Source organism: Malania oleifera, chromosome 4, assembly GCF_029873635.1.
Source record: "Malania oleifera isolate guangnan ecotype guangnan chromosome 4, ASM2987363v1, whole genome shotgun sequence".
Taxonomy (NCBI): Eukaryota; Viridiplantae; Streptophyta; class Magnoliopsida; order Santalales; family Ximeniaceae; genus Malania; species Malania oleifera.
This window is the reverse complement of record NC_080420.1, coordinates 90749262-90821350: the sequence shown is the minus strand read 5'-3', so window position 1 is coordinate 90821350 and position 72089 is coordinate 90749262. Positions and strand designations below refer to the sequence as shown.

Here is a 72089-nt window from a genome sequence, read left to right as displayed (position 1 = left end):
ATCAAGTGGCTGAAGTGATCCCCCTGGCCTTTAGTGCTTTGCTTTTACCTGCTAACATATCAAACACTGTTCTATAAATTTGGCAATTTCCCTCTTCATGTTACTCCACAAAAAGGATTCTCGTAGATCTCCATAGATCTTTGCGCTTCCCGGATGAACGGTATAGAGAGAGCAACGAGTCTCCTCCAGAATCGTCCTCTTTATCTCTGCATTGTCCAGTACACGCAACCTGGTGTGAAATTTGAGAACCCCATCCTCAGAAACATTGAAGTTAGTATGTGGCTCACCTCGTACCTTCTCCACAATTTTCATCAACTCTGCATTTCTCATCTGAGCAGCTTTAATCTTTTCCTGTAAGGTTGGCTGCACAATCAAACTGGAAATGTATGATTGTGGATCCCCATTCACCAACTCTATACCCAGCCTCTCAAGGTCCATCCTAATCTAATGTTATCCAATCACTACTGAAACTGACGCACCAATTGACTTCCGACTCAAGGCATTAGCTACCATATTTGTCTTTCCTGGGTGATAACTAATGGTACAGTCGTAGTCTCTTACCAACTCCAGCCATCTGCATTGCCTCATGTTCAACTCCTTCTGGGTGAAAAAATACCTAAGACTCTTATGGTCAATAAAGATCTCGCACCTTTTGCCATAAAGGTAGTACCGCCAGATCTTTAGTGCAAAAACCACTTCTGCCAACTCCAAGTCATGCGTAGGGTATTTCTTTTCATACTCCTTGAGTTGGAAAGAAGCATACGCAATAACTTTTCCTTACTGCATCAAGACACGCCCAAGTCCTTTCTGAGATGCGTCATTGTAAATCACAAAACCACAATCCCTTAATAAAATAGTCAACACTGGGGCTATGACTAGTCACTGCTTTAATTCCTAAAAACTCTTCTCGCACTCCTTAGTCCACTCAAACTTACTATTCTTCCTCTTAAGTTGTGTCAAAGCACTCGATAGCCTAGAGAAACCCTCGATGAATCAGAGATAGTACCTTGCTAGACCCAAAAAAATTCTAATCTCATGTACGTTCTTTGGTCTCACCCAATCAACTACCACCTCTACTTTGCTCGGGTCCACTGACACTACATGTTCCAAAAATGCAACCTACTCCAGCCAAAATTCACATTTCTTGACTTTAGCAAAAAACCTTCTTCTCCCAGAGTACCTAAAGAACCGATCTCAAATGAGCTTCATGCTCTGTTGGACTCCTTGAATAGACTAGGATGTCATCGATGAACACCGCCACGAATCGATCTAAGCACTCATGGAAAACCCTGTTCATCAGGTCCATGAATGTCGCAGGTGCATTTATCAAACCAAACAACATAACCAAAAATTCGTAATGGCCATATTAGGTCCAAAAATCACTCTTCAGTACATCCCCCGATTTCACCATCAACTGATGATACCCAGATTGTAGATCAGTCTTAAAGAAAACCTGTGTTCCCTTTAGCTAGTCAAACAGATCGTCTATGCAGGGTAACGGGTATTTATTCTTCACTGTCACCTTATTAATCTCCCAGTAGTCGATGCACATCCTCATCGACCCATCCTTCTTCTTTACGAACAACACCGACGCTCCCTAGGGTGATACGCTCGGTCTGATGAAACTTATCCAAAATTTCCTATAGCTGCTCTTTTAACTCCTTTAGTTCAGTCGGAGCCATTATGTACAGAGCTTTGAAAATGGGTGCTGTCTCTGGAGCTAACTCAATAGAAAATTCTATCTCGTAGTCAGGAGGCAATCCCGGTAAGTCATTTGGAAAGACGTCCGAGAACTCCCTTATCACTGCGATATCCTCCAGCTTCAGTTCCTCCTTTAGTGCTTTTTTCACAAATGCAAGGTATCCCTGGCCACCTTACAGAAGTAAGCTCTTTCCTAAATTGCTGAAAGAATTCCTGGTGCAGAGCACACACACGTCCCGATGAATTTAAACTCTTGCTTCCCTAGAGGTCTGAACACTACCTCCTTTTTGTGGTAGTTAATACTCGCGTAACTGGATGCTAGCCAATCCATTCCCAAAATAATATCGAACCCATGCATGTCAAAAAAAATTAGACTAGCAGGCAGCCTTCTTCTCTGAATCTCCATTGGGTGATCCCTAATCACCTTGTTACACACTACTACTGGCCTTGTCGGTGTGACCACTACCAACTCGGCATATAACGACTGTGTTTCTACCCTGCACAATTTAATAAATCCTCAAGACACAAAAGAGTGCGTCGCACCTAAATCAAAGAGTACCACGACTTTATTTGAAAGCACGTAAATGGTACCTATAACCACATCTCCTGCATGCTCGGCGTGACCTAGAGTCATAGAATACACTCGTGCCTGAGCGGTGCCCCTATGGTGACCACCTCGGGGTGCCTAATTACCCCCCCCCCCGATATTGATGTCGTGGAGGAGCGTGAGTCAACGTCGCACAACAGTCCTGCGCCATATGTCCAGCCCCACCACACTAGTAGCAACTACCTGGTCCACCCTTGCACTCACCCCCAATACCTCTGATGGCATCTGAGACATATAGAATGTGATGAATTCCCCTAATAGGCTCGATATCTCATCTCCTGTTGCTGACCCGTGAAATTACCAGGCCGCCTCCATGCACCCTAGCTGGTACTAGTTTGAAATCCCTAAGGCAAGGGCCTCTTTTTTTGGTTTATTGCTAGTCTCTCACCCTCCTGGATACTAGCCTCAACTGCCATGGCCTTGTCCACCAACTCAGAAAAACTTTAAGTCATCAACGCAACCGCTTGCGCTCCTATACCCTACCTCAAACCTTTCTCAAACCTCAGGACCTTCTTCGGCTTATCCGGGATCATGTATGGAGTAAATCAGGATAGCTCCATAAACTTGGCTGCGTACTGCTGTATGGTCAAGTGTCCCTGAGCCAGATTCAGAAACTCCTCTACCTTAGCCTCTCGGGTAGCAGTAGCGAAGTACCTATCGAAGAAAACCTCCCAAAAACGGCTCCAAGTAATAGCCGCAAGTCTTGGCCGCTGTTCCTCCACTAGTGTTGGCGATCTCCACCACCTTTTTACTTCCCCCACTAATTTAAAAGTGGCATACCACACCTTCTACTCCTTCGTGCACTCCATTAAACCCAAAAGTTCCTCTATTTCCTAAACCCAATCTTCAGCTGCGACTGGGTTTGCTCCTCCTGCAAAAATCAGCAGATTCGTCTCGGTAAACTACTGAAAAGTGTAGGTCTGACCAATCGGTGGTTGATCCTACTCTCTAAAGTCCCTCCGGTTCTCCTTCCTGGCCTGCCGCACTATACTTCGCAGCACTGCCAAAGCATCCATATCATCCTCACTGGAAGTATTCACGTGATTATCCCCTCCAGTTACGATGTCCTTCCCTTTAGAATCCATCCTAAAGATAGGATAGAAACTGAAAGCTGAGGTGTAGTCCCAAGAGGGGGGGGGGTGAATTGGGTTTTAAAAAATTTTCTTTTAAATCTTTTTATGAATTCTTAAACTCTTTTAATTCTTTAAATGAATTCTTAAATTTTTCTTTTTTATTTAGCAATCACACAAAAACTTAGTTCTTTATTCAATCCACAGCCACACAATTAAAAAAACTTAATTAACCAAACCAATCAACAACAATATATTCAACAAAGATATGAGATTCAGCTTTTATACAAGTTTCAGCTTTTATAGCCCTATCTATGTTTGTAAGCCCTGTAATTAATGACATTTGATTTTACTTTCTCAATATGATGTGCAATATACTCTTTTCAAAAGCTTAGACTTTAAATAAACTTTCAGTTAAGGAGTCCTTGGGTGTTAACCAATCAACGTACTCCCTTACGATTTCCACAAATTATTGATCAACCAACGTACTTCCTTTCGGTTTCCGCAAGCCCAAAAATAAATTAATCTTCAGCTTATTTAATTTCCAAACTATGTAGTATATATGATCAAGAATTTAAATCATCCACGCAGTTTATAGGTATGCTAAAAAATAAAGAGAGTAAGGGAAAGAGAGAGTGAGACCACGGTTTTTACGAGGTTCAACTTATCCCTAGCCTACATCCTCGCCTTAGGAAAACCACCTAAGGATTCCACTATACCTATTCCTTTCCGGGTGGAATGTCATTACAAGCGATACCCCACGCTCAAACACTCCTTCACTAGGCTAAAGCAATGCCTCTCTAAGTGATACCCCATGCTTGGGCACTCCTTCAATAGGCTAGAGTAATCACCTCTCCAAGTGACCCGTGCTTGGTCAACGATCCAACAACCTGGAATCATAATGATCTACAAAAACAAGATCAAGAATTTGTGTACAAAGAAATACCCTCAGATAGGGCGGACTAGTACAATTTCAAACTATATACTTCAATCAAAAATATCAACAAGAAAATAAGATTGAAGCTCAAGATATGATATCACCAAGTTTCTTCTTTTAGATGAGATTCAGTGGTTTAGAATTCAGAGAAGAATCATCAATTGCTTCAGAATTATCACAGCAATTCGATTTAGCAAGGTTAAGCAGGAGAGAGCTTTGAGAGTGTGTGAGAGTTTCAGCTTGAGAATAGATTTTCAATTGCTTGGTAATGTTTGATTTCACAAACCATGTATTTATAGGCTTAGAAAAGTAATTTCGTGCTACCCAAGGTTACTTGGAGTGTCCCCCAAGGTTTTAGATAATTTAGGGTGCAAGAAACTTAAATTTGAATTTAAAAACTTCTAAAATTTCTAGCCATTAACAGTGTTCAGATGTCTGAGGAGTTGAGCTCAGTCATCTGAGACACTTTAAAACTCTGAAAAACTTAACTGGATACAGGGTCAGACATTCGGGGTTCACACTTCCATCGTATGGGCCTCTACTGCCTCTTCAGGATTTTGACAAAAAAATCTTCAGAAAACTGAACTAATTCTTTATTCGTCTGAGCAAATTCTTCAGACGTCTGAGGTTTTATCTTCAATTGTCTGGGCAGAAAAAAACCAATTTTTTAGATTTTTTTTCAAAAACCCCTTCACTCTCTTGCTTTTGTTGATTCATAAAACTTTTTCCCAGGATTTTTAAGATAGAGTCTCTAAGTCCATAACCCCTAAATAGCTTCAAAAATATTTTCATATGACATTTTGAAATGAAGTACTTACATCACATATCCTAAAGCCTTAGTACTCTAAGCTTTGAAGTCTTCCAAGATATTTGACTTTGAGTTCCTTTTGACTTGAGCTTGAGTCAGCTTTAGATATCTTCATGCTTTCATCATATTGATGTTACTTGAGCTTTTGTTGGATCACTTTAAATCTTAACATGACTTGTTTAGACCTTTAGTGATCTTAAGCTTGCATTTATACTTTCTTTTGAACCTTGTGTTTTAAATATTCCTGCAACATCACCACTTTATCAACATATGTTAATCCATCATTCATTTGTTATCATCAAAACAAGATTTGAAAGCCTTGTTAGGCCAATAGAAATCGACCTAGAAATTCCACATTTGTCATGGTTGATGCAAGTATGGAATGAAGAAATAATATAAAATATGAATTCATAGTTAAATGAATCATTTACACAATTTTGCCACAAAATCGTCAAGGTATCGGCCTCTAATCACAACTATGGAACTAAACACCTATTCACCCAACCTAACATTCCTACCTAAGTTTCCAAGTTCCAGTCTCTCAACCCAGAAACAAAACCATCGATGGATTTACCATAGTTTTTCTAAAATCGTCATTCCAGGAAAAACACAAAAGACTGTCAAAGGATTTTCACCTCTAAGCTTCCAGACCAAGACTCGCCTAATCTAACCATTCCAATACATAACTTATCTCAACCTATACTCTGGTAATTATCAACTGTCAAAGTCTGCAGAACCTAGCAAACCTAGGCTCTAATACCAATTGTGACACCCCAACCCATAACGTGGGGTTCGGGGTGCTACTTAAGTAACGTCTGTGTACCTGATACCATAGTCAATAATAAATGCAGTGAAAATAATGAAAAATTCTCCAACATACCAGAGTGATAAATTACTTTTATACACAAGGGTCTCTAAGAAAATCCATATTACAACCCATAACATTGTACAAAAAGAAAACTCAGTTTATACCCACTACATACATAAACTAAACAGCTAGCTCGGCCCCTTTAGTCTGCTAAACACGATCCCTGGTGTTTCCGGAAAAGATAATTTGTATATTGGGGTGAGAAACTTCTCAGTAAGGAAGACTAAGTTAAAATCAGTGTGTGGCAAGTATGAATTCTAGTGTATACAGAAAATAACCAGTTCTTCATTTAACAAAAAATAACATTCAAATAGGTGTTCATTCTACACAATTGAAAATGCCCTTTTTCATTCCCACAGTATAAACCAGTTCAATGAAAAATTAACACCATTTACATGAATCCACATATATGCATATAAGACAACTCCCTGTGACTAACGCCATTTACTTCCCCCATGGCACAGGTTATGCGGCCCGAAGGCTGGACTAAGCATGGGTAATCAGCCCAAAACAGAGTCAAAATATCATCCTCTGTAAGTACGTCTACACACACCCACGACCAAGTTGCAGGTCCGATGCCCTTACTTCAACCTCACGTAGGCAGTCGATTGAGACCCCCTACACTTCTATCCAAAACAGTGTTGGTCCACATAATCTAATAATCAATCACTAGCAACAGTACCGTGCTCACATAACAATTGGTCCCCTGGGTTCCTAAAGCATATCATGCAATTTAAGTAATAAAACTGTAATTAAATTATTTTGTTTTACACCTACCATTTAATAAAAACCTAGCCCCCGACCGTCAAATAAATCTAGCTCACAACTGTCAAATAAAACCTGGCCGAAGGCCATCATATAAAACCCGACCCTCGACCGTCAAATAAACCCAACTCACAACCGTCAAATAAAACCTGGCCCCCAGCCATCATATAAAACCCAGCCCCCGGCCATCATATCAAATTCATGTATTATTCACAAGGAGCCACCATAGTTCACAAACAATTCCAGTATATTTCACAATCATTCCCAAATTCGGTTACACAATAAACCATATAAATTTATTCATTTGCCACACATTTTTAGTATTTGAATACAATCCAGGAGATAACCAAAGATACACAATATTTTTAGTTTATAAAATAAATCAAATTTCCCATCGTTCATGTTATTCAAAATACTGTATTATATATCCTAGATTTGTAAAATCCTAGTTGAATAATTGGTTTTCAAAATAATCTTTGAACTCATAAATAAATAAATATATAACAGTTTAATCAATTCATATTTAATAAAAATTCAGACTTAACTTAATCCCCTTACCTGAATCCTAAAAAGTCTGGTAAAAATTCCAACCCATACCCAAAGCGTTCAAAACTCCAAACCCTGAAATCACATTGTCCCCAATAAAATTAACTCAACCCCAAAATTATAATTTCCTTAATATTCCTAGGCTCAAAAAATTCCTAATAACTATTTAACATTTCCTAAGCCTATAAACTCCAAATAAATAATTAAATTTTTATAAACAGTAAATTAGCTTAATTCCCTAAACCTTACCTTAGCCTTGGAGTGGTGCCTAGAAAGTCCAGTTCAAAAATTTACTCCGCTAGACTTGTAGAGAAACACTCCTACGACAAATCTACTCCGGTAGGAATGTCGGTGGCAGAGAATGGAACCCATGGGTATCTTCCATTTTTCGATCAGCGCCCGTTTGGAGGAATAAATTGAGGAGAGAGAGGGAAAGCGGAGGAGAGAGAGAGGCACAGAGAGAGACGCCTGAGAGCGATCTTCAATTGAAATCCTAAGATTGAATTTCAATCTCAAGTTAAAGTAAGTTATATAATAACTTATATTATAATAATATTATATTATATACTTATATATATATAACCATCATGTTACTTTATTTAATTAATTAATTAATAATTAATTTTTTTCCCTGATTACTATACGAAGCGATGCTGTTTACAATACTCCTTACGAGATAGAGTCACCTCAGCTTAATTACGGGGCTAAGCCACAACCAGTTCTCCTTACGCGGTGGAGTCTCCTCAACTTAATTATCAGGTTGAGCCACAACTAGTACACCTTATAGGATGGTGTATTCCTCTTCACACTACACTTGGAATACAATGATAATAAATTTTTGTACAATAGAAATGCTTCTCAAAATAAGCAGATGTGTACGAGAATAAAGCTGTAAAATGCACTCTTAGATTATATGAGTTTAAGTTCAAAAGAGTATGGGTATTTTCTCAAGAATATTTTGAAATCTTTGAAAATAATGTATATGATGAAAATACTTCAAAGATTTAACCCCCAAGTAAATATTTCTTCAAAAATATATTTCAATAAAAAGTATAGGAGAACTTAGGGTTTTGCTTTCAAATGGTTTTTGCCCAAATAAGACTATATGATCTTTAATTTAAAATGGAGTATGCAATAGATACTTCAAAGATCTTAAACTCGCAAGAAATTTCCCAAATAATGATATTAAAATTTAGTTCAAGGGAAGCTAGGGTTTTTAGCTCAAAAATATTTTTGCAATAAAACACAATGAGCTTTTGAATCTTGCAATGGTTGTGCAAAGATCCACAAGAAATAAAGAGTTTCCCCAAAAATATTTATCAAGAAAATATACAGGAGAAACTTTAAACCTACTCTAAAATCTTGTTTTCAAACTAAAAGGCTTAAGAGAGAGCAAGTGCTTTTGATGATAAATAGAATGCCCAAACAAAATAAATGCTCTCTTTCAAAAATGTTTTTTAAATGAGAGAGAGAGAGAGAGAGAGAGAGAGAGAGAGAGAGAGAGTAAAATCAAGCACAAATATTTTTAGAGGATTTTCTATCTAAGCATTAGTTGATAAAATAGTTATGAAGGGATATTTATAGACTTTTCAAAAATCTGACCGTTTGGGGACACGGAGGGTATTTTAAATTTGTTTAATTAAAACTTAAACATGTTTTTGTTGGCCTAATAAGGCTTAGAATCTTATTTTGATGATAACAAATCGAAGGAACTTAACATGTTGGTTAAGATAAGTTTCAGGGCTCAAAGGCTTTCATAAAAGATCAAGCTCAAGTGTCGGTAAGAGAAATAAATTATAGTAGTCTTTTTATGAAAATTATGGACTGAGAAATATGTGAAAATGGTGTATGTTATTTTACTTGAAACTTATTATGATATAAATATCAGATGAAATTTGTGTGGCATATGATTTGTATTGAAAAATATTTGAAATCGAGTTGAATGATTTACATGGAGAACATGAGATTATGAGATGTGAAATGATATATAGGATTTGAAATGTGGAAAAATGATGAAAAATGAAATACACTGGAATATGTATCTTCTGAGAAATGATGAAACGTGAAATAGGGAAATGTGTATTGAGAAACACTGAATTACGTGAAATGAAATATGTATATGTTATTACGAGATGAAATGAATTTTGAACTAATGAAACATCATTGAAATGATGAAATGTGATGAGAATATTGATATTGAAATGTAAATATAAGAAATGTGAATTATTGCAATGAAAAATTCTGCAATACTAATACTGAAATGTGAATATGAGAAATGTGAATTATTGTAATGTAAAATTTTGCAATACTAATTCTGAAATGTGAATATGAGAAATGTGAATTATTGTAATGTAAAATTCTGCAATATTGATATTGAAATGAGAATATGTGAAATGTAAATATTGCAATGCAAAATTCTACAATATGAATACTAAATGGTGTGAATTGAAATGTGAAATTATAAAATATGAATACAGACATGAGATTGATGAAATGTCAATACCACATAATGATTGCTGGTATGTGGCAGTGATAACCTTGATGGATGGATATGAAAACACTAATAATGGGTTGTGATATTGAGCACGATACTGTTACTAGTGGTGTTAGTGCAACCACACGGACTTGTGGAGTGTGTGGTGTGACAATAGACTGAGCCATGTGGTAGAGTTGTTGTGCCCCCTGAGTCATCGGGGAATTTGGTTAGCCAGTCGTATTACAGACATGGGATATATGATGATACTTGACCTAACCGGGTAGGCCAACCGCGGTTAGGTCCAGCCTTCGGATCGCACAACCCTATTCATGGGGGGAAGCATGACGTGGAGCGATATCCTCAGGGCAGCCATGAGTACAGACATGGATGTATTGGTTATAGTGACACTCATGAGTTAGAAATGGGAAATGAAAGAAAAATGGAAATGAAATGAGATATGGAAATGAAATGAAAATGAAAATGAGAATGAAAATGAGAAATGGAATAGTGTGAGTTAATAAATTATTAAAGCAAAATAAAACACACAGCTTGAGGGCTTACTGAGTAAGGTGAGTGCTCTGATAAGTATAAGTTGTAGCTAAACTCGAGTTAATTGGGATAGGATGCAAATGATATTAGGGCAGAGGGAAGCTACTTGTATGGGCGAGTATGCTTCCCTATTCTTAGGGACTTCACCGGTAAACTTGGGTTACGAATGAATAATTTTGGAAATGGAAGTAAAAGCTTTTGAAAGCTTGTGTTTTATACCTATACGATTATGAATATAAAAATGGTATATTTTATTAGAAGATATGATTATTGAAGTGAATATATGGTATGAATCTCATACTGCCACACACTATAAATAATTTATTTTGTCTTACTAAGATGTGTCTCACCCAATCATTTAAATATTTTAGGAAACCGAGATAGACCCGGTGATGAAGCTCTGAGATAGAGGAGAGCAGATACCTTGTGTAGTCATGGTGAGTATTTTGAGTTAGGGAGGTTGGGTTCCCCTAGAGGTTTATGTATTAGACTTGTATATATGGATGGTATAGTACTCTAGTATGTGTATTCTTTGTGGTATGTATATATGTTTATAAAATGACTTCCGTTGTTAGGATTATGTATGTGAGTATGATTGTATACCCAGTACCCATATTTGGGTCGGGTTATGTAATATGGTATCAATGGTTGATGTGGCTGATATGTGGTTATATATATATATGTTGATTATATGAAAAAAAAAAGTGGTATGAAAATCAGGGCGTCACAGGAGGTCTATCTCTTAGGAAGATTAAATATGTAGACGAAAAATTTAAATATATTGCCTCTTCAGGAGGACTATCTCTTCGGATACATATACACGGAAGATTTAAATATATATATATATATAGCCTCTTCAAAAGGACTATCTTATCATCTCTTCCGGAGATTAGTATTTTTTAAACTTTAAAAGACATATTCTCTTCTGGAGAATATTATATTCTTGTAGAGAAAAACTTACAAGAAATAAATAAATTAAATAATAATTAAAGAAATAACTTAGTTGGTTAAAGTCTGGTGCTGATAACGTGTTATAAAAGATGTAGGAAATAAAGAGAAAAATAAATAGAGACGAGACAGAAATTTTACATGGTTCAGATATACCTACTCCACGGACAGATGGAATAAAAAACTTCACTATCTCTGACGGAATTACAATATGATTTCGAACCGGCCTTGTACAAGATATCTCTCTTCTCTTTATCTCTACTCTTCTTTTTATATACCCTACTTACTTCAAACATTTAAGTGAGTATACAAGCATGCAATGTGTATACAAGTATGCAAAGATGTTTCTTCCAAATGTGAGGGGTAGGGTGCCTTTTTATAGGGCAATATGGATAACAAGACATTTATTAAGGTGGAAAAATCAAAGTGGTGGAAGATGGGGTGACATAGACCTTTTTCATAACATTATCATATTTATTGTTGCTATAATCAATTATAATAATGGGTTTTTAAAATATGTATTGTAGTGTAAATTGTCTTAAATCTTTGATTGATTCTAAGATTTTTTTGGAAGAAGTTTGTTTAGTTGATAGTGCTACAACACACACAATTCTTCGAGATAGAAAATATTTCCATTACTTGAATATACCTTCAACAAATGTTAATAAAATATCTGGTTCTACAAATTTGATTGAAGGATCTGGAAGAGCTAATATGAAGTTACTCAATGGTACTTTATTACAAATTGATAAAACTTTATATTTTAGCAGATCCAGAAGAAATTTGTTAATCTTTAAAGATTTAAGACTCAATAGATATCACATTGAAACTACAAATGAGGCAATAAAAAATTCTTTTATATTACTTTTATCATTTATAGGAAGAAACAAATTTTAGAAAAACTGTCAATTTTATACAAAGATTAAAGTAGTTAAATCATGTAATGTCTTGCAGCAGAAGTGCAATGACTCAAAGTTATTTACACTTTGGCATGATCATCTTGGATATCCCGGAGATGTAATGATGTGAAGAATCATTGATAATTCACATGGTCGTCCACTAAAGAATTAGAAGATTCTTTTATCAAATAATTTCATGCGTACTGTTTGCTCTCAAGAGAAATTAATTGTCAAACTATCTGTTTCAAAAGTAAGTCTTGAATCTCCTAGTTTCTTACAAAGAATTCATGGTGATATATGCAGACTAATACATCCACCGTTTGGACCATTTAGATATTTCATGGTCTTAATTGATGCATCTACTAGATGGTCACATGTTTCTCTAATTTCTACTCGTAATATTGTATTTTCTGGACTTTTTTCTTAACTAATTAGATTATAAGCTCATTTTCCCGATTATCTAGTTAAATCAATTCGTTTGGATAATGCTGGTGAATTTACATCCCAAACTTTTGATAACTATTGCATGTCACTTGGAATAGATGTTGAGCATCCCGTTGCTCATACCCATAAACAAAATGGTTTACCTTAAAAGACTTCAACTCATTGCTAGACTTATGATTATGAGAACCAAATTGTCTTTATCTGTTTGGGGACATGCTATTCTTCATACTGCATATTTAGTTCGTATAAAGTCAACTGCTTACAATAATCTTTCACCCATGCAATTAGTTTCTGGATAATAACTTGATATTTCTTATTTAAGAACTTTTGGTTGTGCACTATATGTTCCTATTGCCCCTCTTCAAAGAAATAAATGGTTCCTAAACATAAGTTTGGTATCTATGCTGGTTTTGATTCCCCTTCTATTATTAGATGTCTTGAACATTTAAGGGGTGATTTGTTTAAAGCACAGTTTCAAGATTGTCATTTTGATGAAGTAGTATTCCCTACATTAGGGAGAGCAAAATCAGTGCCCAAAGCACAACATGAAATCACATGAAATTCCATGAGTTTATCTCATTTAGATTTTCGCACAAATCAAAGTGAACTTAAAGTTCAAAAGATTATACATTAGCAAAGGATTGCAAATCAGTTACCAGATTCTTTTGCAGATATCAAGACCATATTAAAATCTCATATACCTGCTGCAAATTTTTAAACACGTATTGATGTCCCTGAAGGACAATGGTCGTCTAATGAACAACAAGTTAAGCGTGGAAGGTTTGTTGGTGCGAAAGATAAAACTCTCAGAAGGAGAAAATTGAAATATGTAAACACCTTAGAAGAGGTTGCAGAGGTGGATAATCCATTCGACATTTACAAACCAATTACCTATAAATAATAATGAGATATCAATTCATTACACAAGAGATATGTGAGATAGAAATAAAGTTGTTATTAACAACAAATTTGCATATGCAGTAGCTACTAATACTACTAGAAGTAATGAGGATCCTGAACCTAAATCTATTAATGAATGTCGATATAGAAGTGATTGACCAAAATATAAAGAGGCTATCGCATCAAAATTAAACTCTCTATAAAAAATATAAGTTTTTGGACTTGTAATCCGGATACCAGAAGATGTCCAACCTGTTGGATACAAATGAGTATTTGTGCGCAAGCGAAATAAAAAAAAAATGAAATTACTTGATATAAAGTAAGGCTTGTGGCACAAGATTTCTCGCAAAAATCCGGAATTTATTATGAGGAGACATATTCTGAATTTATTATGAGGAGACATATTCTCTTATAGTGGATGGAATCACTTTCAGATTCTTAATTGGGCTAACAGCCACTAAGCATGCGTTTTCTGGATGTAGCGACGACATACCTATATGGATCATTGGATAATGAAATTTATATGAAAATCTCTGAAGGATTTAAATTGCCTAAAGCAAAATCCAAAAATTTATATTCAATTAAACTCTAACGTTCTTTATATGGATTAAAGTAATCTAGATGCATGTGGTACAATCGATTAAGTCAGTACCTTATGTTGATGATTTGAATTTAGTTGTGACTCTTGAAGAGCTCACTAAAGGTGCTAGTTATTTAAGGGCGAAATTTGAGATGAAAGATTTAGAAAAGACAATATTGTCTTGATGTACAGATTGAACATGTAAATGACGGAATTCTTGTTCATCAATCTAAATATACCGAAAATGTATTGAGGCAATTCTATATGGACAAAGTTCATCATTTAGGATCTCCAATGATGGTGCAATCACTTGATGTTAAGAAGGATTTATTTTGACCTCATTATGAAAAGGGAGGAATTACTTGATCCTGAAGTACCATATTTAAGTGTTATCGACTCTTTAATGTATCTGACTAATTGTACAAGACCCGACGTTGTATTTGCTGTAAATCTACTAGCGAGATATAACTCTGTTCCTATTCGGCGACACTAGAATGGAATTAAGCACATTCTATGTTATTTGAGAGGTACATCCGATTTGGGTCTATTCTACTCATTTGATTCCAAATTTCAACTAGTAGGATATGCAGATACTGGATATCTATTTGATCCTCATAATGCTAAACTAGATATGTATTTCTTTATGGAAAAATTGTTATATTTTGGAAATTAGTAAAACAGACGATTACAACAACATCCTCCAATCATTCTGAAATACTAGTTATTCATGAAGCTAGTAAAGAATGCGTGTGACTAGAATAAATGATTTCTCATAGCCAAGAAAATTGTGGTCTTCAATCAATTAAGGATATTCCAACACTTTTATATGTAGACAACGCTGCATGTATAACTCAATTAAGAGGAGGATACATAAAGTGTGACACAACAAAATATATCTCTCTAAAATTCTTTTATACACATGAACTCCAGAAGAATAATGATATAGATGTTTAGCAAATCCGATCAAGTGATAATCTAGTAAATTTGTTCACCAAAACTTTTCCTGCTACAATATTCAAGAAATTGGTTCATCTCATCGAAATGAGACATTTTAAAGATTTTAATAAGAAAAAGTTAATATATGAGTGACATCCAAGAGAGAGTGTAATGTAAAATATGTATGTCACCCCTTATCTTTCACTCCTTCATCTTCTACCACTTAGGTGTTTTCATCCTAATAAATTTTTTGTTATCCATATTACCCTAAAAAATGACACTCCCCCTCACAATTGGAACACACACCTTCCATGCTTATATAAATACATTGCATGCTTGTATACATCTAAGGTATATGGAAAGAAGGAGGAGAGGAGGAAATGAGAGATATCTTGTATGAGACTGGAAATATTTTGTACTCGTTTTCAAATTATTTTATAATTTTTCTCCAAATAGTGAAGATTTTTTATTCTACCCTTTCATGAAGTAGGCCCAGCTTTTACAACAAGGACATTTAAAATTTAAAATTTTGAAGGTCAACTTCCAATAATCTCCTAAGGAAATTAAGTTGGCTCTCAATTAGCATTTACTTTTACCATCCACAGCCAATTTTCATTCTATTTATCTGAACATTCAGGGCGGCAGGAGAGATTTCCATCCATCCATTCTTGGCTGCAGCTGTCGCAAGGGGCGAATTCAGTGTGTTTTCATGAAGATCATTCGTAAAGACCTTGTGCCCAATGGGCCTGGTAGCGTTAAGGTGTAATTCTGTTCTTTTTTGCATCGGGAATTGCCTTTCTCGGGAAACAAACAGGGACCTGATATACTTTTTCGAGTTTAATTGTGGTGTTAATGTTGTGCAGCTGGAACCAGTTGATCCAGATGATCTATGGTTCGCTTATAATTTAGTTGCTCCTGGAGACAACGTTATGGCTGTAACTGTTAGGTATTTTTCATAATCTTTGAAACGGTTTGATATTTTCGTTATATCTTTAAAATTTTGATTACTTTTGAATGCGTATATGCAAAAAACTTGTAGTGATGTGATATGTGCGCTCACACACTCATAGCTAGGCATAGAACAGGAAAAAAAAGAGAAAAGAAAGTAAAATCATCACTGTAATCTAGAATGATATTAGCTTAAGCTTCTAACACTCTGCACGATAGCCCCATCTACCAAGTACTTTTAAGGGGGATTATGTCGTGAATGCAGAATGCAGCTATTAATTTGTGAATTAGAGCTCGTCTCGAAATTTTAAAGCTGAATTTTTTTAGTCCTTAGGTGACTGACCATTGAATATATATGTAAGTAGAATTTGGGAAAAAGGCAGAAGTGTGTCGAAGAATGCTTCTGAATAAGCCTCCTATTGAATGAGTAATGAGAAGATCTCTGCTTCAGCCAGAGCTAATTCAACACTAACTAAGTTTGGTGCCACAGTGGCTTTTGAAGAGGAACTTTTAAAAAGGAACTGATTAAGGTAGTAAAAATTGACTCCCCCTCCTCTCTCTCTCTCTCCCCCCCCCCCCAAGGTGAATGTAATTTTATAATATTTGGAAAAAAAAAACTCAGGACACCATGAATAGAATAATTGGTCGGAAAAAGCTTGCTTTAAGTCTCTAAAAGCTTCATATCCTTACCTTCTAAAAGTTCTCCACTGCAACAAAAGCCAAAATTTAGTGCAGTATGTGTATATTTTTTTTAAGGTTATTTTAATTGTAGTAACCAACTTGAAATGCAGTACTTTGATTTCTAATTGCAAACTCAGCCCTTAAACACTCACATTAAGTTATATTTTTATTTAGAACATAACCGAAACATGAAATGAATATTTTAACCACTGACCCAAATTCTGGTGCACACTATACGCAAGACGCATGCTTGCTGGAACATGCATGTCCATGTTTGTTATGCTAGTTCATTGCTTAATTGAATTTTATTATTATTATTATTATTATTTTCCTGTGTAAGATTTTTCCCTGGCTAATAACTTAGGATTTATGTGTTGATATACCTGTTGCTTAGAGGAGCAAGGATGGGTTAATATAATGTAATAACTAATAACATATTCACAAGAGGTTCTAGGTAGGCCAGTCTTTGATCATTTTCTTTTGCTTGGAATCTTCTGAAGTTAAGCGGGGTCCTACTTTATTCCAATTTGAAAAGATGTGGCTTAACACGCTTCTTTTCCTTCTTTTATTGAGGAGATTTGGAGAAACTATCCTTGTGAGTTGTGGGAGGCTTTTAACTTTTAGGTTTACAAAGATGTTGAAATTTCTCATGACTATGAAGACGCCTTTTTTCCCCATAGGGTAGTGGAATATGTTGAGGGGACTTGAGGTGGATAGTATGTACGCAGTTCACAATTAGGGTGTTATTGCTGAGTTTTATAGGGATGTTTTATGAGAGTGAATGAAGGCCTATGATTAGGGGATTCAAGGTGCATGCCCATACATAATTACTCATCTAATGAATGATGTACACGATTGTTTCTAATTTCTTCTTTAGGTACTTGTATAGATTTCTTCTTCTTTTACCACTTCTTCTTTGTTTTGAACTATTTTCAGTACTTTTATAGGGTTGATACTCAGTGGCAGACCCAGAAATTTTCTCCAGTGGGGGCAAGACATATATGTTTACACATAAGGAAAGAAAAAATATAAAACATACAATAGAAAAAGTTTTTAAAATTAAGATTTTCAAAGTTTGAACTTGAGACCTCTAATGTATAATATAAAAGTGCTATAGATGTCAAACCATTGTAATGTCCCTTAACGAATATTTTGAATGATTTTTAAATTCAATAATTTAACAATAGTTTCTTCACATAATTTGTATTAATATTGCTAATATAATCCTACTATTTCATAATTTCGTCAGGGCATAATCACATTTTTAATTTAAATATTTTATTATTTATTATATAATATATTGTTTCCTAAAATTTTAGTTGGAACACTTGCCCCCACTAGTTATAACCTAGGTCCGCTACTGTTATACTGCCACAATTTTTTTTTTTCTTTCTATTTTTGCACCATTACTTAAGACCAACAGTTTCAGACCCATGTGGCATTTAAATTCTCTCCTTATGGATACATGTTATTAGGCTTATAGCTTGTTAGGTGATAATTTGTGGTTGTTTCCAATATTGCTGTTTATATTTTGCCAGCGAGAATGAATGAGGTCCTTGATTGTTTTAATTTTTTTGAAGATGCTTGCTATTTGTTTTAACTTTTAAATATTTTTCTTGAGATGCACGCTAAGAAATGTCCCCTCTTTCGTTTTCAACTACTTCCTGATTTTCGATACGTTTTTTTCTTTGATGAATAGAAAATATTATCATAAAACAAAAGAAAAATTCAACATTTGGGACAGGGCATCCATTAATCCCAAGATAAAACAACATACAAAACGTACAAAAAAAAAAAAAGGGTACTCTGATGAGGTATTTTAACATGATTGACACTGTCATTTATTTCTTTTCCTTCATTTTTTGTGCACATCTGGAAATTGATTGGTTGACTGTGGTTCTCTCCTTGTTTTGGAGAGATGTCATTGTTGAACATAGTTAAGCGGTGAAATTAACTCTGTTAATGGAATGCAGTTTGGTTCATGTATCTAACTAAGAACAAACATGTTTAGTAATCTGCTTGTGAATTCTTTAATAGGAAAGTTCTAAGAGAGGCTGCTGCTGGGGGAAGAGAGGCAGAACGTGTGAAGCTGAAGCTGGAAATTAATGTAGAGGTAAGATAAGTTTGGTACATTGCAAAATATATTTAGGTCCATTGCCTTGTAAGATGAGGAACATTGCCATTTTAGCTGTGCATATTTATTTGTTTTGATTGGTGAGAGTGAAGTGGAATATTAGCACAAACAATGTAAAAAAAAGGTTAAAAATGGAATCTAGTAACCATTTCAGAGAAAAAGAGTGCTTTATTTGACTCTTCTTCATATGTATGAGAATGAGAATTTTGAAGAGAACCAAATGTCTCATTTCCAACACGGTACATCCTTCTACTGCTGTTTGCTTGTTACCACTGTGAAGGTTTGCATGAATTGGATTGCCCTTGACTGAAAGGTCCTGATTATTGCGGCTGTTAGAACATCCACTGTAACATCCATATCTTAGCATGTTCACTGTCACCATCTTTTAGTGCTTATATTGAGCTTCTTTTAAATTAAACTGATTTTTTATGCATTTTTTAAAGGTTAGCTTATGTAGATGATCTAAATCATCCTTCATTATTTTAAGTTCGTAATAAAGATTACCTGTCAAGGAACTCCCACAATCTCTGACAAAACATCACTATCGGCATTGATGGTTTGCCAATTTCCAGAGAGAGTATATAGGAAAGAGATCAAATAGTTGCAAGGACCTCTCTCTCTCTCTCTCTCTCTCTCTCTCTTGTATGTTGCTCTGGGACTGCAACCCTTTTTTTGTAACAAAAGAAGAAATATTGGATAAAGAGGAGAAGGTACAACATGTGGGGGCAAGGAGTACACCAGATAGAGGAAAAAAGGAAAAAATTAAATAAAACGAAAAAGAAACAAAGCTCACAAAATAAAACTAAACAATATTAGCCAGAAACCCTTTGGAGGTCCGCATTATGATAATGAAGCATTCAGTTCATCGAGATTGTATGGTCTATCTTCCTATGATTTCCATGCATCAGTGTTGTTTAGGCACTCTGTGGGTCTCTTTTGATCGCATAGATGCCGTTTGGTAACAGCGTGTGATAAAATCATGTAAGAGAATAACTGCATTTTACTGCAGTATGTAGGAACCGGCACCTTGAATTCAATTTCTAGATGGGGTATCGCCACTCCGTAGGCTGATAGAAAAATTTTCGACTTTCATAGACTAGTTGCATCACTGAATTTGCTGGGAAACACCATATCATTCCAGGTGCGAAAACGAAGTGCAACTACATTGGGTCTTGCCCCAAGTAATTTTTTCTTGGTTTGGACCATTTGAACTGGTCAAAGGTTCTGGTGGTGTGCTCTTGAGGGTGGATGGAGGTCTCATGCTCTTGTAACTGATCACAAACCAATGTGGTTGCCTCTTATGCCTGCAAAAATTCCCTGAAAATGGACACAGCCAATCCATATGCTTCATAGAGAGTGTGGATGCCCCTGGGTGGTGGAATCTTATGTTGATATTAAAGAAAATTTCTACTTTGAAAGAGGAGAATGAACGGAGTGTTGAAAGTCTGGTTTGGTGATGTGAGAATTGTGGGTTGAGAAATGTATGAAGGACTGAAATTAGGGAAGGAACCAGTGGGATTCAGCATTTTCTGGTATGGTTGTACACCGATTTGTTCCGCACTCTGAAGGTCTCTTTGATTGCTAGTGTGGTTAGGGTTCAGAGTCACAGAGTTTCATATGGCATACCAAAAGGGCAAATTTTGGCTGCTTTGAATTTCTACATAAAAGAGAGGAGACTCCATACTGCCTTTGGAAAATTTAATTTTAATTTAATTTCAAAGGCACTTGATTTGGTCCTCAATGCCTTAGGACTAAGCTTAATGGGCCTCAAAATAGAAGGTCTAAATACCAGAATCTGGACAAGGTGAGACCTATTGGGCCTAAAAAGATTTCAACTTCACCAGTAGGTAAAAAAACGATCTCAACTGGACTTGGCTTGAAGGAGAAGGAGAAGAGACCAACAATAGTTAGTCTAGCAGACGAAGCCCAGCACAAGAGGGACTGACCCCTGTATGCGTCTGGAGAAAAAAAATCTCATCAAGATCGCATCTTGTAAATTTTTTGGAAATCAACAAAAATAAAGATTAAGGCATTTTATTTGGTTAATCATTTTTGATAGAAAAAGAAGAGATATTTCATTCTAAAGGAAAGAATGTACAAAGAGGAATAAGACAGCCTCCTAAGGAAAAAAGAAATAAAGAAGGCTAGAAAACAACTCGAAATAAAACTGCCTTCCAATGATCCAAAAGTGCACCCCTTTAAAACAGCCTGTCGCAAAAGACCATAAAGAAGCCAAATACTAAATCCTTTCCCATAGCAAAGAACCAAAATTCTTCTTCCATGATGAAGTACAGGCATTCCTTGCCATCCAATTCACCACAAAAGTGCAAAGATCTGACAAGTCTGCATAATTAACCATCTCCATTCTTCCAAAATCCATTGAAAGAAAAATGTAATATATCCTCCACTGAACCTGGACAAACCCAAGTCTCTCCCAAAACACCAAACAACTTATTCCAAAGCCCCCAAGGGAAAGAGTGGTGCAAAAATAGTTGCAGTGCAGATTCTGAGCTTTCAATACGCAAGAAACAAACATCTGGAGAAAACACCTTTGAAAATCCCCTACTCTGTGACTGATTGTTGGTGTTTAACTTTATTAAGAACAACCAACCAAATAAAAACCTTCATCTTAGAGGGAACTTTAGCTTTTCAAATAAAATGATGGAAGAGAAAGGACTTAAAGGTTCTCGTCACTGCTCAAAGATTTAGAAGAATAGACTCTTGAAGAGTCCAAATCCCAAACCAGAGTATCTCTTTCAGAGGGATTAGTTTCCAGGAGTTACAAGGAGATAGGAGGAACCTGCTGGCTTTTTCATTTTTCAGTTGCTTTTTTCTGGTTTGTTCCTGTTCTTCTTCAGGAGATGTCTCATTTTTCCTCATGTAAATTCTTTTCCTATAAACCCAATAGACCTAGGATTATCGTCCAATGGAACACTTAAATAATTAAGGGTCACTCCAGGATATTACACCCAGATACGAAGTCTAATTCGAAGGATCCAGCATTGCTAAGATTAATTGTAGCAATCTCGCTCTTCCCAAATTTATTTTTAAACTTGAAACCTTGTCTAAAACTTGGAGAATTGTAAGAATGTTAAAAAAGACTCCATAATCATTGTATTATGCATCATTCTCCAAGACCAATAGAATCGGGGAAAAAAACATAGGATAGTAATACTAATGAAATAAGGTAATGAATGCATACATCAGTGGAGATTTGGTCATCAAACCATTATAAATTGTTAGTTGCATATTGTGCCGTTCATGAAGCCTCCACTACCATCCATAGTTGCCCTAGCATTGCCATTTAATATACATTTTGTGTGGGTGAACAGTAAACCCATTATGGATGCCCCATCACTCTAATTCCAACCTATTAACAAGAATTTCTAATCCATGTTTCCAAAAAAGAAAAAAGTATGTGTTAAGCAACCACCTTGTTAAAAGCTTAAGCTGTTAGGTTGTGGAATGTATATCAAGCCTTGAGTATGTGATAGCTCATTTAACTTCTACTTTTCTTTTGGGGGCCAAACAATAAACATCATGTTGTTATCTCAAGCCTTTTACGACATAGGTTCTTCATTAGTTCTTTGTTCTTTTGGTTTTTTTTTTTTTTCTGCCTGATCATTAATGTTTGGAGATACTATTGTCATTTCTGTGTTAGAGAAAAGTGGACCAATTGTTTTTTTATGGGACTTACATGGCTTATAGTGTGCTTGTCTATTGTGGTTGACATTGAGAGTAAAAAATTCAAAGCTTGATTTAATTAAGGATTCCTTATCCAGGATTTTGTTTGGGATGCTTTCAATGTAATTTATGTGATTACTTTGTCAAATTCTTCGTAGGCTGTGGATTATGAAAAAGAAGGTTCTGTCTTGCGCATACGTGGAAAGAATGTCTTAGAGAATCAACACGTAAAGGTAATTGTTCTATCTAATTAAGTACTTAATTTATAAACAAATTGCTTTGTAAAGTTGCTGTTAACTTTCTGCTGCCTCATTGTAGTTGGGGGCCTTCCATACTCTAGAAATTGAGTTACATCGACCATTTGTGCTAAGAAAGGTTTGTGTCCTTTAAAATGCTATTAGACAGTGCAATAAAAATGTTCCTTTTCCTTTATCTTTATGAATACATGGGAGTTGACATGACAAAGAAATTTTATCTGTCTCCCCCTAATAATTTTAAGTTTAATGATACTTACCTATGCTTCTTTTCTGTTGCAAAAATATGTGTGACATTGTCTTTTCTTAAATGCTTATTTAATATTTTATATAAATTTGGTCTCACATATGTTTGCTTAGTAAACGAGAACTTTTGTCATGTGAGGTATAGGTGCATAGCTTTGTAAATGCTTTTACGGTTTTTTGGTAGGCTTCTTCTAATGCCAACACACGATAGGATTCGTTGTTTTGAAATTGATAATGCTTATTTCCGATCTTTAGCCAAAGAGGGACAGAGTTTTGAGTCTGATTGAATTTTGAAGGACGGAATTTGAGATTTGTTCAAATATACCTTGTTTTAAAACACTTTTATGCATCTGGATTTTCATTTTATTTATTTAAAAATGTTATTGTGGTTATTGAAGTCCAGTTTTTTTTTTTTTTCTCCCTGATGGTATGACTGTGATGTTACCCAGAGTTATCTTAGTTTTGGAGGACATCAGTCAGGTGTGTTTAAGGATTTTATTGAGTGCATTACCTTTTCTTTTCTTTTTTCCCCTTTGATTTTCCCCTTGCTAAGCTGACTGCGGCTGGAGCTTATATTTAAGTTGTTCTTATTGAGCTGTAAGAATCAGTGGTCTCCTTGACTTGTCTAGCTCCTACATGTTGGAAATCTGATATCCTCTCTTCCTTTTGGAGTTTCATGAATGTCTTAGACATCTAATTTCAGTTTCAGGACTTCCTCCACAAATTCTTGTTAGCACTTAGCAGTTGTAGCCTTTTATTTTTATTATTTTATCCATTACTGTGTGATTTGTTTTTTTAATTATGTTTGAATTTAGTGCTGATGATTTTTTGAAATGTTTCTTTAGATATAATCCAATCATGACATTAAGAATGATATTTCTTGTCATGTTCAAACAGTGTTTTCATTTTATTTGAATTTATAACTGATTGAGGCATTTTTTTTGTCAAACTTCTAGGATGTTTGGGATTCAATGGCATTAGAAGTACTCAAGCAGGCCTCTGGTATACTGTTTTAATTTCATAATTTTCTTGATATTTTTCATCTGAGAGCATGTACATTGCTATCATTTTTTAATTACTGTTTTATGCTTGGGAAGATTTTTTCTTGTCCTTAAGAATTTTGGTCTTTTAAGTTCTTTAAGAGTCTGCTTGGTCATTTAACCTGGTGAACCTTGAGGCTGTTTGTTCAAACGAAGTATCAGTAGCTAAGCCTGACACTGTTACCAAACAAGAACTGGTTGTCAAAATGTTTGCTGAGATCCTTTTGGGCATTGCACAGTCTAAATGTTTTATTTCCTTGTAATAACATTTAAGGAATGAAATCTTGGCTTAGTATGTTTTTGGGTAATTTATCAAGAGGTGAGCAGTGGCAAGGAATTATGTTGACTTTCTTGTTTACAAATGTTACCTCTGGAAGGACGCTAGCTGGGGTCTTGCGATTTTTGTACTTGATGATTTTAAAGTTCCAGAGGTGCATGCCTATAGATTAGGAGGTCACCTAGGTGGATATTAAACCATTGTCTTAGACTCTTAGTTGAGGATGTGTTTAACGGCCTTCAGAGGGAATGCAGCTGTGATAGTTTCCTGTCAGTTAGCCAAGGACAGGAAACAAAACACTAAACTTTATTTTTTTGGTAGAAAAAGCAGAAATTTCATTGAGAACAAAGGAAGTACTAAAAGCAGGATAAGAAGTCGTCAGAATAAAAGAGTTCAAGAAGCAAGAATAAAAGCAAATTTGTGAAGAACTCGCTTTCAAACAACCTGCTGCAACAGAACAAAGCAATGCCAAATAATGTACTTCTTCCCCTTAAACACACGGGCATTCTATTCCAACTAAATACCCTACAACACTGCAAAAAACCATGTCTCCACAGTGAAGGAAATCACCGGTAAATCTCTACTGATTCTGGACACACCCACTTTTCTCCAAACAGGCAAAACAACTTGTTGTACACCCTCCAAAGAGAAAAAGCAATGCAAAAAATGAAGTACATATTCCAAACCATCAAAGCATAAGGGACACATAGCTGGAGGTAACAGCTTCGAAATCCTTCTACTTTACAGCAGATTGTTGGCGTCAACTCTATTAAGAACAACCAACCAAATAAAAGCCTTAATCTTAGAGGAGACTTATGCCTTCCAAACAAGGTCTTAAATTTCAATTTCGACTCAAATTTCGAAGCTCCAAAAGTACAGAAATTTTGATTTCGATGTCAATTTCGATTTCGATTTAGAAAAATAATGAAAATCAGTAGTAAAACATGAAATTCTTTTATGAAGCTTTAGAAATGATTAATAGACATAATAATGTAAGTTTTAGGACTAATATATTACAAGTAAATACATCTATGCTGTGTATGAGGTGTAGAAGTTGTAATATAATATATGCATCAAACATATTTATAAGATAATATACATTTAACATATTTAGTGAATCAGTTAATACAAATGAAATTCATAAGTCACTTAAATATTATTTATGTACAAATAATGATAATTTAGACATGAATGGTTAAATAAAATGTTGTTGTAGGTTTTTTTTTTTTCATAAAATTTCAAAAATACTTGTAATAATGTTTTTTTTTAATAAAAATAAATAAAGAGAGAAATTTCACTTCATTCCTAAATATCTCATCTGAATTCTGAGGAAATTTCATTGCATAGTTCAAATTTCGACAAGCTTCGCTAAAATTTCAAAATTTTGGACAATTTGTAGAGATTTCGATGGAAATTATGCAAGACAGAAATTGACTACTGTTTTGATTTTGAGGGTCACAGAAACTGTAAATTTCGACTGAAATTTCGTGGAAATTTAAGACCATACTTCCAAATAATACGATGAAGTGGAAGGATATATTAACACAAATTAAATGCTCAAATAATGATTTTCTACAATAACTTCCCTAAGAATCTAAATCCCAAGACCGATAATCCCCACTATCGGAAGGACAAGGAACATTCCTCCCGGCCACAGCTTCCCCCCCCCCCCTCGCGGCTGGGGAATGCAACCCTAGTTGCCTAATAAGAGAAGTGCATCCCCCATAGAAACCCTAGCTTCCTTCTTATTCAATTCCGATTATTGGTTTGCACGGTTTTTGTCTTTGAAAGCCCAGGTGCCTTGGCCTAAATTGCAACCACACCCACCTCTTTTCTCTTCCATCCAACATGCCTTGATTTCTAGAAGGAGCTTGGTAGCCACGACCCTCACCTTTGCGTTTATTGCCTTCCAACTCCACTTGACTCCATGATCTGATGCGTGAAGGGCCATTTGCAACTACACCTCCAAAATATTTCTACAACTCCTTTTAGCTAGCTTGCAAAAATCACTTGCAAAGCTTCACCATCCATCACCTTTTACACCGCAAGGAATGGACACTGAATATTTCTTACTTTTTCATCCCATCCCTAACTCCAAGAACTTTCCCACCTTCGTCCACTTGATCGACAGCCAGTATTGCATGATACCCTTATGAATACTCCGAAAACCTCTTTCCATCGGACCAAAGACCGACAACCTATCAGCAAACCATGAAGCAGCCTCTTCCGAAAAACTTACCCATCTGCTGCGAACAACATTGTTCTTGACCACAAGCAAAGAAGAGATCCCCTCAACCTTGTCCAAGACTAGATCATGGATTTTCCTTTGATCTATATCATTCGGTTCAGCATAGCCTACCAGGAGGCTTCATGGCACTGAACGCACAAGAGGTGGAGAGGTCTGTTTTGTAGGACTAGGAGGGAACTAGAGAGAGAGAGAGAGTGAGACATGTTGGTGGCATCGAGATAACAAATGACTAATAAGAGTCCTTGTGAGAAAGGGTTCTAGGGAGCGTTGGCACTAGTGGATTAGAGGTTGTTTGTCTAATATTTGGTTTTTGGTGATTAATAATGGTGAGCAAAAATCTTGGTTTGGCACTTCAAGAGGCATTAGACAAGGTGACCTGTTATCTCCCTTTTTATTTGTCCTTTCATCTGATTTATTGAGTAGGATGGTGGATAGGGTTGTTGAGAGAGGGCTGGTTAAAGGTCTAGAAGTAAGGAGAGAGGGGGTGGTACTTTCCCATCTTCAATTTGCAAACAATACCATTTTTTCCCCTTGACTATCATAGCCCCTCCTTTAGGAGAATTTTGGGTATTCTTCAAATTTTTGAGAGGATGTCTGGCCTTAAAATTAATATAGGGAAGAGTGGTTTTGTAGCTTTGAATGTGCCTATGGAGCATCCAAGGAATGGGCTACTGAAGTGGGGTGTGGCATTTTGGATTGGCCAATGACTCACTTAGGGTTTCCTTTGGGGGGGAATCCTAAAGCAACACATTTTTGGAATCCGGTAGTGGAAAGGGTGACAAAGAGGTTGGGAGAAGTCTCTTTTCTATTTAAGGAGAAGAATAACCCTAATTCAGGTTTGTATTTCTAGCATTCCATTATATTTCCTGTTTCTTTTTTTAAGATTCTAAGAGATTGTTAGCAGGCTTGAGAGAATTATGAGAGACGTTTTGTGGTCTGGTGTGGGGGATCACAGAGACCACTTAGTTAGTTGGGTGAGGTTTGTAGGCAAAAAAAGGTGGGAGCACCGGTCTGGGGATGTTGATGTCTAAAAACATGGGCCCTTTTAGCCGAATGGCTATGGCGCTTCCCTTTAGAAGATTTGGTCCTTTGGCATAGAGTAATAAAACGTAGGTTCGGGTTGGATGAGAATGAGTGGGATACCAATGATAATTTAAGATGTTCTCTAAGGAGTCCATGGAGGTCCCATATCTCAAATTTATCCTTCTTTCATCCCTCACACTAAATTTGAGGCGGGCAGGGGTTCTTGTATCCGTTTTTGGAAAGACCTTGGTTAGGTAATGCATCCTTATCCACTTCTTTCCTTCATCTCTTTTGACTGAGCTCTGAGCAAAATAGAGTCATTCATTCTTTGTTGGGGATTTGAGGAGCCCATTGGTTTCCTGGATTCTCTATTTTAGTATACCTCTTACAGTAGGGAGCTGGTGGAGTTGTCTTCTTTGTTATCTCTATTGAATAGTAGTAATCTTTCTTCAGGGAGGGATGTTTGGGCTTGGCCTTTGGATCAATGGGAGTGTATTCTTGCAAATCTTCTTTTGAATTCTTGACTCACTCCCATTCTTTTTTCCCACTCTATCACGTCATCTGGAAGGCCAAGGCTCCTCTAAAAATAAAGACTTTCACTTGGTTGGTTGTACTTAATAAAATTAATACAAACCGCTCCTGATTTATGTGTGCTCTGTTACAAAAATCCAAGACCGCTTCTCATTTTCTTTGCAGAGTGAATTTTCTTGGAGGATTTGGAATATGCTTTTTGGTATTTCAGGAGAGAGCTGGGTATGCCCTTCTTCGGTGGGAGAATTGCTTGCTATTTCCTTCTCAGGTGTTGGAAGAAGGGAGGAAAGGGCAGTTCTATCGAATACTTGCAGTTTTATGGGGGTTATGGTTGGAGTGTAATGCACAGATATTTTCTGGGAAGAAATTAATATGGGTGCTGATTTGGGATAAAATTCAGTATCTGGCTTCACTGGGGTGCATTGGTTTGGGATTTTTCAGAGGAATTAGTTTCCAGGAGTTGCAAAGAGATTGGAGGGACCTATTGACTTGTTGATCTTCTCTTTTTTGTTACAACTTTTTTCAGGAGATGTCTCATTCCCCCTCATGTTAATTCTCTTCTTATTCCTGAATTTTTTCTTTTGCTATTTTTTTTTAAAAAAAGAGGGAGACTAATAGTCTCATTAGATTCATCGCGCAACATACAAATGCATGGACTAAGGTCTTTGTAAGGCCTCCTTTTTTTAGCATATCATTTGTGTTGATCTTGTTAAGAATTAAAGTTCAAATAAATGCTGGAATTTTAGAAGCAATCTTTGCTTCCAAACAGCTTTGTGCAAGAGAAAAGGGCTAGAGTTTGTGGATTTTATGAGATTGGAAAAGAAAGACTTTGAAGAGAAAGACCCTGAGCGTCCAGCACACTCAGTTGCATTGAGACTTCTACAACACTAGCTACCCCTACTGGAATTTTAAAAATAGACCAAAAATAAAGATGGACACTCGAAAGATAAGCCTAAATAAGAGTGTTGCACCCATCTAAAGAAAATAAAACACCCTTCCACCCATCTAGACACTTAAATACCTTTGCCGCTACTAGATCCCAAAACATTACAGTCCTAGGATTACCCCCCAAAGGAACCCCTAGATAAGTTAAAGGACATTCTTAAAACATTTAAGAAGGACTTTCTATGATCAACTAAAGATGTGATACCACCACCCTGTCATTCCCAATCCTCTATTCCCTCTCTCAAAACCTCTAGACACCGCCTCATCTACCAATCAAGCTCTTAAATTTCAGTTTCAATCTTAAAAAAAGGGATGGAAATATGTAGTAAAGCTCTGAATTCAACTCAGATTGAATTATCGTGTGCCATTCCTCTTAAACGGTGCATAATAATAATTAATGCTGTAGTTCTTGAACTATCGCGTGCCATTGGAGGTGAAAGTAATGCTTCAAATCTAAGCTGGAGAAGGCTGTTTAAGAAAGAGGAGAATAGTTTGGAAGAATTGCAGTATTATAAACTGATTTGTTTTGATGGCAAAGTTTTAGTTGATCCTCCAAAAGAGGTTTTCTGTCTTGGCTTGCATAAATGGAGTGATACGTTAATTGGTCAATTTTTGTCAATTTTACTCCCTCTACATGTGCTCGAAATATATTTTTTTGATAGCATACGTATGCTCGAAGTATTACCAAGGAAATCTGGAAGAAGGTGGGGAAAATTGACATTTTTCTGTCTAGTGGTTCATTTCTGTTCAAATTTGATAATATGGATGACATGAATGGGATATTGGAGAATGGACCTTGATTTATAGGGAATAACACTATTTTCCTGTTCCAGTGGAAGCCTATGACAGAATTGAATAGCCTGAGAATGTTAAATATACCATTGTGGGTTAAATTTTATAATATTCCTTCAGTGTATTAAACAGTGTCTGGACTTAGCTATATCAACAGTGCCATGAAAGACTGTTGTATGTGGATTCTATTACTAGGAAAATGAAGAACTTTTCTTTTGCAAGAATTTGTGTTGAAATTGATATACAAAATAATCTTCCTCACTTGGTTGATATAAGACTTGGGTTGTGTTTGGACTCCTGCGAAATGCAACAATTGTAAGGCATTTGGCCATGGTCCTAGAAACTGCAATATTCATAAGAAATGGATTGCAAAACCTGTTAATGATAAAAGTGATAATGAGCAGGGGATATTGGCTGTAGAGAATCAAACTAAGAAAGCTGAAATGAGTTTATATCTCAAAGTGGAAGATATAAGGAATATAAATAAGGATCGTACCCAGGGGACGATTACTGAGGTTGAAAGCTATTTACAGATTACTGTAAAGAATTCTGGTATTGAAATGGATGAGGAAAAGAAGAAAGATAAAGACCTGGTAATTTTAGATATGAAAAAAAAGTTAGAATCCTTTTGATATTCTCAGCCAGGTTGAAACTGAAACTGTTACTGATATGGTTGGAAATTCTCTCCCAAATGGTTCTATTATCTGTAGCAATGGAAAAATGAAAAATTGAGGAGCACAGTGAGGAAGTTGAATCTACTTCTGATAACAAGGTATCTGGTGCATAATTCAATTTCAAACAAAAGTAATTGGAAGTAAAAGCAAAGAGGAAAATAAAAGGAAGCCTCCTAAAAGTCAGGTTTTGCGTGAGGAAACTTCAATAAAACAGTTGCATGACTTCTATTGCGAGTTAGAATATAAGGGGATTAAATGACCCTGCAATATGGAAGGAAGTTAGAAGATTTATCTCTATGCATAAGATTGGTATGAGTGGTTTGTACGAAACAAAATTAAGGCCACAGAATATTAGTAAAGTTGAGAAAGCTATATAGAAGGAGTGGATATCCTGACATAACTATCAGAATGAAAAGGATGCTCCTAGAGTTTGGATTGGGTATAAGCCACATCCTCGTATAAGCAGGCTATTTCTTTGTTACGTTTGATTGGAAAAATTAGTTGTTGGCTGATATATTGTAAAGGAGACTTTAATGGGCTGATCTATCAAAGTTATCTCAAGTAATTGGAGAAATTGGTGTTTTTGTGTTTCAAGCATTGGCTTTAAGGTTATTTTTGCAAGGCTCATACTCCGTAGCTTACGTTTCTGCAATTGTTTTAAATATTCTCATTATCAATATCTATTGACCCAAACTAATTAATATAATCTTTCGACCTTTGAGTGCTACCATTTAATATGTATCTGATTATGTTGTGATTGAGGACCAAATATTGTCCTGGTCCAAGGATAGTTTCAAAGCAGATTAATATTTTTATTGGATCATTTTAGACATTGCTTCTGTTTATTTAATTTTTTTTCCCTCATTTTTTAAGGGGAAATCAGCTTAGAAAATAGTATTGCTTTTACAAGATTGTACTGTACATGTGTTTGGATTACATAGTTTGTAATTTTTTCAAAATTTTCCAATTCCAGTAAAAGCTATTCTCAATGTCCCAAGTAACAAAAATCATTTTAGTTTTTCATTCACTTGTTGAAGGAAATTTTTATGGGGTCTCTCTCCACCATTCTGTGAATTGAACTTCCTAGGCACCCTGTATGTTGTATTTGATTTTTAGTGGGTGCTATTTTCTAATTTATGATGAAAATACCGAGAATATTCTAATATTGTTTACTCCCAATTTCAGATCCAGCTGCAAGCGCTGATCTTGCTGTGGTTTTAATGCAAGAAGGCTTAGCACATGTTTTGCTTGTTGGTAAAAGGTATGCTTAGTCCTATACTCCTACTGGAGCACTGTAACATTGTTGATATTTCTTTAAAGTGATGATGTGATTTTATGACTAAGGTTTGGACGACAGTCAGTTTAAAACAATGAAAAAGTAAATATGGAAAAATATGCTGACCTCCCTTGAGTTGTGTCAGGAGACACAGACCTCCCCTAACATTTGAAAATTTTTGTTAACCTCCCTGTCAGTTATGGAAAAGAAAGGCATCAACAGATTTTTGTTTTGATGCTTTTACCCTATTACTTAATTTGTATAATTTTTAAAAATATGGAGACAGAGAGAGATCTTGGCCATGTTGGAGAATCCTATGGTGAAATACAAATGTTTGGAAGTAATCTCACCCACGTAACCATGGTTGCCTATGGACCGCAAGTAATGCCATCCACCGCCATTGTCTTGAGTCATAGCCCCTGCATTGTTTTCTGTAAACCCTTGCTGCATCTCTGCCCCCGGGCAGATTTGCAGCCTGAAGATTCAGAGGGCTCACCCATCCTCATGTATGGGTCGTCCCCAACATCAACAATCTAAATCTCCATCTTCATGCATGGACTGAGGCACCACCCACAAATCCTCATTTATAAAAATCTAGAAGTTGAAGAATATATGTTGTGAATGTTTTCTGCATATTATTTATGCATATTTTTGTTTGGTTTCATTGCAAGAGCCAGACTTTTTCACTTTAATTGTTGTAATTTATTGCCAGTACCAAGCATTTCATATATTATTGTATTTTAATGACTTACATTTTTGAGTTTTTAAAAATTTAACTTTTATGTTGGGGAGCTTTTAAAAGTCAAAAACTTAGAAACTTTAAAGGTAAAATATTAAATTTTAATAAATGTTCACATTTCATTTTTATCTCTGAATGTTAATTTTGTAATTGGATAACTTTTATAAATGATTACACAATTTTGGTAATAGTTTTAAATTGGGTGCAAAACTTTAATTTACAACTTGTTTTACACTAAAATTTACACATCATTTTAATATCATCTGAGTTACCATTCTAGTCAATCTTGATGGCTTAAAAGTTTTTTGATCTATAATTTTGTTTTATAGAACTATAATCCATAGTCCTTAAACGGTTCTTAGAAAGAGTAAATAAAGTAGTAAATGGGTATGAATTGAACACAAGGGTTTACTAAAATGACTTACTCAAATGTCAAGATGACCATAAATAAGATAAAAATTCAATGCATAATATATTTAAATTAGATGCGAGTAACCATTTTAAACTACTATTAAAATTCAGTAGTCATTCATAAAATTATCTTTTTTTATTTAAAATACTACAAGATTATAACTTTTCTTGCTAGTAACAAACTCACAAACCACTTCTTTTTAATAATTTTTTTAATACATGGAGATAAATAATACCTAAAAATCAATTTCTTCTCACCTTCCAAACACAGCTTTAATTGTCTATTTTTGCACTTGTTGCATGGGGTCATATATTGTCAACAATGGCATCCACATATGATGTGTAATTTTAGATGGGTTGCACCATTTGGTATTTGTTCTTCAATCACATGTGAGATGTGAGGTGGTGGAGAGTGAATATAAGCATCTCCAATATAGTAAGTGATGCATTAATATGGGCTGCTTTACTAGTTTTGGTCCTCTCTATCTCTCTCTCTCCCTCTCTCTCTCTCTCTCACACACACACACACAAACTAAATATACAGACACACAATGCAAAACATTCCAAACTCCCTGAATTCTAAATTTTAAATATTTTTAAAATTTCAAAATCTATATTCTTAGTGTTTGAAATTTTATTCTTGGACCTTTTTGAATGCTTGTTATATAAATGTGTTTTTAGTTAGTCTTTATTTTTTCCTTATTACTTATGATGAGCCCAAACATTAAATTTCATTTTCTACTATAATTACTTTCCATTATAATGTAATAATTAATATAATTTATTGGTTGGCTATATTAATTTTTTAACTAAGCCAAACTAATGCTTGTAATTATTTTAAATCAAACAGTTTTGCTTAATTAAGAAACTAATTGCCTGACTTCAATTGTTATAAATATTTTTTTTCTACTATACTACAAAATGTATATATTTAATGACAACACAAGGAAAGCACATTTTTAAAATTTTAAAACATCACATATGAGCATTAATCAAAAAAATATGTTCTGGTCAACTTAAAGCATTGGTTTTTATGTGGTTAGCAAAAGATGTCTACGTATTTATGAAAAGATAAGATAACTTTTAATTTTTATTAGTTTTATATATTTCAAAGAATTCTTAGCATTAAAAATCATCAATTATTAATAATGTTCGTAAAATATCATATATAATAAGTAATTTTAAAAATTAAAAATTAATTTTAATGTTAAAATTTTGCAACATTTCTGTAGCTCCTTATCTTTTTCTAAAAAGGAAATAAATAAATAAGTTTTAATTCTAAATCCCTAAAATATTTGTACAATTTTTTTTCATAACTAAGTAAGATTATAATACTTGTACAACTCTCAATTTGTAGGTCCTCTCTATTTAGGACACTAATCATCATAAATCATTACCCCAAGATTTATTCTCTTATGATAGCGTAAACTACTCTTTTTGGTTGTTTTTTTGGTCTTATAAACAACATTTGTTCATTTTCAATTGCAAAGATTTATTTTTCTTTTTCTTTTTATCCAAGACAAACTTTTATTATGAATTTTCAATTCTTTTGAAGTTTTTTAAGATTTTTATTTTTGCTTTCACTTATAATTCTTTTTATCTTTACTCTTAATTTTTCTTGGTTTACTCTCCACATAGTGCCTTTGTTCATTTGATCGTCTCCCCTCAAGTTTGTACTCATACTAGCCTGTTTATTTTTTCCTTTTTTTCCCCCTTTGTCTTACCTTAAACATTTGTTCTCTTATCTTCAATTGCATATATATTATTTTCATGACATATTTATAATATGAATTCTCAATTTTTTTTAAAGTTCAGTAATATATATATATATATATTTTTTCACTTTTACAAGTGATTCTAATTATCTTTACCTTTAATTTTGCAAGTCCACTCTACGTATAGCATCAACCACCATTAATTATCTCCAATCATCTCACCTTGCTCTTTTATCTGTAGTAAAAGTGTATACTAGTATGGTATTCTCTTTTTGGTCTTTCTTTCAATATTGGTTCTTGCGGACATTGGGCTTGGGTGACTTGTTTTAGTTGTCAACATGTTTGGTGACTAAATGAAAACCAAGTAAAGAAAATCAAACTATTGGTTCTCTCACCATTTTGTTTTATAAAACATAGCCCCACTTCATTTTAGTTTTGAAAAGATAAAAAAAGGGAAACCTTTTGAAAAGAGTTTTAGGTTTGAAAGCACCATTGTGAATAGGAAAGGTAAGACCTTTAAGCTTTCTTTAAATGAAATTTGAAGATCTAACACTCTAAAACACCCATTTTAAGAATAATAACTGTATTTAACTTTTTTGTGTGTGCGTCTCTTATTTTGAAATTTGTTTTAAAAAAATAAAAAAAAAGTTAGAAAAAATTAAACGGCAGCAAGCGCCTACAGAGGCTGGTCGACTGCTTGTTGCAACTGTTTTTTTATTTGTTTTGTAGAAAAATTTTGGACTCTTAGTCTCCTTTGAGAAGGCTTTTCGTAGAACCTATGCGGAAGACTTAACCTTATAAAAAATCTACTACTTTATGCCTTTTCAAAATAAACACACATTGATATGAAATAAATAAATAAAAAGAAAGAGAAAGAAAAATAAAAGAACTTTTTAGTTTTTGGTTGTTATGACTGAATTTACATGTGTAGATTGCTTACATCCTCCGAAAAGGAATCAAACCATCTATAGTTCATCAAAAAAAATTTCAAAAATGATTTTTTAAAAAATATTTTGATGAAATCCTTGAAATCATTTGAAAACACTTGAAAACTCTTGTAGTTTTGATTGAAAAATCTTTGTTTTTTGTTTGAAAATTTTGATTTTTCAATAAATCCTCTGCAATAAAATAAAATAAAACCAAAATTGACTTTAATAACCATATTTTTCAATTCTCAAGCCACTTCATAGTGATGACTTTGAAAAGTGATATTTATTTGCCTAAATTTGAAAGAAATGTGGATTTTTTGTGGGAGAACCACAAACCTGGCTTGAAATCTTATTTTTAGAAATCTTGAAAGTTTGGAGTATACCCAAAAGTCACATCATGAGCATTCACTCCATTGTTTTTGTATAAAAAACCTTGAAAACACTTAATATGCCTTGAAAATTCTTTTGGAAAAGAAATCTTGATTTTTTATGGAAAAGCCATGAAAAACCTTGATATCAACATTTAGACTCGACTAATACACTTCAGAGAGTGTTTATACTTCCAAAACTTCATGAAAATATAGGTACACTGAAATCAACGAAAGAAAAAACTCAAGATGTAAAAATGTTGAATAGAGCACTGATGAGATCCGGACAAGACGAGAGGGAAGAAATGTAGGTATGCGTCCTTTTGGTATACCTCAGGGAGCTAAGTGTCTTTTGCCTAAATAAATAATATAGGCTTTCCTGAAAGCACTTCTCTTACTGCAGTCTCATTGTACTGCTTATTTGTGTTCGATTTTCTACAAATTAATCAGGATAGTGATGGTAGACCTATTTAAACATAAAGTTTAGGTAAGTTGTGAACTATTTAGATTTTTTTAATGGATAAAAGAAAATTTATTAGAAGAAGAAAGGGAATGGACAACAAAGAGGACAAGAAACGCTTATACAAAAAGGCAAAGAATAAAAATAAAATACAATCAACTCAATAAAGTGTTTGATCCCGCTTAACATGCTCCAGACAATTACCCTTAAAACAGCCTGCACTAAAAGCTGAAAGAGATGCCAAGTACCATGTTCTGCCCAAAAGCAAAGGTAAAGACAATTTCTCTCTGGAGAATATATGTGCATTCCATTGCTGATCAAATCCCCTACATAATAGCAAAGAATGTGCATCTCCACAGACTAACAGCTTACTCCCCCGCAATCCTGCAAAGGAAATATGCAATAGCTTTGCACCATCTTCGGACACCACTGGTCATGGCCTAATAAGCCAAAACATTATATTCCACATGCCCCAAGTAAATGAACAATGCAGAAATATATGAGAAACAGTCTCCAAACTATTAAAACACAAAATACACACATCAGCGACAATTCCTTTGAAGACCTCCTACTCATTGGCAGATTGTCGGTGTCAAACTCTATTAAGGGTCACCAACAAAACAAACACTTCAATCTTAGAACTTTTGCCTCTAAAATACAAGAATCTAGCCTCCAGTCGAAACTTCTACACAGCAAAATAATTACTCCAGCAGAAAATTTAAACTTTCAGCAAATGAGATCTATTTCAAACTGATTTTAACTGAAGTTAAAATCTGACCAGCTAAGATCATATAATCAAAATCCTTTCTTTCAGTGAGCAAATCACTCTTGGTTCTCCAATAATAGTATATAGCAGCAGACATAAAGAGTATTTTTCCTCAACAGCATTATTTCTCAAACCAGAAATGCAAGTGAAACTATCATTCCAATTGACAAGAATTATATTCAAATTCAGATTCAATAAAGCAGACATATAAACCTGTCTCTTTATTTGACAATCAAAATAACAAGTGATCTCTTGTTTCAGGGTGCAATCCACAAATTATACGTACACAGTCAATATTCCTTTCCCTTTTAACCACTCTATCCATTGTGTTAAATCTATTTAGTACAGCAAGCCATGCCACAAAACAATGTTTTGGCACACTATGCTTAGATAAAATGGATGACCAGTTAAAAAGTTGCTTTCTCTCTCTGACACTATCCCAAGCAGAATGAATAGTAAAATTACCAGAGCGAACACAGATCCAATACCAACTATCCTCAATTTCCCTGTTAGGATTGGACATCAAACCGGCTTAAAAAGAGGTAGCATTTGCAGTGTGTCTCCTAGGCAGTTTCCAGGAATTATCATTTATAGTATCAGCTACTTTTGCATTGTTACCCACTGCCAATTCTGCTGGAAAATGGTCCCCATAATGTTGAAGCAAAGGACTGTTTTGATGCCAATTATCAAAGAACAAACTTTTTCCCCATTTCCAACTTTACACTTTATATTTGAATAAGCAGCCACTCTTACTTCTGGAATGTTTTTCCACGTTCATGAGCAATTTGAACTTTCTTCTACTGGCAAAATGCCTTTACCTTTTAATTTGTAGGTGTGAATCCATACCACCTGTAACGAAGGCTTGGAAGAACAACAAATAAATTATAACAATTTAATGGCAGATGCTGCTGCCCATTCAGAGAGTAATTTAACCCCCAAACCACCCTCATGTAATGGCCTGCAAATATCTTCCTATCTGACTTTACTGCACTTTCTATTCCAATCACTACCCCTCCACAAGAAAGCTTTAAATTTCATTTCCAAATCAACTATAACAGATCTGGGAAGAAAAACAGCTGATGCCTAGTAGCCAAAAATACTCTGAAGAATGGATTTTATCAAATGAAGCCTACCAGCATAAGATAAGTATTTATGGGACAATGTACATATTGTGCTTGATATTCTTTCAACCAACATATCATAATCAGCTCAATTTAATTTCTTAATAATTAATGGTACTCCCAAATACTTAAAAGTTCTTAGTTGTTGCTAAGGTGGATGATTGGTATAATGGTAAAAGATAAATTACAACATGAACATATTTGTGGTAAATTAAGATAAGGAGGGAGGCTCAAAGGTTTGGGCATGTACAACGTAGGCCAAATAGTGCACCAGTGAAGAGGAATGAGCTAGTTACTGTGAGGGGCAGTAGAAGGGGTAGGGATAGACTTAAATTACTTGGAATAAGATAGTGAATAAGGATTTAATAGCCCTGAAATTGTCAGAAGAAATTGTCCACGATCATGTAAATTGGTGGAAATACATTGATGTAGCCAACCCCACCTTGTGGAACTTAAGGCTTGGTTTGTTGTTGTTATTGTTGCTTAGAGATCTTTATAATTGATTTTGTGAGCCACACACGCTGGCTATTTGGAATTAAATTATTTGGTATATTTGGTGAGAGTTGGGTGTGTCCATCCACATTGAAGGCATAAATTGGCGGAAAAGGATTCAAATAGTCGACCCCACTTAGTGGGACTAAGGCTTGGTTTTGTTGTTGTTGTATGTCTAGAAGCTTTGTTAAAGGAAAGAATAGAAAAGCTTTATGGTGATGCTGTATTGTGGCTACAATTCGTTGTGTTCGAATGGAAAGGAATGCTAGAATTTTCAAAGGAGTGGCTATGTCTAATAATATCATTGTGGGTGTTAGAAAATGATTTTTTCACCACATCTTTTTGGAAAGCATGCAGCGAAACTGGCTGGTTCCCTTGCATTGTTTTTGGTTTTGGGCCTAGAATGGAAGTCTGTAATTATTTACTTTTGATTTAAAGGAAGGATTTTATTCTTGCTGTTTTCCTTTTGGTTTGCGGAATAAAATTTGAAGTAGGAAAGGGATTGACCAAGGCAAGAATGGGTTCGCTGCTAAATGTGGTTACTGTGTTTAGTTAGCAACACAAATGGTTGAAGGAATCACTGTTTCCATTCCTTTCCAACATTTTGTATTTTTCAATGGTGGTTATAATGGGATGAAAAATAAGTCATTTTTCAAAAATGCCCCCAATAATAAGTTATTCAATTTTAAAAGCTGTCAAATACATACTTCAATTCAACATTATCTTTTCTGTAAAATTTTTTTTTTTTTGTTTATCATAATATTTATGCTCTTTAAAATAGTATTAACAATAATAAATGCTATTTTTTTTTTTTGGATTTTCTTGTTATCTTCTAAAAGCAATTGTAATAACAACAACAAAATTAATATCATTGTTATTATTAATATTCTTGTTACTGTTTATTATTCTTGTGATTGTTCTTGTTATTACTGTTTGTATAATAATGATCCACTTTCTTGAATTGTTTTGTGGTTAATATTTCAACAGTGTGACGACTGTTCGTTCGCGAATAGAAACTTCAATACCTCGCAAGCATGGTCCTGCTATTGCTGGTTATGAGTCAGTATGTTGCTTGATATTTACTCCAATTCAAGTTATTTGTAAATTCCCGTGATGTACAATGAGAATGGAGTCTTTCTAGGAACTTAGTAATTTTAACTCTTTAAATTTTTCAACAGGCCTTGAATAAGTTCTTTGAGAATGTTCTACAGGTAAAATTCAGTTTGAGTTGTTAATCTTAGGTTTTATCCATTCTGATTTGTGTACTTGTGCATTAAATTTCAACTAGGTTACACAATGCCTAACTGATTTTTCCATAATTTCTAGGCTTTCCTGAAACATGTTGACTTCGATATCGTACAGTGCGTTGTGATTGCCAGTCCTGGTTTCACAAAGGTCTACAATCAACTAATTTAAGTTTCTGCTTTTTCTTTAGTCAGAGATTAGTAGTATACCACTAAGCACAATTTTTTCCTGAAGAAGAATGACTTACAAGTTTGTTTTCTTATGCCATACAGGATCAGTTTCATCGTCACTTATTGTTAGAGGCAGAAAGAAGACTGTTGAGAGCAATTATTGAGAACAAGTCGAAGATAATTCTTGTGCATACAACATCAGGATATAAGTATTGTCATCTTATTCTCTGCTTGCTGAATCTTCTTCTTCTTATTCTTCTTCTTTTTTCTTTTTTTTTTTCCTTTTAGATAAAAAAGAAGATAGGTAGAGTATACTAGCAAAAGAGGAAGAAAGCTAAAAACAAAGAAAAAACTGCCCACCTACCCAATGACCTAACAAGCATTACCAAATAAAACCTCTCTTCCGATCCTTTCTGTCATAATAGACATTGCAAATTTGATAATTTCCTTTGACCCTTCTTAATCTGACTTCTACTACCATCAAGCAGACTTCTTTTCTCTCTGAATTAGATAATTGTGAACCCATTTTATCCAACATTGAAAATGAGTGCCAGTAACAGGCTCAGTGTGTTCATCCTCACTCATTCCACCCTTCTCTGAACCGGGAACTCCCTCTAAAACTTCCAAAAAAGATGGAGGCTAAAGGAAGAATTGCCAAAAGCATCAAAAGAATCTGATTCAGATTCGAATTGTTCACGAACCTCATCAATAAGTAGCCCTCCATCATAATCAAAGTCACTATCCAACTCACCTCCTTGTCTGAATCATCACTCTATTTCTTCTTCTCGATAGAATTTCCTTCACCAACCCCTTTTTGGTAGATCAATTTTTTACCAAAGGCTCCTTGGTATAAGAACTGCCGTTGTGTCACGAGCTAAGCTTGTTCAGGGCATTATGCTTGCCTGTGACCACTTGCCTCGTGTGTTTGGGATGGGTTTCCATCATGTAAATACTAGTGTAGGGTTATTTTCCAGTATTTATTTGATTGTAAGCCAAATAAGGCAGTATGACTCCTCGGTCACTTTGATGTTTCCTTGTGCCAAAGTGAGAATAGCCCAGAAAGCTCTTTAGGGGAGGGTGAGTGTTCATCAGTCATTGTAAAACTCACTAGCAATTGTCAACATGCTTAGCCTACTTGCCTCCCTCGCTAAGTACAACATGTCAACGGAGGATTTGTTAATGAATTACGTTTGCTTCAATATTTACTGCTTGATTGCCACGGCTTTCATGAATTGAGTATTATTTCCGCTGCTATCTGAATGAATGTTAATGAAAGTGCTTTGTGGATGAATGTTGGTAAACGATAGGCTGGCTAGTTAAGCAAGAGTGCTTTAGCTAGCGCCGCACGGCCCTTCACAACGGTGTGAAAAGAGTCGGACCGTGACAGTTGCTATGTCTTTTGAAAAACTTAACTTTCCTCCTATCTGCATTCGAATACCTATAATTTGAGGAGTCCCTTTCTTCCATATTCATCTATCCCAGTTGAGAATAAAACTGTATTAATGCTGATTTTCTGGGAGCAAGAAAACTTTCAGCATTTTGGGCTCTTGTTTATCCTAACAATAGCTTTTAGCCTAAATTAAAGACTATTTATCTAAAAAGTAGCATTCTAAGTTTGTAGATGTTGTTGGGGAGGGGGGGATGCCCTTTGGCCTTTGTCATATGAAATGATTAACAATCAGTCAAAGTCAAAGAGGGCTAGGTTTCAGATGGGAAGACGATGATTCCCGAGGCAGCTAGGGTTTCTATGGTAGATGGGACGCTAATGGCTGGATTGATTGGATCTGGGACTGATGATTATTTTATGCATGGCTGTATTTTAGATAGAAATGGGGCGTCTTTAAATCACTGTTAGGTCAGTCTGTTGAGCAGGCCCATAATCAGACTGAAGTTGAAAACTTGTGTCTATTTAATGTAAAGGATAATCTTAACGGTACTCCTTAGCTAGGCCACCTTAATGGGCATCCCAAGATCCAATTCTAGACCCAAAAATATCCTGGCTAACTATCACTCTCCCCTTTGGAATGAAGCCCAAACTCATTCTTTAAAGCTCAAGAGGTGGCTAGACTTGATCAAGCCTCTAAACAGAAGTGGGAAGGTAGCCCTGCATTGTTGTGCACATCTTCATAGCAGTTTCATGGTGGCCAAGAAAATAGAAGCAGCTGTTGTTGAATTAGAAGAGGGAGAGAGGTGGATTTAGAAGGGTTAGTCTCTAAAGAATCAATTAGTATTTTTGATTGTGTGTTTTCTACTGGAAAGGAGGAATTGTCAGTGTGTGGATTACCAGGGATGAAAAGGGGGAAGGTTCCTCTAAGAATCATAATTCTTGCGAGGATTAGAATCATGGTATTATTGCTGGTTTGGAGGGAAATACTTTTTTTGTAATGAAGTAAATTCGGATCATAGAAGCAAAAGAGGCTTATGCTCATGGAAAAGAAGTGCAAATGGGCTTCAAAATGAGGAAACATTTTGAAGAAAATCAAGATTCTTTTGGTGAGGAAAAAAAATTCTTAAGAGAAATTCAAAAAGCATTTTAAGTACAGTGGGGGAGCCAATTGGTGAGAGAGTTAGCATGTGAAGGTATTAGTGATTTTGAATGTGATAGGGGTTTACTTTTGGATGAGACTCAGCAACAGCATGGCTATATTTCTACTATGATTGTCTTGGGGATTTAATGTATTGCCACCACTTCCAATGGAAGGATTTGTGGGGATCAGTATTTTTGAATATGATGGTACAGGCAAAGAGCAAAAGAAAAGTGATGGAATTAGCCCACTCCAGTTCAATAGATTTCTAAGAAGGACCGTCAGACTCAAATTTTGTTGGATACTTTGAGCCTTCAATTATCTGGATGTGGAGGAAATGAAGTTCGGCTTGATGGTGGAAAATTTAAGCCTAACTACACAGTAGAAGACAGATCATGACAAGCACTACAGGAACTTAAAAACAACATGGCAGCACATCAGCTGCAGGAATTATTGCTGACAGCAACAAGAATTGAGTGCAAAGTCACTGAACAACAATTAAAACCGCCAGCATCTGAAACATGATTGCAAGCAGGCAGGCAATCATGAACATGCTGAATTAAAACAGCTTCATCATGCCAACACCAGCCAGAACAGCGAACTGCACCAGCAGTATACACAAAACTGAGCATAAGCATAACTGCTTCTCATCAGAAAATCACCATGAACAGACAGCATCCTACCAAGGATGCTGCACAGACAAACCATCATGATGAAAAATGGTCCCTAAATGACTCAAACCAAACAAAAATCAGATTTGAGAACTAGTTAGGGGAAGATAAGAAAAAAAAAAAAAAAAAACAAAGTGTCTAGAGAAACAGCTATGATAAATCAGATTTAGAGGTGACTAATGCTTTGATACCATGTTATAAAGCACAGATAGAACAGAGAAGAGGGGAAGAAAAGAAAAAGTGAAGAAAAGATGAAGAAAGCAAAAGAAGAAGATGTGGCAGTTTGCTGGAGCCTTATGTACAACTCCTCGTTTGCCCTCATATGTATTTAAAACAATAAAATAGGAGCCTAATGGATTTCTGAAATAACATATTCTGTTCTAACGACCTTTAAAAGCTCACATAGGAGCCCAACAGATTGTATTTTGGCAAAAGCTCCCTTAAAAGCCCCTAGCTTACTTCCCAGTAAATGCACTCATGGATTATGATATTCAGGGTAGCTGGTCCAGTCCATTCGATCTCTGATTCTTTGGCGGTCAATCCCTTCCTCTTGCTAACCCTAGTTTCCATGAAAGCTCCCAGACAACCAGCCGTTGTTACTCCAGCACTCACCACTTGAGAACCTCCACAATTCCCACTTGCCACCCGCCCTTGCTGTCTCTAACATTGACAGGCATTCCAGAGGTGTGCCTTGATGCATTCTGAGGATAAAACGCCACAAGGCATGATGTAAAAGGCAAAAGTCCCGAGAGGGGGACACATTTTGGAGTTGGGTGTACGCCTTGGCCTGAAAAACTCGCATTTCACACCTTTGCAGATAAGGTGTACACATTTCAGACCCCATCATTCATGCAAGTTACAGAGCAGAAAAAGCTTCCCTCAACATCGACAAATACTCTCATTCTCAACCTGCTTCAATCATCAACCAATCTCACATCTTTTGCAGAGATATGTGCCCTTGTCTTCTCTGGCAATCTCTATCCCATGTCTAGGACCTAATTCTGATTTTTATACTCAGCTTCTTCAGATCTTCACGCAGAAGCCTCGCTCTTCGACGCTCGGCTGCTTCAGATCTTCATGCAGAAGCTTCTCTCTTCAGACTTATCTCACTTCAGAGAGAGAGAGAGAAAGTCGTGACTGAGTCAACCTATTTTAACCAAGAAAGACAATGGGTTTGGTGTAAAGTTTTTAAGCTTGGATGGGCACGTGGCAATGGCCTGGTAATTCAATGGCCAATACCTTCATAGCCAGCTTGAGTTTAGACTTTTAAGCTATTTTTAGGGTTAAAATTTAAAGAACATGCTTTATTTTAATTATTAAAAAAAAATTCATATTATTTTTAGTGTGTATAATTTATTTATATGTATTCTTAAGTAAAAGTTAAATTCTCAAAAGGCTTATGCCTTACCTTGTTAGGGGTAAAACACCTCACCTTATGGCTTCACCTTTTAAAACACCAGTCCCTAAAAAAACTGGATAGTACCTGCTTCCAACTCCGGCAGTCATGATTGCCTGAAGATTGAGCCATAACTTCAATCATCTTCTCCAAACCCACAATCGCCTGCAACTCTTGTGAAAACCTCTGCCAACTCTCCCCTTCTTGACATCCATGAATGAAAATCACATAACCCTGACCATTTGTCCATAAAATTGCCCTTCTGATTTGCTTTAATATTTGCCTTGCCGAACTTCTTGTAGCTAGTGCTCTTTTCCAATTTTGATATAATGCAAGTACTTGTATACCCATCTAGCAGCTAACAGGGGAATTCTATTCCATCATCTGTGATTCTGGGTTTTCTCCTCCAGATGAGCATAACCCCCTACCCCAAACTTTCCTTGTTGCGGGTTGGAAGGCTTATTTTTTTTAACTGCAAAGTTGTGGAAGTTTACTTACCTATTTATGTCAAGATGAACAAGAGAAATCTAGAAAGGAGAGCGAGAGAGAGAGCGAAAATGATTGAGAAAAAGAGACTGCAAAAGTGTGTAGCTATTCCTCCCGTAAATGTGGAGTTATGGTTGTCTTTGCATATTATTCTTTAAATTTTGTTATAACTGAGTCCTAACTGTCACCTGATATTCAGTTTCTTTATGCAGGCATAGTTTGAGAGAGGTTCTGGATGCCCCAAATGTCATGAATATGATAAAAGATACAAAGGCAGCAGAGGAGGTAAAGTAGACAATGAGACTTGATTGTCATTTTGAACACCTTTTCTTTTCATTTTTTTCAAGTGATTCTCGTAGTTTCTTTTACTAGCTCTCACTGTTAGTATAACCACGTTGTTCAAATAATAATTCAGTCCTTTCCTGGTCCCCTTGAATTAGGTTCGGGCTTTGAAGAATTTCTTCAACATGCTATCAAATGTGAGGTTCTACCCTTAACATGTATAGATTATTTTATACATATTTGTTTTTGTAACATGTCACAAACCTGCAGGCATTGATGTTAAACTAATTGATGTTAAACTAGCCACACTAAATAAATTTGTTGTATTTATGATAATCCATGCATGAGCTCAAACCTTAATTATTGTCTCTGTGAAGATAAATCATAATTACTTGGTTTTGTGATGAAATTAATTGGATTTAGATTAATTTCATGGTACCATACAAACAGCAGATGTTCCTTTATGATTAGCTGTGTTCATACTTATACATGTAGAGCGCAATATCATATTGATTTGGAGTGGGTTAATGTATTACCAGTAATGATTACTGGCACTCATGATTTAAAACAGCCATGGGAAGAGAGACAAGAATATAGGTGGAAAGGATAAATCCTAGGGCAAATTCACAACGATGAAATTTGATTCTAAGAAATCACCTCCCATTACAACCCTAATAATGTTCTTGTTGGCTTGACAAGGCTTAAAATCTTGTTTTGATGATAACAAATAAGATGAACTTAACATATTTGATTAAGTGATGATATTTCAGGACTCAAATATGTGAATACAAAGTCAAATGCTCATAAGGATCATTCAAAGTTTATACTTCAAAGAAAGATGGACAAATGAAGCTTAAAGAGTCAAAACATGGATTTAAAGATGTCTTAATAAAGCTTGAAGATTATGAAAACATGGATGTTAAAGAGGACTTGCTAAAATGTTTAAAGTATTTTAAAGCTTGAAGACAAAGCAAGAGAGCTCAAAGAAAGATAAGCATGAAGACTTAAGAGCTTAGAATGTCAAAAGTCATAAGAAGTCTTTATGTAAGTACTTCGTATTTAAATATCTTATGGAAATATGATGGAAGCTCTTCTAGGGTTAATTATGGACTTAGAGACCTTATTTAAAACCCTGGAAAATGTTTTATAAGAAATCAAAGCAAGAAAGCAAAAAGGATTTTTGAAAACAAAAATGAAAATTTTGAAGTTGGTCTACTCAAACGACTGAGGTGTACTATTAGAAGTCTGAAGATGCACCCTCAGACGACTGAAGTTTTACTTCAGATGTCTAAAGAATTTCTTCAGAAGATTGAAGAATTAGTTCAGTCAACTGAAGATTTATTTGTTGAAACACGGAACAGGCAGACCAACCTCAGAAGATTGAACCTGAAGTTCAATCGTCTGACCCTGTGTCCAGACTATAATTTTCAGTGCTTTAAAGAATATCAGAAGACTGAACCTGATAGTTCAGTCGTATGAACACTGTTAACGGTTAGAAATTTTAAATGTTTTAAATTTCAAATAAAGGTTGCTTGTGTACCAAATTTTCTAAAAACTTGGAAGATACTCCAAGTAAACTTGGGCAACACGAAATCACTTTTAGAAGCCTATAAATACATGGTTTTGCCAATCAAATTACACACCAAGAAAGAAAGAATTGAAAAATCGGCTGAAAGCTATCTTGCAAACAAAGCTTTGTTTTGCTCACTCATTGCAAAATCTGAATTGCTGAATTTCTAAGTTGTTGATCCATCCTACTTACGAGTTCTGAGTTGCTAATTCTCATCTAGAAGGAACTCGGTGATAAATTCTTTTGAGCTTCATTGTATTTCATATTGATATTTAATTATTGAAGTACATAGTGATTGAATTTGTACTAATCTGCTCTTTGTGAGAGTATCATTGTCCGCAGCTATTTTTTCTTGTTTCTTGACGATTCCAGGTTGTTGGATCGTTGACTGAGTGTGGGGTATCACTTGGAGAGGCACTGCTCTAGTCTATTGAAGGAGTGACCGAACGTGGGGTATTGCTTGGAGAGGTGTTGCTCTAGCCTACTTAAGGAGTATTTGAGCGAGGGGTATCATTTGTAAAAGGTTTGTTCCGCCCGAAAAGGAACGGCATAGTGGAATCCTTTGGTGGTATTGGCCAAAGGCGAGGACGTAGGCTGGGGATAAGCTGAACCTCGTAAAAAATGTGGTGTCATTCTCTTTCCCTATTCTCTTTAATCTCCAACAAATATTAACTGCGTGGTTGTGTTTTAATTTCTGATCATATACATTGCGTGGATTGGATATTAAATAAACTAAAGCTTAATTTGTTTTTGGTAATTTGCGGAAACCGAAAGGAAGTACATTGGTTGATCAATACAAATTGTGAAAACCGTAAGGGAGTACGTTGGTTGATTTAACACCCAAGACTCATTAACTGAAAGTTTATTTAAAGTCCAAGTTCTTGGAACGAGTGTTGGATTTCATATTGTGTTTCATATTAAGAAATCAAATTCATCAATACAGGGCTTGAATCAAACATATATTCAGGGATACATAACAAAGCTGAAAATTGCCAAAGTGATGCATATTGTATTTTGTGATTGATTACTTTGAGTTATTAAAGTGCTGAATCTTGAAAGCATTGCTGGAATAAATCTAACTTGTGTATCTTGTTTTGATAATTTTGGTTGAATTGAAATGTTGGAAGAATATCTGAAAATCTACTAAAGTAACCATACTTACACTTATTTACAAAGGTTTATAACTTAATTAATTTTCTGCTGAACTTGTGATTATAAAACCAATTTTGTTTGTGTTGTGTTGAAGTATTGATTGATTGTCCAAATAAGGTTTGGTTGTGTGATTACTAGATTAACAAGAGGTTAAGAATTCACGAAAGGAATTAAAAGAAATTTTAATAATCTAATTCACCCCCCCCCCCCCTCCTCTCGGGACAACTCCTAAACTTTCAGCTCTTGTATAGACACCCAAGGCACCCAAATAATAAATAAAGTCAAAAGCCAAATATAAAATTATTAAAACCTAATCAAATACCCAATCCCTAACTTGACTACAAAGAAACTTAGAATATGTAGTAAATTACATATATTTTAAAAATAAGAAATTAAGAAAATTACAGAGAAACTTATATATAGACACGCGCACACACACACACACACACACACACACTATTTGTAAACTACTAAGCTATTAAAAAAAATCGAATTCATTGAGTACATAATGCCAAGAGAGATAAACTCTAAATTATTTTGTGAGGTTCTAGAGTTTTAGACATCAACTCTTATTAGAGTATTTCTTTCATATAAACATATAGTTAAAATTTTCTAGTCGCATCTAAATTTATTTATTTATTTATTTATTTTTGATAAACAAAGAAATTTTATTAGAGGGGCAGAGTGTACAAGAAGAAAAAACAAGGAGAATAAAATCCCCCCTTTACTAGAATCAAAAGTAAGGGCATGTTTAGTTGTGGAAAATAGTTTTTATATTCCATTTTAGTTTTCCCAAAAGTTTACAAAAAATAAATGGCTAATTTTTTTCATTTTTACAACATTTTATGAAATAAATGAATAACAATAAATATTTTTGGCACTATTTTCTTGTGGAAATAGTTTGATTTTTCATTTCTAATTTTTCAAATAATTACAAAAATGCCACCTTATTATCCAAATTTCCACCTCATTCCCATTTTATTATTTAAATTTATTGTATCATGTTTTTTAAAATTACTTGTAATACAATATGGGCAGAACATTTGTTTGAATGGACTACTGTATTAAATATGAATCATATGATCTTGAACAAAATGTTCTTTAAGTGGACTCAAAGCAAACGTAAATCCTGACTCTCACACTAACACGCACAAAACAAATAAAGTTTCTCATATTCTTTTTTCAGTTTTTGATCCCTGGTATTTTCCTTGTTATTGTCCTTTTTATTTTTATGATCAGGTAAAAGCTTCTATTTTGGTTAATTTGTGGTGATTGTGAAATATTTTTGTTTGAGACTTTGCTTTTTCTGGTGTCCCTCTTTATGTTCTTATTGTGTCATTTTTTGGTTTGTTTAGGATCCAGCCCGAGCATGCTATGGACCGAAGCATGTTGAGGTAGCCCATGAACGAATGGCTGTCCAAACGCTACTTATCACTGATGATCTCTTCAGGTAAGTGTCATGAGAGTTGCTTTGCTTTGTGCAACTTTACTGAGGCAACAAATAACTATAATTTAAGCATGCATTTAGTGCATTTAATTGATAGATTCATTGATATGTTGATGTTTCTCAATGCCTATTCATATATAGTACCTTAGCAAGTATCTACTGCTTATATTTTCTAGTTTGTTTATTATTAAGTCATGCTTTGTAGACTCATGAATTACTTTGTGTCTCAATTTTTTCTTATATGCTAGTGTACATAAATTTGTTTACTTTCTGTTTTAGCTTTAAATAGCAAAGGAAATTGCTTTGTAGCATCGTTTTATTGAATAAATTTTCATTATTTCTACACTCCTTGTATGGTTTTCTAACTACATACTTGTGAAGCTTTGATCTTGACACTGTTGCAATTATTTTTCATAATGAACTAATGAATAATGGTATTATGGTATGGGCTAGAGAAGTGAGAATTTCTTACATGTGACTCAAGTATAAAGAGAGAACACCTTAATCTCGTGTCACTGGAAGCATTTTGCTCCCTCCCTCGTCAGGTCATAATTTGTCTCTCAATTGCAAGTCAAAAAAAAGAGCAGAGACATCTATTTAAGGATGTTGAATGTTTTTTTCTAGAGAGGGTGAACCAACGAATAATTTATTGAAATTAAATTTTTGGAAGATCTCCTAGATCAGGTATCATGTTTCATGGACGAAGTGATTTCATATAGCCAAACCCATGCAGTGGAATTTGGGCACTGTTATTAAAAAGTTTTTGGATGCTCCCAGTTGGAGTAAATTACACTCTTCCACTTGTAAAGGCACAAACACATCACCAAACCCTTAATTTTCTAGTAGATTGTTACATTTAGTGAAGAAGCTTACAAAGTTCCATGTTGGAGATGATTTTGACTGTATAATACATAGTTCTACTACAGTCCTACCAATCTTGGTCTTGCTATTTCAGCCCAACAAAACTATACTTCTGAACTAAGCTCCCTTAATCAGAAAGTAGTACAAAATTTGACCAATGAAAGGCAGATCTGTGGACATATGATTATAGAGAAAATGGATGGAAGGTTTTGATAACCTGAGTCCAGTTATAGGAAACTGTGTTATTAATAGATGATGGACATAAAAATTATACAACCTGGTTTACCAAGCCTATCACGGTATTGAAGTATTAGGATAATTGGAGGACACTCGTCCTCTACAGATCCTCAATTCCTCAAATGAAAAGTGTAGGCAGATTGAGTGTAGATAGAAGATCTCTAGATGCACAGTGAATAATAGAATAGAAACTCAAGAACACCAAAAATCTATCTCAGGAGATAGTAGGAGGGAAGAAGACTTGTCCCATCAAAATTCTGAAATAATCCAGAAAAAAAACTAATAAAACATAAAAATAGAAAAAAATAATAGTATTGAGAGCCAAAGATTCCTCTATTCAGAGTAGAAATTTGTAACAATAATACTACTAATTTTTCATATACTGACAAAAACAGTTTGCGTGGGCATAAAATCTTTGTGCTTGTAGAATTAATGGATGCTCACCATATTTTGAGAAAAGGTTGCTCATTCTCAATTACATGTGGACAAAAATAGATCATCCTGTTCAAGAATATATAATATTAATCTTATGATTCATAATGAGATAATTAAAATTTGAAGAATGAATTAGGATTAGAATGTATAATACCAAAGCTAAGGCTGCTACCTACTAACCAACATGACATGACTTGACAATTCCAGAAAGTTGAAATGGAGAGCAAAGCTATTGGAGCCTTTTCTGATGGATTCAAGGAAAAAACAAGTCTTTCCTCAAAATAGAGAAAAAAGAGGAGAGAGGAAGGCAAAACAAAATAACAATAGGATATGAGAGTAATAAGAAGAAAGAAAACAACGAACTGTAGAGATTGGAATTTTCAGTGAACTTTGAAAGGAATGGAGGCTTTTCAGATTCGGAGGAAGCAGGTTGCAGCAGGAGTTACATGCTGGATATATGAAGATACAACTAATATCTTGAAATATTAGGGGTCTAAATGGAAAATCTAAAAGGCCTGTGGTGAAGTTCTTTTTGAGAGAGTGGAAAGGGGTTGCGATCTTCCTATTGGAAATTATGATAGTAGATTGAGAGTTGAGACGGATCCTTTTCATATTGCCTTTCCTTGTCTTTACAGCCTCTTGAATTGTCATAGCATGCCTCTTGCAAATTTGATATTTAAATGGGGGTATTGTGTCTTGGAATTTTTCCAGGAGGAACTTATGTGAGAGGGGAAGCCATGGAGCTAGCCAACACCTTCAGGGTGACAGATTCTTTTATTCCTCATTCTGACTAGATTTTGGGCTTTGGATGGTCCTTGGGAGTTTTCTTGCAAATCCCTTTTTGATCATTTAACTCAAACATAATGGTTCTCATTTTCCTTTATATTCCTTGATTTGAAGTGCTAAAACTCCATCTAATATAAGGGCTTTTGTTTGATCGGCCATTATTTACAAGAGTAATACTAATGATTGGCTTTATATTATGAGATTGTTGAAATCTGTCTCCAAATGTATGCTTTCATTGTATCCAAAGCTGTAAAATGAATGCTTATTTAGTTTTGCATTGTCCATTTTCTTGGTGCATTTGGAGCAAAAAATTTTTATGTTTGGCGGAAAATTGGGCGGTCCCTTCTTCTTTGAAAGGTTTCTTCTTTCAAAGATGTAAGGACTTTGCAAATTGTGAAGCAAAATTCTTTGGAGATGTGCTATTTTTGCAGTTATGTGGAGCATATGGTTGGAGCTTAACTATAGAATTCTTGAGGGTGATGGAACCAGATTTGGTTTGGAGTACGGTTTTTGCTTCTTTATGGTTCTCTGCTTCTTGTTTATTTCTGGGTGGTGACTTATTGGTGTGCTCTGTGACTGGGTGGCTTTGTTATTTTAGGTTGTTTTTTCTTTATTTCTTATTTCAGGACTACTTGCCCTTCTTGTGATGCAATTGTTCTTCTATTCTATGGAAAAAGGATAAGCATAGAATGCCCAAGTTGAACCAAATGGGAAAACTTAAGAGCAGCTCATTATTTTGTTCAAATCCAAAACTAAGATGTTCCAAGAACATAAAGTTATGAGGACTGGTGATTCTGGAATAACAATTTCAAACGCATATAAAGCTTGGGCCATGGTGATTTAAAAAGGATTCACTATGGCAGAACTACTTTGTTTTGCCACTTGAACTCATAAAAACATTTTTGCACTCTTGGACAACACATAGATAATGCTTTGATATAATTAAGGCTGGCGATTTTTTCTTTCCAAGAAGAAAGAGCAATATCACGAAAATCTCTATGAATTGTGTTTATCACTAACAGCGAGATGATATATTGAGGTGTGGATACAAGAAACATAGATGATAGAGGACGATGGAATTTACATGACCATGGACTGAAAACCAAGTGATGGACAACTCACTACAAAACTTTTTTTTTGTTTGAATAATTATATTCTACAACTATTATAGCACTCTTAAATTATTGTACCTTTTTCTTTTACAAGGTTGTGTAAATAACATATCCATTTCAAAAACTAGCTAAGATAGTAGGACAAGGGGAATCCAAGGCATTTTAAGGCTGAGAGATTCATTTATATAAAGAGAGCTCTTCAGAAGGGCCCAAGTCTCCTTTGTATACATGAGCCAGTGAAATCTTGACACATAGGCCTACTTAGAACAAGAGATATTCAGTCTTTAGACACCCTTCTCGCTAATCTTTGTACCCATTTTAGAAATAAAAGTCCTCATTCTGTTTTCCTTTCAAAGCATATTTCCCTTTCGAATCTTTTATATCTGTATGTTTAAAGAATAGATCAAAGTAGAGACAATGGATTGAGATAGGAAACAAAATGGTTATATGTGGAGCCTGATCCAAGGAAAATATAGCATGGTTTAACTACCTCTTAAAACCAGAATCTGATAATGTTGGGCATTACTATCAACTAAGTTCAGTTAATGGTCAAAGTTCTTTGGTTAGATTTATTCTTGTCAAGCATGATGATTTAAGTAGTAGAATAATAACAAAGTGAGAATAGATCAATTAAGAAGGCTGCGGCAGCTTATAAACAGCGTTCTATATTTATCAAGGTGGTCTGAAAATATGTTTAGTGGCAGGCCTTTCTAGAATCAACCTTCTTTTCCCCCTGACCAATGTATAATGTCTCAGTAATTTCTTGGCTTGCGCCATTCAAATTTGATATATAGATGTCTCAAACTTTTAATGTTTTGGGTTTCAATTTGGTTTCCAGGAGTTCTGATATAGCAATGAGGCGAAAATATGTAAAGTTGGTTGAGTCAGTCAAGGATTCAGGGGGCACTGCCCACATATTTTCATCCATGCATGTGTCAGGAGAACGTAAGTCTCTATCTCTCTGTGGGGATTGTGGAGCATTTTATTGGCAGAATTCATGATCATAACTGGGTTTAGACTCTTGTTTGTATCTTTGGATATGATTTGGGCTCACCATGATCATTGTATAAAAGCAGAACTCGCGCAGCTTACTGGGATTGCAGCAATTCTTCGTTTTCCCCTGCCAGATTTGGAGGACATGGAGATGTGATGAAGCATTTCCAACAGACAATTATTAGTTTGCATATTGTATATTTATTTTGTTGATTAATAACTTATTATCGCCATGTGACCTAGAAGTCACGGGTTCAAGGCGCGAAAACAATTTCTTGTAAAAATCCAAGGTAAGACTGCGTCTGTAGATCCATTGTGATCCGTCCCTTTCTCGAATGCTGTATACGCGGGAGCTTTGTACACCGGGCTGCTCCTTTTGATTAATAACGTAGGAAGTCTCGCAACAAGAGTTGTGTGGATCAATTATTATAAATGTGGTTCATCACATTTTTCCCAATCTCTGTATTCTTATTTGTTTTCCCTAGGCTAGTTGACAATTTTAGTGTTATATTCCTTGCATAGGATAAGAGATTCGTCTCCCAGTGTACGGAATGTTCCTGTTCCATTGTTGTTTTGTTCTCTTGCTTTAATTCTTGTTTTTTTTTTTTTTTGTCCGGGATGTGTTGAAATTGCAAGACAATAAATTTTGTTCATGGTCAGTTCTCCGAAAACTAACAGTGCAACATTTTCGGAATTCTATCCAAAATCCCCAAACTAACTGCTGGATGAATTAAAACCATCTTGAAAGTTTTGGGCAAATTGAAGTCTAGGGTTGAGTATAAAACATAGGTTAAAACTTGGGCACAATTAGTGCAATCACACCAACTGAATGACTTTTCAAAAGCATGTGTGGCCATTGTACATGCAATTGATCCACATATGACCACCTGACACTCATGTTGTGCCTGTCCATTTTGATTGGCTAAACGGGGTTTAGGGCCAAATAATGCTTTTCGATCTTAGTCTTAGATTTCTACAAAATTATTAAAATTTTTATTTTTCGTCACCCTTGAAATTGAAATGGCAATCAATTTTTGCATTGTATAATTTCTGTCGAAATTTCATCGAATCATACAAAATTTAACTATATAAAGAAATTTCTTTAGAATTCAAATGTGAGATTTAGATGCAAAGTGAAATTTGTATTTTAATTTATCTTCTCTTTATTGAAACAAAAGATTATTACGAGGACTTTTGATATTACATGAAAAATTAAACTTTCAACAACACTTTATTTAACCATTATTGTCTAAAATATCTTTATTTTATAATAAATAATTTTTAATTGATTTATGAATTTCATTTATATTAGTCTAATATGTTTAATACACATTATATTGCAACTATTGCACTTATACACAAAAAGGGCGTCTCTAAGCCATAAGGCTCCTTGCTTTGTGAGACTAGGGGAGGGTCGTTACAGTGTACGCAATCTTAGCCCTACATTTTATGCAGAGTAGCTATTTCCTTGGATTCGTGACCAATCAATTACGAAGAAGCAACATTTCCATTGATCCAAGGCCCACCCTCTCCTTGTACACAATAAAGATGTATTTAATTTGTAATATATTATTCATAAAACTTACATTATTATGTTTATTAACCATTTCTAAAGTTTCATAAAAATAAAAAATCATGCTTTACTACTAATTTCCATCATTTTTTCAAATTGAAATCAAAATTTCCATACTTTTGAGTGTCAAAATTTTAGTAGAAATTGAAATTTAAAGGCCTTGCTCCCAAGTGACTATGTGCAAGGCCCATTGTTACAAGTCAAATAATTCGCACCGTGTGAGAGTTGTGGTACTAGTTGAGCGACATAAGCTTAAACTACTTAGTCGAATATTAACTCTAGATACAATACATGAATACATTCACATGCTTCTATACAAAGAAGTCGCAAATCGTAAGTAAATGTGCAACAAAGGGTTGAATCATATTGTAAATACATAAAGCCACGTAGTTTATCTTATTACACCTTCATATGTGACGTGTGTTTAGAGTGGGAGGCAAGTACACTAAAAACAATTACAGTTGATAGGTTTTACAATGTTAATAAACACTCACTCTCTTCCAAAGAGCTTTCTATGTTATTCTCACTCTAACACTATGAAACATCACTTTGACCTAGGAGTCATACTCCACTTACCTATTAGTATGCTACTAAACTCAAGACATAAGTCCTACACTACTATTGACATTATAGTTGTCCACCAAATGGGTGCAAGACAAGTGGCCATAAGTAACGAAGGTCTCAAATAAGCTTGGCCCATAACTTTCTCTCCTAATTATGCAATCAATATTTACGTAGACTTTGATGCTAAGCCCTATTGAAGTTCAATCATAAACATATCCATGTTGTTGTGTATAGAATCGTATTGCACAGCAGAATAACAATGCAACAATCAATGAAGAACAAAATATGGAACACACCCATGTAGTATATATATGATAATAAATAGAATCAACACAAGAACACAAGAATTTACGTGGTTCGGTAATGGCCTATATCCACGGGAGCAATCGGCAAAGTTTCATTATCCTGGTGTCAAAAGACACAATACAATGATCTTCTTACATTGAGAATACACCCAAAATGATGCATTTATAAACACTACGGAGGTTTCTCACATTCAAAATTTGAAATCAGCCTCGCTACCCAGAAAGAAACAGTTGACAGTTTCAGCAAACCATCGATGGTTTGAGGCAAAATTTAGACAATTTCGTCGACAGTTGCTTTGATGGAAAAAAGCAGAGAACAACATTTTGAAATCTTCAGCCAAACCGTCAACGGTTCTGTCGACGGTTGGAGCAAACCGTTGACGGTTTCCCACAACATGCTGATTGTACTATGTTCTTCTCCTTTGTGTATGTCATCCATTCAAAGATATGAGCCACAAAACACAACAATATTCACCTTGATGAATATCTGCCCCTTTGGAGAAATCCAAATAACATAGCCCAATGCTCCACCTTGACCTTGGAACGTTAGGTTGGGTCTGTCTCCCTTCTAGCACTTAGAGACATGAAGTAAGTCCAAGCAATGCTTGAACTTTTTAATAGTAACTGGTTTTGTCAAAATATTTGTTGCGTGATGAGTCCTTAAAATACATGATTTTAGACCCTCATTTACCTTTGTTTATCCTTATTTTATTCTATATTTACCCAAAGTTATCATTATTCAGAGCTATGCAAGGTTTGTTTGTCTTCTCGAGAAAAACAATTTAAAACCATGGAGTTAGGCATTACAAGAAGCCAAGGAGGATTTGGAGGATTCAAAGTTTAAATCCAGTTGTCCACCTAGGCTCCGAAAGCTTCAGATCATGGATGGACATGAAGATGATGCTCGACCATGTGGCGTGACCAGCAACACATTAGGGCGACCTAGTCTTCCACTGTAGACTCCAAGGTTTAGACCGAGATCAGAATGTTGCAAGGTTCGACCAAGTGTGTGACCAAGTGACCCGCCAGGCGACCGCGTCAAGATGTTGAGACAAAACTGAAATTCAGAAATACTGATGAAGTGTTCGACTAAGAAACCTTCAGGGGCGACCATGTCAAGATACTGAGATTTCCTGAAGATCGAGATACTACAAGTCTTGACCATCAGCTCGACCATCAAGACCTTGAGGCATGACAAAGTTGAAGATATTGAAGATTCGAATCCCTGATTTCCCGCAAGATCCAACTAGGGCACACACAAGAATAACTGAGGAGCGACTTGATCGACAATGACGATCTTCTTCGTGAGATTTGCTGCAAACCTTCCTAATTTGTAAAACAAACCTTGCAAACCCTAGAGCCTATAAGTATTCACTACAAACACAAGCTCTGGGTTCCTCTTTGGCCCCTTTTAGGTGAGTGATAGACCTAGGAAGTCATTGAGAGCCAAGTTAGAGTAGGGGTAGAGTAGTTTCGGTTCATGTATGGAGTGTCCAACGGCCTGTGACAATCGGTGGCATTCATACAACAGTCGTGTATATTAGGATCTCCTCTTGTACTTCTGGCATTAGTGACAGACGTTTTGAATAATAAAGGGATGATCTTTTTACTCATGCTTTCATTTATTGCTTTCAATTTACTTCTTTCCATTTACTTGTTGTGTTTTTTATGGAAGATTGCAAATAAGGATAAGCACTACTACGTATTAGTCAGAGGGAAATAGTTGGCTACGGAACTGCGGAGGTGTTCGTTATCGTTGATACAGGGTATACTCTAGTTCCCGACTGCACTCTGGATGGTTGGTGCACCCTTACTGCCATGTGCCTCGATCGCCGCTCTTTCGCTTTGGCCCGCTTGGGTTAGTACTTCTATGGAAGTCTGGATGAGCGTAGTTAGAGGCACGACGTCTAGCGTCAGATTCAAATCATAGTATCGCTTTGTAGGAGTAAGGTAACTTAGAAATTTACTTGCTTTCTAGTAGTTTAGATTTACTTGCTTTCCTTTACATGCTTTCCAGTAGTTGTTAGACAATCATCATTGCAAAATACCATCTTTCACTTTTTTTTAATAACAAGGCTTTAGTAAACTAAACTGGAAGTGGTTTAATAACTGCACTTCAAGTCTCCGTGGATCATTACCCAACTTACCCACTTTCTACTGAACTTGGGATAGTTCAATTTTATAAATATTATTTTTGGTAGTTAAGGACCCAAGCCTTGGCGAGCCTACCAAATTTTGGTGTCGTTGCCGAGGACTTGGCTACGATTATAAGCCAACTTTCGCTTTAGAGTATTATTGCTTTATTCTTTTTATTTGCCCTCCGTTTGTTTTCACTTTCTTTGTTAATTTCTATTTTCTTGATTTTGCTTTATGTTTTTGAAGTATGAATTTGTGTGCTTGCAAGTGTGTATATTGGGTCTGTGTTCTTTGGAACCCAAGATAGTTCCTATAGATCTTGAGATTGAGAAATCTCGTAGGTCCCTTAGGAAGCCTATCTCTAATCCTGAGAAGGCTAAGTCGTCTGAACTAAAAGCAATGGCCGAAGATAATCCCCCAATTCCCACTGAACAAATCCCGGAACCCCATGCTCCCCACCTACCTGTGGTGGGAGAGCAACACCTTCGGCCTCTTAGGGACTACTTTGTACCTAATGCATACACATCGTCATCTATTATCTGGTTCCTGGATGTTCAAACGGCCCAATTTGAGATAAAGACTTCAATCATCTCGATGTTGTCCAACTTTCATGGAAACTCTATAGAAAATCCTTATAAGCATTTAGATGAGTTCTTGGAAATTTGTTCCACCATCCGCATACCTAATTTCAGTGATGAAGTTTTTTGTCTTAGGCTTTTCCTATTCTCTCTGAAGGATAAGGCCAAATATTGGCTGATTGTAATGACCCCAAAAAATATTTAGGTGTAGTGATCTTAAAAAAAGAATAATAATAATAACAATTTAAAAAAATAAAAAATAAATAAATAAATAATTAATTAATATTATTATTAATTAATTAATAATAATATAATATACATTATATATATATAAGTAAAAGTTATAATACATTATAAGTTACAAGCTTCCTGAAGGATTTCCTCAGGAAGCCTCTGAATGTCAATTTGCAGCAAGCATGCTTTCCCCCTGGCCTCTTAAGTCCTCTCACATTCTCTCCTCATCTCTTCTCTCTTTCTCTTTGATTTTTCCAGCCTAACGAGCACCGATCGAAAATCAGAAAATACCGTTGAACTCTATTTTTCACCACCGTCATTTCTACCAAAGCGAATTTATCGTAGGATCGGGGTAGGTATATCTCCTAGGGTAAGCTAAATTCCCACTCTTATCTCAATTTTTCTTAAATCTTAAGTCGAATTGACGATCAGACGTCACCACGAGAATCTATGAACGATTCTCTACAAGTCTAGCGAGACGGATTGCCCGAGGGGTTGTTGTAGGTATAACCCTAAAATTAGGATAAGGGGGTTATTAAGGGATTAATTATTATTTAAATAATGTAGATTTGGAATGTTAGAATATTGGGCATTCTGAAGTTGAACTTGGGTTATTGAATTCAGGGTTCAGGTGAGCGCCACGGGAATAATTTCGGGATCCCTGCAAGCGTAGTTTAAGAAAATCAGGGTAAGTGGAGTATTTTAGAATTTTAATGTTAATTTGGAATATACGAAATTTAGGAAGTGATAAATGGAAATTATTTTGGGAGTTGAGTTGAATAATTCGGGATAAATGTGAATTTCAGGTTTTTGGGCTGCAAACGCCGAGGGGCGTAGGAATTGGGTATTTTTAGCGAGATCTCCGTAAGCCAGGTAAGGGGAATAAATTATTACAGTTATTTTGAGAATTACTAATTTTGTTAATACGTGAAAATGAGAATATAATATTTTTTTTGAAATTATTATGATATGGATATCAGATAAAATTGTGTGGCATATGATTTATATTAAATTGTGGTGTTTTGGTATTTGAAATATAAGAGGTGATGAAAAGTGATAAATATTAATAAGTTTTTTCTGAGAAATACTGAAATGTGAAACATTGATGTGTGTACGGGAAAATGGTTATGAAATGAAGATATGTTTTATTGAGAAATGTTGAAATACGTGAAACATGGTGTATACTATTATGAGATGATGAAATGTGCACAGAAAATGATGAGACCATTTTTATTGAGATGAATTGAGATATACTGACATGAGACTAATTGTGTATATTGATATGAAAATATTGAAAAATGAAAATGAAAACGTGAATTTTGAAATATGTATACTGGAATGTGAATATGGGAAATATGAATATTGCAAAGTAAATGCTGCAATATAAATAATTGAAATGTGAATATTGAAATGAGTATATTGAAATGTGAATATAGCAAAATAAATGCTAAGTTGAGAATGAGAAAATGAGAATATTGTAACGTGAATAATTTAATATGGAAATTGAAATATGATGATTGAAATGAGAATACTAATTGTGAATACTGAGAAATATGAACAGTGTAAAGTGCGAAAGCTGCAATGAGATCATTGAAATATGATTGATGAAATACCAATACCGCATAATAATTGCGGGTATGTGGTAATGGTAACCCTGATGGATGGATATGGAAACTCTAATGATGGGTTATGATGTTAAACACAATACCGTTGCTATTGGTGTAGTGCAACCACACGAACTCGTGGAGCATGTGGCGTGACAATCAATTGAGCTATATACTAGAGTTCTTGTGCCTCCTGAGTCCGGATTAGAGCTATAGGTCGGTCGGTCGTACTACAGATACAAGATATATGATATGATATTTTGATCCAACCAAGTTGGCCAACCGCGGTTAGATCCAACCTTCGGGCCGCACAACCCTGACCATAGGGGGAAGCATGGCGTAGTGAATATCCTTAGGGCAACCATGAGTTACAAACATGGGTATAATGGTTACCGGGGACACTCATGAGCTAAATGGAAATGGAAAGGAAATGAAAATGGAAATGAAATGAAAACAGAAATGAGAAAGAAAATGAGAAATGAAATTGAAAGAAAATGAGAAATGAAATTGCGTGAGTTAATAATATAAATAATTAAAGTGAAATTAAAACACGCCGCTTGAGGGCTTACTGAGTAAGGTGGTGCTCTGATAAGTATCAGTTGTGGCTGAACCCGAGTTATTTGGGTAAGAATACAAACGATGTCAGGGTAGAGGGAAGATGCTTGTATGGGCAGGTAAGCTTCTCTATTCTTAGGAATTTCGCTAGTAAACGTGAGTTGTGTATGAATGGTTTTGGAAACGAAATTAAAACCTTTTGAAAGCTTGTGTTGTATATCTATATGACTGTATATATGGAATGGGGTATTTTCTCAGAAGATACAATCACTGATATGTTTATATAATATGGTATCAGGAAACTCATACTGCCATACATCATAAATAATTTATTTCGTCTTACTGAGATGTGTCTCACCCAAATTATCTAAACTTTTCAGGGAATAGAGATAAGCCAGGTGAAAGAGTTCCAAGACAGTTGGGAGCTGAGACCCTGATACACAGGGTGAGCTCTTAAACTAGGGAGATGTAATTTCCCTAGGGTTGTGTTGTTTTTGGGTATGAGATGGTAATGTGTATATATTTGTATGTTGATACTCTGGGTATTATATTCTGATTGTTATGTATATACTGTCTTCCGCTATTAGATTGTATAAATGAAATGACTATTTACCCGGTACCCAATACGGGTCGGGTCATATGGGTGGTAACAGGGTTGTTGACGTGGCCGATTTGTGAATATTATTGATGACGTGTGAATATTTATTATTTTTTATAGAAAAAAATTGGTACGAAAATCGGGGCGTCACACTGACATCCTTAGAACTGAACTTAGTGACCAATTGGGCCACCATGCAATATGAATTTCTTAAAAAGTACTTTCCAATTGGGAAGACTGATCGGAGAGCTATCACAAGTTTCTCACAGATGGATGGGGAACTCTTTTTCGAGACTTCGGAGTGCTTTAGGGACCTCCTCCCTAAATGGCCACATCACCACGTCACTAGGTGGCAATTAGTGTAAACTTTTTACGAAGGGTTGGCTGAGAGAGATAGGTCCATGGTTGACGCGTTGTGTGGAGGTACTTTCCTCACTAAGCACGAGAACGAGGCCTGGATTCTCTTTCAAAATTTGGCTGAAAACTCTTAGCAGCACATGACTGCCACCCGTAGACTACCTAATCCATAAACTTTTAAACCTAAGGGAGTCTACGAGTTGACCACCAGCCATGACCTAAGTCCCACTCTACACACAATATCCCAGAAACTTTATCAGTTTTTGTCTTTACTGTAATAACCCGAAGAATAATAGTATTTAAATATTAAAGAGAGAGGAATAATGGAAATAAGTAAAAATAAAAACGGTGGCAGACTTCGTCGACAAACACAACATTGCACTGTGGGCCCATCGACGAAGGTGTACGAAGATGCCGAGAGGATGTTTTGGGCGACTCTGAATGTCGTTGACGAAGGGGAGAGTTCATCAACGAATTTCCTCTTGACCTCATCGATGAGGAGACGTGGCTCATCAATGAGGCCCATAGTATAAATAGCCCAACCTCGGATTTTTACACAAAAAATCAGAAAATTTCTTACTATCTTTCCTCTACGGTTTCTCTCTCTTCTCTCTTCAATTCTAGCCCTATTTCTCACCAAATCGATGATTTGAGACCACCACGACGCTCTTGGGGAAGTTCTCTCCAAATCTACCAGAGTGGATCGTTAGTGGGGTAGAGTTGAAATTCATCCCTTATTTAAGGTAAGACTTTTTATTCAAAATTTGGTCTTCCCGTAGTTATAGGAAATATTATTCATGGAGAACTACTGAAGTTTAGTTTTGAAAGTAATTGTTTTTAGGGAGTTGAACGAGGAACCCTACGAGTGCAGGACTAGTATATTTAGGAGGTTTCTTCTCAGAAATCAAGTAAGAGAATAAACTAAAACAGTTACTTTCTACACAAATTATATTATTATTTATCAGTAAATTTATTTTCAGGAAGCATGTAAATATATATGAGAAGATTGGTAAAAATGCATATGTGGGAAAATACCGTTATTATGTTGAAATGTATATATATATGTATGAAATGCCATAAATTATGATTTCAAAATATATTGTATGGTTTTATACAGCAAAGTGTGGTATGAATATTATTTTACGTGGGAAGAATTATGATATGACAATTTTATGAATAAAGTATGTTTTCAGGAATTATGAAATAATGTAGTACGTTATATTTTTCAAATACATGATAAATGAATTATTTATTCAGAATGATATGTATGAAATGTTCAGCGCAAGGTTGTGTATTATGCATGATTTTGGCGCAAGGCCGTATTTATGAATGTTCGGCGCAAGACTGCAGATATGAAAGAAACTGACGCAAGGCCATATGTATGTATGTTATTTCAGAAAATGCTATCAATCTATTTATGTTAGACAAATATATATATATATATATATATATATATATATTATCATGTATTATATATTATCAAAACCTGGATGATAGTGCAGTTCAGTTACAGGAGCACGGTACCGTAGCTATACAGATCAGATTATTATGTTCAGACTTGTGCTAACCACCCCACAAGGGGGTGAGAGATGGATAGTCGATATGGCTTTCAGTGTAGAGTTGTAGACATCCACCTGGTAGTCCAGAGCAGGGTGTGGCGGGTCCATCGTACTTATAAACATTTTTGACTAAGCAGTGGTTGGCCAGCAATTGTCGAGTCCCACCTTCGGGTTGCACAACCCGTCATAAAGGGTAATACATGACATCAGCTAGCTATAACATCTTGGGTAGATTTCGGTATTATCAGATATATTAGATATTTCATGATCAGTATGAATTATTAGAAATTATGAAAGTTTATGATTATTCAGATATGTTATCATGAATGTTTTCCAAAATATGAAATGTATTGTAAATGTATTATAGCATCAACTATTCATGTTGCCACACAATTGTATTTAGTTTATTTTCCCTTATTGAGAGGTGTCTCACCCCCAACATTAAATAATTTTCAAAAAACCCAGAAATACCAGCGGATCGAGGCCGCTGTTGAGTCAGTTGTGCTACCCCACTAGGAGGGTAAGTTTGAACTAGGATTAGGAGATTTTGATGTGGGATCCTAGAGATACTTATTGTATTTTTGAGAGATTGTATATAAACACCATGTTTTTGGATTATAGTTGACTTTGGTATTATGTATTTTGTGGTTATGAAATGATGATTTACATTTACTGCTGCCTAGGTTCCACTGTGTATGACAGGTGTCCCCCTACCCATGGGTTTGGGTCGACTTTATTATTAAATATGTTTGAATGTATGATAAGATAAGCAAGTTGTTACATCTACGACAACAACCACAACTTATGGCATGTGTAGAAGTTTGTGCAAACTGTTCTGACCCTGTGCATACCTGTTATAATTGCCCACACACGCCTCCCCAACTTGAGCTTGTGCATAAGGACGTAATGGCCATCCACCATTGGTATAATCGAAAAACAAACAACTACAACTCAAACACCAATGGTTTCAGATGGAAGCAATAACCCAACTTCCTATTAAGGCCACAAGCTCCAGGCTTTCAAGTCTAAAGACCTCAACAAAACCTTAGTGCTTCACTTCCTCGACCATATCCAAATGTCCAAGATCCCCCTATTGCAATGTAGAAGCAATCATTGTTTCAACAACCACCTCTTCAACAAACTAACCATGATTCCTTTCAAGAGACGGTGTTGAAAACCTTACAAAGCATTTAAGCAGATTGCCACGAGAAGCGGCAATTAGTCCATTCTCACTCGCAATCCACAGCTAAGTTAGAGACCACTATGGGGCAATTCACTAGGTCAGTTGGTGGGAGAAACAAAGGTGAGTTGGAAAACCTGTTGCAAACAACACCTCAATGCGGAATAGAATGTGAGAACACAATAGAGCCTTCATCGTATAAAGTACATGCCCAGGCAATAACCACACTTAGGAGTGGTAAGGAGATCAACAACAGGATCGGGGAGACAACAAGTCAAGAGAAGTGCAAAGAAAAGAAGGGGGCCGAACCTACAAAAGTAAGCACCCCTCTCTCTTATGAGTTAGAAGCAAACACTGGAGTATTTGTCTTGCCACAACATGAAACACTCCCCCACCATGTTACTGTAGCCCCTTATCCTACATCTCTCCATGCACCCTTTAAATCTAAGGAGACCACTATTGAATCCATCATGGACACATTTAGGAAATTTAAGGTCAACATCCCTCTCTTAGACGCCATCAAGCAAATACCTACATACGCCAAATTCCTCAAGAACCTATGCACGCAAAAGCGAAAATCAAGGGTGCATATGAACAAGCAAGTCAAGCTAACCGAACATGCAAGTTCAATCCTTTTAGGTCACCTCCATCCTAAGCTAAAAGACACTGGTGCCCCAACCATTTCATGTGTAATCAGTGATTACACAATTGATTGGGCCCTTTAGGACTTAGGGGCCAGCGTGAACCTCCTACCATACTCAGTTTTCAAGCAATTTAATTTAGAAGAGCAGAAGCCCACCCTGGTAAAATTAAGTTTTGCTGATCAGTCAGTGAAAAAACCTCGGGGTGTAATAGAGGATGTCTTAGTTAAGGTCGATGAATTTTACTATTTTGTTGACTTCATAGTCTTGGATATGGAACCCTCTAACCAAACTAAAGACCAGATCCCTCTTTTGTTAGGATGACCCTTTTTGGCTACAACAAATGCTTGTATTCAATGCAGGATAGGGATTATGGATGTGTCCTTTGGTAACTTACAACTTTTGTTGAATGTATTCCATGCATCTCAACATCCACCTGAAGACATCCATGATATGGACATCGATATGATCGATGAATGCATTGAGGATGTCGCCCCTTCAATTCTATGGAGGAATCCTTTGGGGGAGGTAATTCTACCAGAGAACAACCCCTTATCTGACCAGGATGACCCATATGAACAAATCCTCTCAATTCGCGATACAGTTTCTAGGTTAGAAGGGAACATCTGGGTAAATGATACATGGTTCAAAGATGAAGTGGGGGATGACATGCTTGTTATTGAACCAGGATAATTTCAAGTTGTAATTTTGATGTGTATGGCTGAAGATGATAAACTTAGTGCTTCTAGGAGGCAACCCGTCTTTCTTTTTATTTTCGAATCTTTAGGTTGTATAAAATAGTATACAAACAATTTAGCATCCTTAGGGGGTGCAAATAAGATCATGACCAGCACGGAGCCGGGTATGGATGTAGCAACCGAAAAAAAAATATTTATTAATTAATTAAAATTTATTAAATTGAACTAATTAAATTAAAGTAATATGATGGTTATATATATGTATAAATATATACAAGGATAAATGATATATATATATATATATATATATATAAGTATATAATATAATAGTATTTTAATGGTCAAAGTATATATGATAATATAATAGAAAGCTTCCTGAAGAAGCTTTCTGCAATCCAAATTGAATTGGAATTCTGACACTCCAGTGCTCTTTCTCTCTCCAACTCTCAGTTCTCTCCTCATGTCTCAGCTACTCCATCACCTCTCTCTCACACCTCGATTTCCTCAACCAAATGTGCGTCGATCAAAGAACGGAGAATACCCTTGGATTCTATTCTCCGCCATCGACATTTTAACCAAAGTGGATTTGTCGTAGGAGCATTGTAGGCACCACTCCAAGGCTAAGGCAAGATTTAGGGAATTAAGCAAATTGGTTATTTTTGGGGGTTTAATTGTTTATTTGGAGTTTATGAACCTAGGAAACGTTAAAATAATATTTTATTTGGAGTTGATTTGATTAAACTAGGGTTATACAATCAGGGTTGGGCGAGCGCCGTAGGCATCGTTTTAGGGTCCCTGCTGGCATAGTTTATGGAAATCAAGTAAGGGGAATAGATTAAGCATATAGCATTGTAAATTTCAACGGTTAAAATGGAAATTATTTGTGTATTTATATGATTATCCTGCGAGTATTGAAAGCCAACCGTTTAAACTGAGATTTTGAGCCTAGGGAAGTGTTATTAGTTATTATTTTCGAAAATGGAATGGTTTAAATAATGGATTTTCTAGATAAATTATGGAGATAATTTAACTTGTATTTTCAATAAAGCAAATGATGAACATGGGTTGGCTTATTATTTAAGTAGTTATATAGATAGAAGTATTATTTAAATTGTGTGGCATGAGTAAAATGAATATATTGAGTTGAGTTATGAATTATGTATGACATGTTGGAAATAATGAAATGTATTAGGATTATACTACATGTGAATTGTTTAATCAAAGCACAATGTGAATGTTAAATTGCAATGTATGGTTTGAGAACTCCGGTAGACCATTGTATGCACAGTACTGTTGCGTGTGTTTCAAGAGAGCTTAGTGCACCCACACGTCTTAGAGAGAGTGTGGAGACGGGATGGTCAATTGGGCTGAGAAGGGTAGAGTCCCCCTGGAGTCTAGACCAGTATGGGAATAGCCAATCTGACTTACAGACTGAAGAGGTTGTTACTGATTTAACTCTGGTGGATCAACCAGGGTTAAGTCCAGCCTACGGGCCACACAACCAATCATGGGGGGAAGCATGATAGTGTTTATCCATCTGATAGTGAGTTCTAAATGCATAATTGTTGATTTAACCGGTGAATATTATATAACAGTATACGTGAAATATTTGTGAATACTGAGTATGTGAAGACAAAAGATGAGAAATGTGAAATAAGATTATTTGATGTGAAATACTGAGAAATGTGAGAATTGAGATCATGAAGAGTTGAGTATTACAGAGATAAAAAATACAGAGTAAAGAATAAATGTATTATATATTGTAGCATTATATGTACTTGGGGCGAAGTAAACTCTCTGCCCAGGGCTTGCTGAGAAAGGCGAGTATACTAGGTTGCATAACGTATTAGAGTAGAGGGGAGTTACATGTGTCGGCATGTAATCTCCCATATTCTCGGGAACCTTCGCTGATAAATAATTGTGTGAATGTGTGTGAGGATGAGATAAACTATCCACCTGAGGGCTTATTGAGTAAGACAAGTGCCCTGATGAGCTTCAGTTGTAGCCACACCTGAGTTAAATGGGTAAGGTCCCATAAGGTATCAGAGCATAGGGGTGCTACATGTATGGGCGTGTAATCACCCCAATCTATGGGAACTCTCGTTTATATAAATATGTTGCATGTGTGAATATGAACAGAGAATGATTTCATAACTATGGTTAATTAGCAAATGATGATTATATTTTGTACACACTTAACTCATGATGGTCACACACTCGTATTAATCTATTTCTTCTTACTGAGATGTGTCTCACCAGATATACAATTTCATTCTTTTTTAGGATCTCTACATGATCAAACTTAGTGAGCTCAGGGTTGTAGTAGTGTTTTTGAGAGATTGTTTAAGTTTTCTGAGATGTATATATTTGAATATTGGATGGTGGGAATTTTTTTTAGGATATATATATAGAACTCTAGTATATTATAAAGGATGTTAATTTATTTTTTTCGCTGCGTAATTGATGTTATAGTATCAGATACATGTAAATGGAACACGTGGCACCCGAGCCCCACTTGGCAGGTTCAGGGCGTCACTAGGTGGTATCAGAGCCATAAGTTGTTAGATTCTGTAGACTTTAGGGATAATGAATACCAGAGTATAGGAACAAATGATGGGGAGGATAGGAAATGGATAGGTTAGGTATTGAGAGTTACAGGATTTTGTCTTGTAGCCTAGAGGCAAAAGTACGTCGACGGCTTCCTATGATTTTTCTAAAGCATTCGACGGTTTCATAAAAACCACGACAAACCTTAGATGATTCTGTTTCAAAGCTGTGGACCTGGTCCTTAAGTTGAAAATTTGGACGTATATTGGATTTTAGTTTAATGGTTGTGTTGATTAGGTTATGATAATGGGATTCTAAATTCTTTTCTGTCATATTTTCAAGATGGATCCTAAGGGTAAGAATGTAGATACTGGAGAAGGAACTTATGACTCGAAGGCTTCAAGTGAAGAGGATTTTGATACCTCCACGATGATGAGGGGTATAGCCCGTCAGGTTAGGGCAAAAATGAGGCGGGGTCCTAGAGAGCAGAACTGTCCACCTGCAGATCAAGGCTGCAGCATTAAGGACTTTATTAGACTGAACCCTACGAATTTTGCAAGAGGACCTGACCTAGTAGTTGCATAGAACTGGGTGTAGGAAATTGAGGAGATAATGACAGTACTTGGCTGCACAGATGACCAGAAAAGCCCTATATGCCATGTTTAAGATGACGGGAGATGTGAAACGTTTGTGGCCTTTTATGAAGCTGTTAGAAGGACAGAGACTGGTAAAGATGACACTAACATAGGATCAATTTAAGGAGCTATTCTTTGATAGGTATTTTCCCTTGTATACTAGAGAAGAAAAGATTGAGGAGTTTACCAACCTAACACAGGGGAGTATGATTGTTAGGGATTATGCGGCCAAGTTCGTCAAACTATCACGTTTTGCTCCATTTCTGATCCCGAACGAGGCAAGGAAGGCCAAAAAGTTTGAAAAATAAAGATCTATAAACTAGTGGTGGGATTCCAACTCCATAAATTCTCGGACTTGGTGGATAAGGCCTTGGTACTGGAGAAGAGTTTTAGAGCGGTACAGAGCCGTTAGAGCAAAAACAGAGGCCTGCATCTCCTAGATTTCAAAGTGAGGCTAGTCAAGGATCGTGGAAGAGAGAAAGGGATACTGTGGGCTTGAGGCAGGAGACGAGGGATCAAGATTATCCTGGTTATCAGGATGATTCATCTTACCCTGTATGCCATAAATGTAACAAGAGGCATAGGGGTGATTGCCGAATTGGGGGTCCCAGCTGCTATAGGTGTGGAAAACCAGGGCACGTTGTAAGGAATTGTCGTGAACCACTGCCCAATGCACCTGCGCCTAATCAGATTTGGCAAAACCATCATGTACCCCGAGGTGGAGGTGATCCAACACGTGTGTACACAATGATCTTGACCGAGGCAGATATTGCCAAATGCACATGTACATGTGTATGATTGAGATAAATAGTAGTTTTATTTAATTATAGATGATGCAAAAGTTCATATGGTAGCATATATTGAAATGTAGGAGAGATAGTGAGTTAATAAATTTTAGAAATGTGAAAAATGATCAGGTCGCGAATTTTGATGATGAAATTCTGTTAAGGAGTGGAGTATGTAGTAACCAAAAAAAAATTTTAATTATTAATTAATTAATTAATTAATTAGACATTATTAAATTGAACTAATTAAGTTAAAGTAATATGATGGTTATATATATGTATAAATATATATATAAGGATAAATGATATATATATATATATATAAGTATATAATATAATAGTATTTTAATGGTTAAAGTATATATAATAATATAATAGAAAGCTTCTTTTTGCAATCCAAATTTAATTGGATTTCAGACTCTCCAGTGCTCTTTCTCTCTCCAACTCTCAGTTCTCTCCTCACGTCTCAGTTTTCTCATCCGTCACCTCTCTCTCACACCTCGATTTTCTCGGCCAAACGTGCACCAATCAAAGAACGGAGAATACGCATGGGTTCCATTCTCTGCCACCAACATTTTAATTAGATTGGATTTATCGTAGGAGCGTTGTAGGCACAACTCCAAGGTTAGGGTAAGATTTAGAAAATTAAGCAAATTGGTTATTTTTGGGAGTTTAATTGTTTATTTGGAGTTTATAGACCTAGAAAATGTTAAAATAGTATTTTATTTGGGGTTAATTTGATTAAACTAGTATTATTGAATCAGAGTTTGGGTGAGTGCCACAGGCATATTTTTGAGGTCCCTGCTGGCGTAGTTTCTGGAAACCAGGTAAAAGGAATAGAATAAGCCAGTAGGTTTGTAAATTTCACCGATTAAAATGTAAATTATTTGTGTATTTATATAATTATCTTGCGAGTGTCACACCCCGATTTTCGTACCAATTTTTTTATATAAACAATAATAAATATTCACACGTCATCAACAATATTCAAAAATCGGCCACGTCAACAACCCTGTCACCACCCATATGACCCAAACCTCATTGGGTACTAGGTAAATAGTCATTTCATTTATACAACCAAACAACGAAAGACAGTATATACATAACAACCAGAATATAATATCAAGAGTATCAACATACATATATATACATTACCATCTCATACCCAAAAACCACACAACCCTAGGGAAATTACACCTCCTTAGTCCAAGAACTCACCCTATGTATCAGGGTCTCACCTCCCTAGTGTCTAAGAGCTTTTTCACCTAGCCTATCTCCATTCCTTGAAAAGTTTAGATAATTTGGGTGAGACACATCTCAGTAAGATGGAATAAATTATTTACAGTGTGTGGCAATGTGAGTTTTCTTATATCATAATATATAA

The 72089-nt window shown here is 35.5% G+C and overlaps 1 protein-coding gene and 1 non-coding gene across 3 annotated transcripts; one reads left to right on the top strand and one right to left on the bottom strand.

Annotated features, from left to right (window-relative positions):
* The first annotated feature begins 15388 nt into the window (after positions 1–15388).
* LOC131152952 (protein PELOTA 1-like) lies at positions 15389–54613 on the top strand. 2 transcript variants are annotated; one of them, XM_058104921.1, is made up of 17 exons: positions 15389–15428; positions 15672–15794; positions 15898–15980; positions 18701–18776; positions 22640–22714; positions 22800–22856; positions 23938–23983; positions 31697–31772; positions 39776–39851; positions 39967–39999; positions 40115–40183; positions 40306–40412; positions 45494–45566; positions 45722–45760; positions 49641–49735; positions 54002–54108; positions 54240–54613. In XM_058104921.1, exons 1-17 carry the CDS (start codon positions 15390–15392, stop codon positions 54311–54313), a joined length of 1248 nt encoding a protein of 415 aa, XP_057960904.1. In that variant the 5' UTR covers position 15389; the 3' UTR covers positions 54314–54613. The 2 variants fall into 2 exon arrangements, with proteins under 2 accessions (XP_057960904.1, XP_057960905.1); XM_058104922.1 differs by lacking the exon at positions 15389–15428 and adding an exon at positions 15437–15569.
* A 7924-nt stretch (positions 54614–62537) lies between these two features.
* LOC131154655 (small nucleolar RNA R71) lies at positions 62538–62646 on the bottom strand. The gene has a single exon (XR_009136571.1). It is a non-coding gene; the product is annotated as a small nucleolar RNA R71 (small nucleolar RNA).
* Positions 62647–72089: the final 9443 nt, after the last annotated feature.

What these genes read in the sequence shown, in the direction of transcription:
- LOC131152952 (XM_058104921.1), top strand. Translation starts at nt 15,390, where the DNA reads ATGGAAAGAAGGAGGAGAGGAGGAAATGAGAGATATCTT. An exon ending in AGCTGGAAATTAATGTAGAG is followed by an intron (nt 18,777 to 22,639) that starts GTAAGATAAGTT and finishes AATTCTTCGTAG; the next exon opens with GCTGTGGATTATGAAAAAGA. An exon ending in GACCATTTGTGCTAAGAAAG is followed by an intron (nt 22,857 to 23,937) that starts GTTTGTGTCCTT and finishes TCAAACTTCTAG; the next exon opens with GATGTTTGGGATTCAATGGC.